General features: G+C 35.7%; 2 protein-coding genes and 1 long non-coding RNA gene across 3 annotated transcripts; 1 reads left to right on the top strand and 2 right to left on the bottom strand.

Annotated features, from left to right (window-relative positions):
- Nucleotides 1-2436: 2436 nt before the first annotated feature.
- LOC120275865 lies at nucleotides 2437-2876 on the bottom strand. Its single transcript, XM_039282587.1, has one exon. It carries the CDS (start codon nucleotides 2750-2752, stop codon nucleotides 2465-2467), a length of 288 nt encoding a protein of 95 aa, XP_039138521.1. The 5' UTR covers nucleotides 2753-2876; the 3' UTR covers nucleotides 2437-2464.
- An 18571-nt stretch (nucleotides 2877-21447) lies between these two features.
- Nucleotides 21448-23355, bottom strand: LOC120276359. Its single transcript, XR_005541218.1, has 3 exons — nucleotides 23195-23355; nucleotides 22258-22319; nucleotides 21448-22067 (listed from the first exon to the last, which is right to left on the bottom strand). It is a non-coding gene; the product is annotated as an uncharacterized LOC120276359 (long non-coding RNA).
- A 3146-nt stretch (nucleotides 23356-26501) lies between these two features.
- Nucleotides 26502-27892, top strand: LOC120276424 (bidirectional sugar transporter SWEET15-like). Its single transcript, XM_039283158.1, has 4 exons — nucleotides 26502-26676; nucleotides 26831-26995; nucleotides 27155-27274; nucleotides 27706-27892. Exons 2-4 carry the CDS (start codon nucleotides 26831-26833, stop codon nucleotides 27880-27882), a joined length of 462 nt encoding a protein of 153 aa, XP_039139092.1. The 5' UTR covers nucleotides 26502-26676; the 3' UTR covers nucleotides 27883-27892.
- The last annotated feature ends 42090 nt before the right edge of the window (nucleotides 27893-69982 follow it).

Below are 69982 nucleotides of genomic sequence, written 5' to 3'. Positions count from 1 at the left end.
CTTCTTAAAAAGATAAATATTTATAGGGTATTTGCTAAAATAGTTGTCTGTTCTTGATGATAATAAAATAATTAGTAATGACTAGAAAGTGTGAGTTACTAACTGTTAGTAATTACATAATACAATTGCTCCTATTAATACAAAAGTTGATTCTATTTTTTAAATTTTTAATTTGCATATATCTTTATTGTGATTTCAAGGTTATTGTGATTGATTATATTATTTACTTTTACAAATAACCTCTATCACCCTAATATTACTTAATAAATTATAAATATCCTTAATATCAAAGCTTCAATGCAACTTTTCTGTAATTTTTATAGGAACAAGAAAGCCAACAATTCACATAATTCATAAAAAAAAATTTATAATTTTCTTCAATCATAAAAGTACATTCGATACTTCTTGTTCGTTTTCTTTTGCTTATTTTGATGGTTAATAACTATAAAATTAGATCAAACTTTAGTAAAAATTACTAAGTTATTTCTATATTGAAAATTCAAATTAAAAAAAAAACTTATATAATCACTGTGTTTTTTCACACCATATTCATCAACACCCTCACCAGAAATTTCTTATTTAAATACTTGATTAAAAGTTAAAACCCAAAAAAAAATGATTCAGGGCAGCATAAGCAAAATCAGATCACAAAACACACCACATCTTCCAAGATTTCTCAATAAACATGAGAAAACAAAAAAGAACATAGTTGACAATGAGGAGACGAAGGAAAAGAGATGATCAACCGGTGTAGATGTGGACGCGGAGGGCGAGGATGAGAACGGAGAAGATCGCGAAGAAGATGAGGGTGTGGATGAAGACGGCCTTCCCGTTGGTCCGCATACTTCCAAAGTCCACGCCACGACGGGTTCCGGGAAGCTCGAAGAGCAAGCCCGGCGATAGCAACACGAACAGCAACACGCCGATCACCACCGGCGCCCAATCCGCCATTGATCGGAGGATCGAGAGTGAGATTGAGAATGAGAGAGAAACGGAAAAAATGGAAAATGGGGCGAAAAGTGAAGAGGGGAAAAGGACTAGTAGTTTTTAATGGCGCTTTGGAATTCGATGCCCGGAATTCAAAAGCGTTTGAAATTTTATTAATTTATCGTGGCGAAAGACAAAGGCGGTTCCCGAGGCCATTATTGGAAATTCGTGTAAATTGTTTGTCTAAATTTTATTTAGTACTCTCAAAATATATGTTATTTAAAAAAAAATTATTTTAAATTAGATGTTATTTCATAATATTAAGATAATATTTTTTTTTCTAATTTTATCTATTTTTAATTTTTTAAATTTTATAAATAAAAAAATAATATTTATAATCTAAAAAATAGATAGTTTTAAGAAAAAAAATAATTTAGTAATTTAATTATTTTTATGTTAAAATTAAAATAATTTAATAATATTTTTAATTCTTGTACAACAATTTTAAAGGACATGCATTTAAGAATAAAAAAAGTAAAAAAATTGAAATTATTCAGCTGATTTGTCTAAATATGTGATTATTCGCTTTTTAGATTGTTTTGATTGAAAAACAAAAATTATTATTTTATTTTTTATTATTTATTTTGTGTGGAATCGTTGTAATTAGTGTTTGTTTATAACTAAGTAATGTTTATTGAATTGGTGTGGATTAAGAGTGGCCTTTTTTTATGAAATTACTAGGACTTCACACTGTTATGTACTATGTTGAGTTGAATAACTTATTATCTAATAAGATTAAATAATTTGTTAGTAATTAAATAATCATTGTGAATTATTGTAACTACAGTGCTTTTTCACTTTGCCTATTCAAGCCGAACAATTATAGGAGCATCTATTTTCTAAACATTAAATCCAAAAATAATTTGATATTACTAATAAGAAATAACAAAAAGGGGCGACAATTTTTCCTTTTAAATTGAAAATATTCATTTTAAAAAATTAAAATAAAAGGTGAGCCAACAGTTGCCGTTTTTCTTTCTTTAATAAATAAATAATTAATTAATTAAATAAAAACGTTTTGTAAAGAACATACTGTGACTAAATACTACATTTCAACACAAAATATGTGGTAGTGCTTTAGTTAATTCATCCGAAAAAGCTCTTAAAGTAACATTTCTATCAACTTCAATATTTTCTTTATTCAATATATTTCCAATTGTGTTAAAAAAAAAAACAAAACCAAAAACAATATATATATTTAAAATACTAAAAACAAAACCCATGTGAGAGTTATGTACAACAAGCATCTCTGCTGGTCCATCATCATCTCTAGTTTCCAAGAAACTAATTTATTACCAATATTAATAATATTATTATATACATATGCAAAATAATTAATAATAAATAAATAAACCTAATTTGTCCCCAGATTTGGAATTTCCCAATTTGCAATTCAAGAGGAAAAAGAGCATCTAATTAATCCCAAAGCAAAGGCGATGCCCAAATGCATAGTCAAACACAACAATCTCATAAAAAACTAATAAGATATTATAATCACAAGCCAAGTGTTTGAACAAATGCCTGAGAGAAAGACGAGATCGGAGAGGTCGATCAGGGAGCCGATGTACATGTGGACGCGGACGGCGAGGAGGAAGATGGAGATAAGAGCGAAGTAGATGAGGGAGTGGACTAAGATGGAAGCGCCGCTGGTGTGAAGTGTGCCGAACTCCGCCATCCGGTTCTTACCCGGGATCTGGACGAGAAGTCCCGGCGAAAGCACCACGAAGAGCACCACCGCCACGAAGACTGGTCCCCAATCCGCCATCGATCTACCTCGATTGATCAATGGAAATGGGAATAGATGATGGATCTCTAAAAAGGAGAAGGATTTGAGTGGGGGCGTTTGGGGGAAAAAGAGAAGAGAATGAGTGGGAGATGAGGGGTGGAGATCCGAAAACCCTCACCTCGCATCCACCTTAAATATTATTATTATTTCCTTTTTTTTTGTGGGTTTTTATATCTGAGTCCTTGGAATTCTTGATATTTGAATTAGTTTGCATGAATTTCACGTGTGTAGAGGTTGGCGGGTCTTTTTTTTATTTATTTTTGAGTACTCAACCTAGGGGCGTTCGTTTCATTTTTGTAAGTGAGGGAAGTCGGGGAAATGAGAAAAGTGTCGTTTCCACGAAGAGGAGAGTGATATCACCCTACAGGAGCATGTGTTCGTTTGTTAGAAAGTGAGAATAGAGGCAAGAAGAATTTAAGTGTTGGATGAAGTTCATGAGTTGAGAAAGACTTTAGAAGTGAAAATAAATTAGTTTTTTATAGATTGATCCACTTCCCCATTTCGGTATACTTAAAAGTGAGAAACTTGGTTCAGAAATCCACTTGATCGGAGTGGAAGTGCTCACTTTTCACAAACTGACAGAATGAACACCAAAGTGGGAGAAATTAGACCACTTTCCCTCACTTCTCCCCACTTTCCCTGAAATGAACGCCCCCCCCACAAGCCCTCCAAGCCCTTTTATTGGATGAGTGAATGGGCTTTGTAATCCAACTATGAATCGATCCATTTAGGGAGGTCCACTCCAACACATGTATCGTGTTATAATAGACCTGACCAAATCCGGGTTACCCACACAAGCCCGAAGGTCCGTCCAGAAAAAAATGAGAGGGTTTGGACAAATATATAAGGCCCGATGTCGACCTTGGATAAGCACATTTTAAAAATGGGCCGGGTTTGGTTTTCATTGTTAATAGTCTGGTCCGGCCCTGTTCAAATTATAAAATATATTTATTAATTAGTTTTGTATATACTTATATATATAATGGTTTGAATTTCTATTGATTATTTATTAATTAGTTTTGTATATACTTATATGATATATATTTATTGTATATTGTCGTTGATTATAATAGTTTGAATTTTTAGTTATTGTAATTGGATACATATTTACATTTGGTATTTTAATTTTTTAGTGTTTTATAGAATAATATTTGGTCATATTAACATATTAATATTATTGTTAAGTTTTTTTTATAAGTTTTATATTATTTGATAAAAAACCTACTTGGGCTGGCTTAAGCATGCCTTGGGTAGAGTCATTAAATTTGGGTGGGTTCGACAAAGAATTAAGGCCCGATTTTTACAGCTAGAGTCGGGGCTTAGACAAGTTTAAATTTTTAGTAATTATGGATAAAAGCCCTGCCCGAGACAGAGGGCCATGGGACGAGTCTAGTGTTATAGATACAAATTTGGATAAGACTTATTTTAAGAACAGGCAAAGGTAAAGAGCTAAGCTCTATAATACTTATATGAGTTGATATTCAAACCTACCTCAAAATGAAAGAAATACCCTATATACAAGAGAATCGATGTTAATAAACTATACAGTTGTTGATTTTTATAAAATTTTATTGCAAAATAAATTATTAATGATGATTATAATAGAACACTTGACATTTCATTAACTCCTCTATGCAAATGGCTGAAGTAAAAATTGAAATTTCAAATACATACCGTGGTTTACCAACATTTCTTAATAAATAAATTATTAAATTGAGCAAAACTACACCCGGTTTGCAATTTTAAGTAGCTTTAAAACAGTGTGATTACTAGAAATGACCTAAGAAGTTTTGAAGTAATAAGTAAGTCAATCCATTTATTTCATAATCCGTTTATAATAAACTCAAACTAAGCTAAAAGAGTTGTGTCTGAACTATCTACTGTTTAGGTCATAGTTTGACCTTTTTAGTACTATAGTTTGATTTTACAAGGAAAAAAATAATAATAACTTTTTAATAAGTTTTACTTTAAAAATAATAATAATAGTCAAAAGCAGGGGTAAATATCTTGAGTGGGTCTTATCACTATAGTCAAATTTCACTTTGAGCATCAAGACTTGATTTGTATCGTTCGGTTATCAAACTTCGATTTGGTTTCCTTTCGGGACGAGTACCAAGAGGTTTAAGGGAGGAATTTGATGATCTTGTTGCAGGTGCATTTGTCCATAGCGATTAACTGATGTCATCTACTAATGTGTGTATGCCACGTCATCAACAATGTCCATGTTACCACCTATTATGTACCGAGGACGTCGTTGAATTGCATAATAGGTGACTATATTGAGCATCGTTGATGATGGGATATCTAGCCACAATAGATAACCCCATGAATTACTCTCGACGATGCAATTCTCGTAGCATCATTATTAAATTCCTCTAAAAAGTCTCTTAGTACCCAGCTCGGTGAAACCAAATTGAAGTTGGATAAGCTGAAATGATTCAAAGTAAAAATTTGATGTTTAAAGTGAAAATTGATGGTAATGCATCGCACTCAAGATACTATGCCCGATCAAAACATATTTAACAATCTTGTGAAATATGGTTGACAAAGGATAACAATTGTTTTATTGTAGTCGAGCCACCTCATCAGACATAAAATAAGGAAAGTGAAGGGATTGAGATTTTTTACCGTTCTCATTCTTCACAAGCTAATAGCACCATTAAAGAAAATTAACAAGTTTCTTATCTTTTTCAATAGAAAAACAATAATATTTTTTAGATTGATAAAATTGTAGTGTATCAACTTATATAATAAAATAATACTTAGAAATTAGGGGTGTGTCCAACAAAGTACTTGAGGCTGATTTTTCAGAACCCGGATCAAACATATTTTTATTTTTTTGGATAGGCAAAAGGTCGATAATCGGGTATCAATTTTTAAGTATCTGGTTTAAACTGAATTAAATATTAATTTTTTGGTTCCAAATTTAAGTTTTGCTTAATTTAAAATGAATTTTTTTTATAAATTATTTCATATAAAATCAAATTTTGTTTTTAATTATTATTGTTTAAATAATCAATAAAACATGGAGTAGAATTTTTTTCCGGTTCATAATTAACTAGTTTGATGAATATAAATAAAATAATTTTTAATAATATATAATTTAACACACTTAATATTATTCAAATTAACTAATGATAATGATGTAACTTAACTTTTATATTTTTAGAAATCAAATAAATAAGTTACTGGATTACAAATGAAAGAATCTTTTAGGTCTAAACATTTTGAATATAATATTAAATTATCATATATATATATATATATAATGGATTTGTTATCTAGCTTTTGTTCTCCTCGACCTTATATCGCTTCATCTCAAAAATCCTGCGATAAAAACTTTGATCATTGGATTGTGTTATTCACCCTTACTTAGAGTATATTCATTGTGGGCAAGTGGCGAAATAACAAGTTAAGGTGAAATTTCAATTTTATATATATGAGAAAAGCGCATGGCCGAGCCAGGAGACGAGCAGCGTGGGGAGGCGGCGCTCGCCGCCGAGACCGTGCCCTCACGCTTGCGCGAGATGGGGATCGGACTCGGGAGGCACGCTCGACACTCGACGAGCGACCTTGTCTGAGGGACCCGATCTGCGATCAAATCGAAATGGTCGTTGGCGATTTTATTTTTTTCTAAAAAACATCAATTTTTATAAAATATATTTGTTTTCATATATATATATATATATATATATATATATATATATATTCTAATTCAACAGAAGCTAGAAGAGATGATAAATATAGTGATAAGTGTCTTTGCAAAACGTGAAAAGGTATTTTTAATCTCTTGATTATAGATATAATTTAGAGACCTAAACTAAGAAATCATGCATAGTGGAACTATATGCCCAACATTTGGATAGATATCTGTTAGTTCCGTCTGTGTATTTTTAGAACTAACTTGTAATCAAGACATTTATGCAGCGTGGTTCTTTATAATGAAGTTTTTAATGTTTGATTATTTCTTTAGTAAGTTACATTCTCATAAAACCATATTTTGCATAAAAGGATGAGGTTTGTTCATTGTTCAACACATTCCTTAGCAATCTAAACTCACTCCCACTAATAAACCATATATTGATATACATACATACATACATATATATATATATATATATATATATATATATATATATAATTAACCTATTGAAATAAATGACAAATGATAACAAAAATAATCTGAATTATTATTATTATTTTTGATAAATATGGATAATACCAGTTTATTAAAAAGACAACAGTCTGAGGAGAAACATAGTATGAGGAAGAGTCATCACTCACAGGAGATGAGGAGGAACAAAGCGGCAGTAGCAGACGGAGTAAGTGAGCTTGGGAGCGAAGATGTCGTCGGCATCTCGAGCCTCCTAAGGCGAGCGACATGAGCATCTACTCCTCGCGATGCGATGTCTTGATCGCGTGAGGTGGATTCTCTAAGCGGCGGGAAGTTGAGTCTGCGACTTGATTTTTGGAGTTGCTTCATTGAGGGGTTGCTGGTGCCTATCAGCTGCTAGTACATTTTAATATCATATAATCATTTTGTTATTATTTTGAACTAAAATTTTCTCTGCCTTGGATGATCTGTGGATGCTGTGGGAAATGGGCTTAAAAGGTTTTCAAATGGGATGTTTGACCTTCAGGGGAGCAATGCTGGTAATAAAAAGCAATCTTGGACAGGACATGCCTGCGGCCAAGGAGTTTACCATTTTGCCCTTACTATTTGCCGTATTGGAGTAAGTTGGCCAAACGGTTAAAGTGATTTTACTATTATGCCCTTAATGTTGAGCAACATCAACAGTGTATTCTGTCGACCGAGAGGGTCTTTTCCATTTTGGTTCTACTGCGCATTATAGTCTTCCACTTCAGGTTGTATGTTGTGAGCTCTTCTTTTGTCATGTTAAAGTAGCTGATCGAGACAAGTATACGTGATTAGGGGTTTGCAGGTAGGGAAAAGGAGATGGCCAGCTTCACCGAGGACAATCCTTGGGCATTCACCTGCGCTATCATAGGTAGCACGTACATGTGTGTGTATATATACATGTATGTATTTCTTTTTGTTATCAACTCCATCTTCCTAGATCTTCATACTATTTTTTTTTACCCTTGCAACCATGATATATATATTGATCTGTCTTGATTATACATACATATATATATAAGAGTGATCATGATTATAGAAAGATATATATATATATATATATATAATATAGAGAGAGAGATGCTCCCATCTCCACCACCGAGATGTCGCCCGATAACTGGTCGTTACCGATCCCAAGGTGTCGGAGAGTAAAGCCTTGGATTTGAAAAACACCTCTCTCAAACTCCATTTGTGCCCATCCCCCAACCTTTTTGTTTTGTAATGTAATATCCCTTGTTTTTGATTCATCATCTTCAATTTCTTCTTCTCCTTTTCTCTCTCGTGTTACGAATATTTTTTATAAATAAGAGTTCTAAGATGCACTTGCTGCTTGTTTTCATGTTTTTCATGGTCTGTTTTTCTGTGAGTGTGTACACAACTTGGTTGTATATCATGGAAGTAGCTTCTTCCATGGGAGGATATATGGTAGTGTTTTTCTGGTGTTGTGAGATGTGTTTTACGAGGTGTGATGGTGTTCATAGTGTTTTAGTCCCTGATTTACAAGGCTCAGTGGGGTTTTTCCATTTAGTATTTTGTGTGAGTGTGTGATTTTTTGGTTGTTGAGATACCAATATCCATATCTTGCTTTTGGTCAGATGTGATGTACTCTCTTCAAATTTTGAATTTAATTAATTTTTCTCTTATATTATGATCTATGGTTTATAAAAGAAACAGTTTTATAATGAGAGGAAAGATGGACATGCATCCATTCAAACTTTGCAAAATTTTTATTTAAAATAATGAAACTGATGATGAGTTTTTAACAGCTAATACATATTTCTCCTTTCTTCCTGTTTTTTGTAGGCAGCGTCATGTCCAGCGTCCTGTATCTAACTCCACTGTAAGATTGATAAATACTTGCTGTATATAATATTATCATTTCCCAACACATCAATATATTTGTTGATTTACAGGCGAACATTTTATGGAGTTTATAATCTTAAAGGGAGGCATTGAAGAACTCACTCCAGTGCCTTACATCATATCATTGTTCAATTGTATGCTAAGGGTTTATTATGCAAGCATCAACGGCAGTGGATACATTGTGTTTCTCATCATCAATATGTTTTGGGTGTTTCTTCAATGCCATAGTACATCATCGTATACCTTATTTACCTCCCAAGAAGGTTAAAAGTATGTGTTTTTTTCTTTCTTTCTCTTGTCGTCACATAAATATATAATGAAATAGATGAAGCTGTGGAGGATAAACATAACTGCATGTGTGAGAGTTGTATGTATATATATATATATATATATATATGCAGATGTACACTGGTATCTTGATCATCATCTTGGATGTGTGCTTGTTCTCTCTAATTGTTCTCTTAACTCTCTTGTTATGGAGAGGCGAAGAACGCATCCATGTTCTTGGTTGGATCTATCTCATCTGCCTCACCTTCAGCTCAGTTCTGTCTCCGTTAAACACCATTGTACGTGAGTCTCTGTATAAATGTTCGTTTTGATTAGTGATTCTCTTTTGTTACCTATATATATATATATATAGCTAGCTAACTCAAGGACTTTGAATTATTGTTTGTGTTCAAATATACATAGTGGCAAGTGATTAAAACGAGGAGCATCAAATGCATGCCATTATATGATCCTTTACTCACAACAGTGGGAGCAACCTCGTGGTTGGCCTATGGCATACTCATGAAGAACGTAAACATTGCAGTAATGTCTCTTTTATCAGCTCTCCATCAAATCTTGTTTAAATTACCATCTCTGAAGAAGTGTTTAATATATCATCTATTAATCTTACTGTGATAATATAAATGCAGGTGCCAAATGCATTGTCTTTGATGTTTGGTGTGATTCAAATTGTGATATACATGATGTACAAACATGCTGCTACTGAAGAGGTGACTGATTCTCTTCAGCTGCCGGAGGGACATTCCGGAACTGGCAAGGGCGAGGTGATTGTTGAGATGACTGTTGTCTAAATTATTTAAATATATATGTTGATATATATATATATATATGAGACCTGTTTCTAGAAGAAACATTATTTACTTGTATTATTGTGTTTGTATTAGAAACTTATAAGGTTGTGGTTGGCGTGAGAATTTTGGCTTGTTTGTGTGTGTGAAAAAAGTCAATAATGGCTGGGGAAGGGAAAAATCCCAAATGGGTGTGTGTGAGTTTGATGATGGATAGAAGATTAGCTCTGTAAAAGAAGTATAATTCCATTGTTTTGAATCATGATCCGTACCTAAATATTCTTATTCATTATGGAGGTCCTTTATGCAGGATTTCTCATTTGTAAGTGATTAAAAAAATATAAATTCTAAGAACTTGCAAGTTTTAAAGTCGATGTGATTAAAAAATTAATAAAAACTCGTGTAAGTTTTAAAGTTAATGGAGAGTTGTTCAGCTGCGATGCTAGAGAAGCAGACAAATGGCATAACCTCATAAAATTTGTGTGTTCCTTTTCTTTCTCTTTTCATTTTAGTATTTTAATATTTGTTATGTATTCATTCATAATATCGGTTAAATTATTAGTATTTAAAATATGATACTATTTGCATATATATTACTATTTATGATACTATTTATACATATGGTAGTATTTATTTTTACTCGGTTTTCCTAATAGTTGGGACCTCAATATTATTATACAAACATAATGGTAAAACATTTACTTCAAAAAAATTATATGTATATATATAATATGGGATTTTTTTTATTTTTTATTTTTAAATTATTATGATGATAGTGGCTTCTTCGCTTCTTAATCCATTAAGTTATGAAAGAAATCAAGGGTGTGCACAAACTTTGGTGAAGCAAGTTGGGTTGAGCCTGTGCGCATATGATTGCTATAACCATTCTCACATAACCACTTACACTCTAAAAATTATGTTTTCACTTGTAAATCAAACTCTAACCATTTCTAAAAAGTTCTTGCGGGGCTGGATATTAATAATTTTTTTTGTTGTCCCATATGATATTAATAAAAGGACCTATTTTCTTTCTGTAGGTCCTTTGCTTAATTTTAATACTAGAAATACACATCTATGTTCTCTTGTTACCCATTATTGAAAACTACCCAGACTAGTAAATTATCTATAGATATTAGTAATTAGTTTAAATGAAACAGATATATGCACTATGAATAAATATAAATGATGACTAATTGATTTATTGTATGTGAGAATTAATATATGATTCAGAAAGAAATATAATATGAAAGTCAAGAGCTTATGTTGCTCCCACATGAATGGCTTTGATTTAAATTTATAGAAATATTTTACCCTGCTTGAGCCTTTCTACCAAACAACCCTAATTGAACAAGTATTAAACATTGACATTTTATTTATATTAATTTAATACATGAAAATAACCACTAGAGAACTCGATCACTACATATTTTGAAAAATAATAGTTAGCATGTTTGAAAAATAACGTACAAATTTATGTTAAAAAACAAACACTATATATAATGACATATTATTTACAAGTCTCTGGATTTTTTTTTTTTAAGGGGAAGTCCTTTGGATTTTTCGGCACTTTTACATGAGAAAAAAAAACTAAAGATTTGCATGCATGTGTACGTACGTTTGATTATTTTTGAAAATCAAAAGTAAAATATTTTGATATAATGATCTTCCTTTATCTACATAATTAGTAGTTCATGATGTTATTTGGTAATTATATATCATGTTTACTGATAGTATCTATCTCATCAATTAATTGCACTCCATTAAGAAGAAGAGTGAGGGGGTGTTTGGTTTGAAGGAAAGGAATGGGAATCATTACTTATATTGAGAAAGCCCTTGTTTGGATATGGAGTAATGGGAGTGGGAGAGGCATGGGCAAGGAGTGGGAGAGGCATGGGGGGGAGTTTCTATGCCTCTCATTTTTGAGGGGAGTGGGAGGGGAATGAGAGTTATGATGGGTAAATTTACCTATTTACTCTTTTACTTTTTTAATTATAAATCTATTAATCTAAATAATCTCTTATAATAATTAAATAATAATTAACCCAAAAATATTTAAATACAATATTAATTATAATAAATAAATGAATAGTATTAAAGTTAACTATTTTAATTTAATACTTAATTATTGTAATTAAAGTGAATAATAATTAATATGAATGGTTATTATGACTTAATTTTTTAATTAAAGTTAAATAATTATTTATTATGGTTAATTAATTATTAATTAATGATATTAACAAAAATTTGGATATTAACCAATAGTGTCACGTGTGAGCTATTAAAGTTAAATATCTTTTTATAATAATGAATTTATTTTAATATTTAAATAATTTTAAAAATAATTATCACACATTATATATATAATAATAATGATATTTATTTATATAAAAGGGCATGACGGTCATTTTATCGTATCTTCTTTTTTCACTTTTTCTCATTCCCAATAAACTACCTCCCCAATCCTTCCAACCAAACATAGTTTTCATACCCATGCCTTTTCCAATCCCCCTCATTTTCAATACTCTTCCACTCCTCTCCATTCCATTCCTTGCAACCAAACGGTCCCTGAATGTAAAGTCACCCAAAGAAGTGAAGTCAATGCCTGAGTGGATAAAAAAAAACAGTAGGTGTCATGATTAATAGTAACCTTTATGAATCGGCTTATAATTTTTTTTTCTTATCATTTAATTTCACTCTTACACAGAATCATTAATACAACATATTTGGTTAAATTGTTAAAACATAATTGATGTTTTTAAATATCATAGAAGTATGAATTTAGTATTATTGTTATTTAGAAATAATCTGTATATTTGATAATAGTATTATAAAATAACTATATTTAAAAGTAGCCATCTCTGTATAATCACATATTTACTATTGCATCAATTAATGTTGACTAGTATTATAATATTTTAGATTTGTTATAATATTTTTTTTTTCTTATCCTCATCTTTTTATATATATATATATATATAAGGACCGGTAATCTAGGGACATTTTTAAATTTAAAAATCTAATAACGTCCACAACAACCGTTAGATCATCATTTAACTGTTGTTGTTTTATTATAAAGCTAACCCATTAACCCTTATCTGGGGTTAAAAATAAAACAACAATCATTAGATGAGTGATATAATAGTTGTTGTGGGGATATCATTAGATTCATTTTTTGGGCGTCCCTAGAATATATATTGGCTATATATATATATATATATATATATCTTCTCCACAAGAGAAGGATATGTACTTTTCTTTTTTTCTAAAATTTCTTTTTATATAAATAATTATTTAATTATCTAAGTTTTAGATAACAAATACAAGAGATGTATAAAGGAAAAATAATACAAGAGGGCTATAAAATAAATAAAAATTGTACTAAAGAAAATAAAAATCTCCTCCAAAGTGAGTAATCAACTAATCATGTACTAATAAACCTTGTGAAAACCCATGGTAAAACTAATAAATTTCAAATAAAAATTTACATAAATTGATTTCTCATCCAAACAACCCAAATTTTCTTTTAAGTAAAAATATGCAAAAGAAATTCATCTCAGAATATTTTTTTATTAATTTAAATTTAAAAATAAGAATTTACAATACCTAAATTATAGTTAATGATTTATTTATTTATTTGTGTTTTTATGAAATATAGACAAAGTAGTGTTAGGGGTGCACATCAATGTGGAGTAACAAGCTTAACGCATATGTGCCTTCACTTTGTGAACACTATATACAAGAGACCTAGCGAAAATAGCCCAAAAAATCGTTGGCTTATTTATTTTATTTTGACACAACATAAATTTATTTATTCATTTTTTTGAGTGATAGGGATAGAATATTTTTTTTTCTCTTGTGAAAAAACTATTAAATGGATTTTTTTTTTTTGTTATACTTCAATTTTTTAAAAATTTAAATTAACAAAAAAATAGTGAAAAAGGAAAATATATTTTTGTTTGAATAATAAAACTTAAATGGAAAATTCATTTCTCATAGAAGAAATGAAATTCAATTTTATTTTTGAAATACCTGATTAGCTTTAGCAAAGAAAATGATCAATTTTTTTAAAACAAATTTAGTTAAAATGTAACTAACCAATATTAGGAAAATTGTTATTTATTTCCCTGCCAGTAAAAAAAAAAAAGATTTTTCCATATTTATGAAAATATTTTTCATTAATAAAAATAACTTAATTATGTTAAGTTAAACAGTTACATAAGACTTATAATATGTTCCTTGATGGGAAGCAGTGAAGCAATAAGATAAGGGAGAAATTTTTGTTCAAATAATAGAAGTATAATTAGATTATTTTTTATAAATATGAATAAGTCACAAACTTTCAGCTTAAATCCTTCACTTTTAATTAAAAATAAAAAAATAAAAAATTTATAAAAGTGATTGATTTTACTTATAATAAATGTGGATTAACCATAATAATTAACTATTATTGTGACATGAAGTTAAACATTAATCCTCACTTGCAAAAAAAAACAGAGTTATCACCTTTTATTGTAGAGAAAGTGAACATATAGTTGAAATTTTTTTTATAAAAATATTATATATATATATTCTAAATTGACATGATCAGCGTTAGATCAAAGATGGATGGTATGATGCTAGGCTTCAATCTCCTTAAATTTCGTGACATACTCTTGGATGATAAACTCCTTAAATTTCGTGACATACTCTTGGATGATAAACTCCTTAAATTTCGTGACATACTCTTGGATGATAAACATTATGCAAGACTTGTTTGTTCACAGTTCAACAATACTTCGCGGCGGTTTAATTAACCCGCCGCAAATACAAGACATCCAATAACTCATCATCTCACGGCGGTTTAACCCGTGGCAAATACAAAACATTAAACTAGCCATCTCACGGCGGTTTAACCCGCCACAAATACAAGACATCCAACTCGTGCAAGACATTAAACTCGTCATTTCAAGGCGGTTTAACCCGTCATAAATGTTGAAGTATACTCAGAGAACACAACGGTTATTAGGAAATGCTGAGTATTTGGTTGTCATGTACGTATGTTGCATGAGAATGGTTGGTTGTAATATCCTATGTTATGGTTACAGTCATGTCAGGTCTTATATTTATCTTAAGTTAAGTTAAGTCTTCCAAAGCATGTCAGGTTGACTGCTTTTAGGTCAGGTCTCTCTATAAGAGAGAAGTGATTGTATTCCAGCAACAAGTGTGTGTGTGGGGACACTTTTGAATATTAACTATATTAGCACGAAGTTCATCTTCTTATTCCTCTCTTCTCCGTTCCTTGTTTGCACTGTTACCTCACATATCACACCATCAGTGGTATTAGAGCTATGGCGAACTTCGGCGACTCCAGCTCCGCTCCAACCAGCGTCCCTATTTTCAAAGGAGAGAACTTCAGTCTTTGGAGTCTGAAAATGAAGACTATGTTCCGTTCCAAACGCCTGTGGAGCATTGTGGAGAGTGGTTTCTGTGAAGATGGAGATGGAGAAGAAGTTGAAAAGAGAAGAGATGCTGATGCAAGTGCCCTGTATCTCATCCAGCAAGGTGTAGATGAGAAGATTCTTATACGCATCACAGAGGCTCAAACAGCCAAGCAAGCGTGGGATATACTGCACACTGAGTATCAAGGATGCTCTAAAATTCTATCAGTAAAACTCTATTCTCTCAAGTCTGAGTTGGAAACACTTAGAATGAAGAATGGTGAAAAGGTTCAAGACTATATAACTAGAGTCTTGGAGGTTGTGTATCAGTTGAGAGTTCTCGGTGAATCAATGGATGAAACGGCTATTGTTGGCAAAATCCTTAGAAGTCTTAGTCCAAACTTCAAGCATGTGGTGTCTTCTATTGTAGAGGCCAAGGATCTTGGAAAGCTCACAATTGATGAGCTTAGCAGTTCTCTCAAAGGACATGAAACCATACTGACCTTGTCATCAGGAGAAGAGGAAGCACCCCTTCAAGCTATGATCAGTGAGCTTGGAGACACTAGCATCCGTGGAGGTCGAAGCCGTGGTCGTGGTTTCTTTCGTGGTCGCTTCAGAGGTCGAGGCCGAGGGAGAACCTCAACACCTTTGTACAAGCAGGAGGACTCCAAACGAAAACAACAAAGGTTTGGAGACGAAGATGCTAAATATAAGCTAAGACCTCCAGTTCAATGCTACATTTGTAAAAAATATGGGCACACTAAATCACAGTGCTGGTACAATGAAGCAAACTTCACCGAAGAAGAGACTAAAGAGGATGAAGAAAGTGAAGAAGGGATGGTGTTTATGGCCACTCTAGAAGATGAAGTCACAAGCAGTGGGGAAGACACTGCAGAAGGTGAGCTGTTCATGGCTACCCAAGATGAAGAAAGAACCAACAGTGCAACTTGGTTCATTGATAGTGGCTGTTCAAACCACATGACTGGTGCGAAAGAGTTGTTTAAAACGCTTGAGTATACCTCACAAAAGACGGTGCGACTAGGTGATGATAAGAAGCTCAAAGTCGCTGGTGTAGGAGTTGTTTTGATTGCATTACAGGAAGGTAATGAGAGGAAACTTACAAGCGTGTTGTATGTTCCATTGTTAGCACGCAACCTCCTTAGTGTTGGCTAGCTGATGACGAGTGGATACAATCTCAACTTCTCCCATGGTGAGTGCACTATCACAGACGAGATCGATAGCAAAGTTTTTGCACGGGTGCGTATGACTGCACATCGATTGTTTCCATTTGATTACGGAAACATTGCTTCAGCCAACGCTGTTTTCAACACTGATGAAGAGCTCAAACTTTGGCATAGGAGATTTGGCCATTTGAATGTGAGAAGTCTGCAGTTTCTGGCTCACTCTCAACTTGTTAAGGATATGCCTGATATCATTTCTAGTGAGCTCGAGAATCCTTGTGAAGCATGTGCTTTGGGGAAACAAACTCGTCACTCTTTTCCACAAGGATCAGCACGACGAGCAACCTCTCCTCTTGAACTTGTGCATGGGGACCTTGTAGGACCAATGCAAGTGCCATCCATGGGAGGGAACAGGTATATGTTTCTTCTCACTGACGACTACTCTCGTTACAGCTGGGTTTATTTCATTGCAAATGAAGTCCGAGACCTTGGAGCGCTTCAAGGTGTTCAAACAGCTGCAAGAGAGGCAACTTGGTTTACCCTTGAAAGCTCTTAGGACTGACCGAGGGGGAGAGTTTCTCTCTCGAGAGTTCATCAGATACTGTGAAACTCATGGCATTCTTCACCAACTTACGGCTCCGTACACACCCGAACACAACGGTGTGGCCGAGAGGAAAAACAGGACGGTGGTAAAGATGGCGCGATCTATGCTTCATGAGATGAATCTCCCGTTAAACTTATGGGCTGAGGCAACTGCTGCTGCTGTTCTGATTCTGAATCGGTCTCCCACCAAAGCGGTCAAAGTTCAAACTCCGTTCGAGGCTCTTAAGGGCGTCAAACCATCAGTTGGACATTTGCGTGTATTTGGGTGCGTGGGTCACGTGTTCATTGACTCACATCTTCGCCAAAAGTTGGACTCCAAAACAAAACGTTGTGTCTTCATAGGTTATTGTGAAGATACAAAGGCTTATAAGATGCTTGACCCGTCAACTGGCAAGGTGTCTATCAACAGAAATGTAAGTTTTTTTGAAAATCTTGCATGGGACTGGCCTTCTTCATCCACCTCAGCACCTCGCTCTGTGATCGTTACCACCCCAAGCGTACAGTCCAATTCATCAACCTCGCATGCAGTCAATGAAAGTGCCACATCCTCAGCTAACACCATCAGCTTGCCTACCATGGTAACTAGTGAAAACTCTTCTCCTCCAACTTCCACCAGGTATCGTTCTCTCTCCGATATCTATGATACTTGTTCATTTGTTGTCACTGCTTCCGATCCTTCCACATATGAAGAGGCTGCTGGTGATTCCGAATGGCAATTGGCCATGAAAGAAGAGATGAAGGCCATTGAACGAAACCAGACATGGCAACTGGTTGAGTTACCAAGCGGAAAGCATGTAGTTGGTCTCAAGTGGATCTTCAAATCCAAATATGATGCTGATGGAGTCCTCCACAAGCGCAAGGCTCGTCTGGTAGCTAAAGTCTACACTCAAAGAGAAGGTGTCGACTTCGATGAGGTTTTTGCACCCGTAGCTCGTATGGAGACCATACGTATCCTTCTCGCTCTTGGTGCACATAAAGCCTGGCCAATCTACCAACTTGACGTTAAATCTGCCTTCTTAAATGGGGAATTACATGATGAGGTATATGTATCTCAACCTCAGGGCTTTGTCATTCAGGGGGAGGAAATGAAGGTCTATAAACTCCAAAAAGCCCTATACGGTCTCCGACAAGCACCTCGGGCCTGGTACAGCAAAGTGCATCAATGTTTTATAGAGATGGGGTTTGAGCGAAGTGCAAATGAGCCCACTCTCTATAAAAAATCTCAAGGTTCCACTCATCTTCTCCTTCTATGTATCTACGTGGATGATATTATCTATATGGGGTCTTCTCCGGAGATGTTGCTAGACTTTAAAGACACTATGATGACAAAGTTCGAAATGTCTGATCTTGGGCTTCTTAAATATTTCCTAGGCTTAGAAGTAAAGCAAGGGAAAGACTTCGTCTTTGTGACTCAAAGGAAATATGCAGAGAGCTTCCTACGCAAAGCTAATATGCTTGACTGCAAAACTGAGCAAAGTCCCATGAATCCCAGTGAGAAACTTAACTGTGATGATGGCTCTGGAGAAGCAGATGCAGGAAAGTATAGGAAACTTGTGGGGAGTCTTCTATATCTCACTCACACTCGTCCAGACCTCATGTACGCTGTCTCAGTGGTAGCTCGATATATGCACCATCCCTCAATGCATCACCTCGGAGCAGTAAAGCGTATCATGCATCACATCGCTGGTACTATTGATTTCGGGCTGTTATATGAGTGTACTGATAATTTCAAACTAGAAGGCTATACAGACAGTGACTGGGGTGGGTCTGTTGATGATCGGAAAAGCACAACTGGCTGGGTGTTTAGCCTTGGTTCAGCTGTTGTTGCGTGGTGCTCAAAGAAGCAAGACATCACGGCGTTGTCGAGCACTGAAGCGGAGTATGTTGCCGCGACTTCGGCTGCCTGTCAAGCTGTGTGGATGAGACGTCTTCTAGTGGACGTGAATGAGAAACAATTGGAAGCGACAGTGATTTACTGTGACAACAAGTCCGCCATAGCTATTGCGAAGAATCCGGCGATGCATGGCAGGACCAAGCACATCGATACTCGGTTCCATTTTATTCGAGGATTAATTACTGATGAAGCAATTAAACTTCTTCATTGCAACACTGAAGAACAGAATGCTGACGTTCTCACTAAAGCATTGACTGTTAAGAAACATGTTCTCCTGACTGAACGTCTTGGAGTCAAACAAAACATCTCTGAGTAAGGGAGCGTGTTGAAGTATACTCAGAGAACACAACGGTTATTAGGAAATGCTGAGTATTTGGTTGTCATGTACATATGTTGCATGAGAATGGTTGGTTGTAATATCCTATGTTATGGTTACAGTCATGTCAGGTCTTATATTTATCTTAAGTTAAGTTAAGTCTTCCAAAGCATGTCAGGTTGACTGCTTTTAGGTCAGGTCTCTCTATAAGAGAGAAGTGATTGTATTCCAGCAACAAGTGTGTGTGTGGGGACACTTTTGAATATTAACTATATTAGCACGAAGTTCATCTTCTTATTCCTCTCTTCTCCGTTCCTTGTTTGCACTGTTACCTCACATATCACACCATCAATAAATACAAGATATTAAACTAGCCATCTCAGGGCGGCCATCCAACTCGTCATCTCACGGCGGTTTAACCCGCCGCAAATACAAGACATTAAACTAGCCACACAAAACGTTCAACTCGCCATCTCACGGCAGTTTGACCCGCAGCGAATGCTTCATGCCATTCCCAACCCTATAATTACTTCACATTTCTTTACATTTTTTAGGTGGCATCGTTTGAGCTCTGTTCTCTCTCATTGAAGATAGGTTAACAAGTGTGGCCTGGTGTGTTGCAGTGAACAAAGAGATGGGTGCCTTCGTCTTCGCTATCCTCGGTATTTATTTCCTTTTGTTATCTAATTTTATCTTCCTTTTCAACTACTTTTTTTTCCCTTTAATTATACTCATCGTGGTCAGTGTGCTTGTGTGTGCTTGTGGGATAGAGAATGATCCGATCGATCTCCACCGTGATGTTGTAACCGATCTCATGGTGTCAGAGTATGAGTTTTGCATTTAAAAAAAAAAAATCCATTCAATCCTCCTTTTTTATTTTTAATTTGGTTTTTTTATGATGTCCTTGCTTTTAAACATCATCTATCTTCATGTTTGTTTGTTTTTTCACCTTATGCTTGTCTGGCCACGATCATTCAAGTAAGCTCTTTATATATAGTCCGGCGAGGTCGCATGTGTCTCGCCGGGTTGAGCTTACCCTGGCCTGGCGTGAGCTCTCCTCAGCCTCAAGGGAGCTCCCTTGACACCAAGAGCTTGTTAATATATATATATATATATAAAGCTCGTTTTATAAATGTATTTAAAAAATAAAAAATAAAAAATTATTAAGGTTAGTTATTGACAAGTAAGCTGTTTGTTTTTCATGGGTTTTTTTCCTCCTGTGTCGATGTGTGCTTGCATGGAAGGATGATTGGTGGTGGTGGTGGTGTAGTTTCTGCTGATATGTTACCAGGTGTGATGGCCTTTCATAGTGTTTTAGACCTGTTGTTCTGGCTTTTAGTTCTAGATTTGATTGGGTCTTTTGTTCCTTTGGGTCAGTTCTTTTCATCAAGTTTTTTTTTATGTTTTTTTTATATATATATTTATATTTTTATTGGTGGGTGACGTGGGTCCTGCGTTGTTTGTTGAAATACCAATAACTATACCTTTTATGCAACGGGATGAATAATTTAAGATAAGTTATATATATATATATATATATAGAGGGAGGGAGGGATGGATAGAGGGGAAGTCGATAGTGAACAATATAGAGATTAGAGAGTGATGGATAATGTAAGGTGAATATATGTTGCATCTGGGCTGGCCCAAGACCAATACAAAAAACCTCTTACTATAAATTTTGGAAGAGAGAGAGAGAGAGAGTTCATTCTTCAACTCCTCGACTCATTAAAGTAAGTGTTTTTTATTAAATGAGGGGCTGGTATCTCTTAGAAAAGCTCCGTTCAAACTCTGCATTTTTTTTAGTTTTTAAAAGGTGGATAAATCATATTTATTAGCAACCAACTCTACATTTTTTATTTAATTTTTTAATGAAATTAACGATGAGATTTTAGCAACTAATTATATATATTTTCCCCCCTTTTTTTATTTTTGTATTTTTTGTAATTTTTGTAAGCGGTCTGATCTCCGCCACGCTGTATATAACTCCACTATAAGATTGATAAATACTTGCTGTACAATTCTATCGTTAAATTAATATATATTATCATTCAAAATGCATCAATATATTTGTTAATGTCACGCCCTAGCCCCACAAGCCGGGTCCACTGACAGATCGGCGGCATCCAATAGGACCGGGTCCCACTAGGTGCAAAGCCTCAGATTTGACCTGGTCAGAGTCAACCCTAATAAGTAGAACAGAACAATAATATAGACTACAAATAGAGTCACAGAAACAGAGATAATACAGATATGGACTATGACAGTCCTACGGAGTACACAAGTAGTTTACATGCCAAATTATACAAACAGAATACAAGTTTCACTCATACAGAATAAAATAACATACAAAGTTCACAACCTCAAAGAACAGTTGTTTGACAAGTCAACAACTACAGAAGAAGCCCCAGAACAACCCACCGATCCTAAACTTGATCTTCTCTTGTGGAAGGAAAAATTCACAGAGTACATGAGCCACAAGGGCCTAGTAGGATCGCAGAAAATAACAGAATAATACAGATATAACATAATAATTAATAATTCAGACAGAATACAAAAATAATCAGAAAATACAGAAAACACGCAGAAAAACAGATATGTACATCTCCCTGACTGATAACAGAAATCAACAGCACGAGGCTAGATCATCGATTGTGAAGTTGGAACAGAACAAAATATCAACAGCCGAAGCTGGATCTTCAACCGCAGTCGGAACGGACACGCATGTCCGGTAGTGCTACTACAGAAAACATGTGCACATGGCTAGGACTTGCTCCTCCTAGCTGGGTGAGCCAGGAATGGAGATGTACTAAAACCACAGAAATACAGAATACAGATTGAGAAAAATACCGAATAAATCACTTGACAGAATATATAACTTAGATAATTAAACGGAATACAGAATAATAAATAAAATATGAATAAATATTGCAAGAACAATATAATTAAATAAATAAATAGCCACACAAAATACAAAATTATACGGTGCAAGAGCCTACCTGGCTCCGAGCTACACTGTCGGGTTCACCAAGTCCCACGCACTAAGATTCTTTACCGAAATCTAACCCAACAAAACAAGCTAATTTAGATTCGCAAGACTTGGGCTGGGTTTTAACTTACAATTATCAAGATAATTTCAAGAGGATGAACAAGAAATAAAATAATAATAATATTATTTTCTAAATAACCACTCACAGAACCCACAATATTAACTTATTAACACCAACTAATATAAAAGGAGAACAAGCATTCTAACAGGATACCAGGAAAAAAAAATACCAAAATGAAGAACCAAGTTTAAGATCTCATGCAAATAAAATTTAAAAGAACATGCTCACAGACATTAATACATGTTTCAAAATATAAAAAAATTATATTTCTAACATGCACACACAAGCATTAACAGATAAGCTCTATTATAAAGTAATGATAAAGAAAATCAACTTTGGAATGGAGTTGTCAGAAATGGGTAAATTCTCAACGCAACAGGATTTAAAAAAAAAAAAAGAAACTGAAATACATGCATACATTAATATATATATATATATATACATAATTAAACCTATATGATAACAATTCAAAAACCAAACCAGAACATTGGCCATAATATAAATCTTGCAGCAAGGATAAACATGAGTTCAAGGTGAACTACACTAACAAAATAAACATGCTTTCAGGTTGCTATGCATGCTTACAAAATCAAGAAGGATAAATAAAATCATAATACAACAAGGTTGCAGGTTCACACCATGCTCAAAGTTACAACATGCACACATAAAAACCCAAGATAAGAAAACACATCCATCGCATGAAGAACAAACATTAGAAAAAAATTCTCAGACTTAACATGCTCAAAGAATTAAACAAAGCTTTAATCAAGACATAAAATGACAAACAACCCCACAAGGTCAAGCATTCAACACCAAAAACACCTACCTCTGAACTTGCTGGTGAAGAGATCCTCCAAAATCCAAGCTTCAAGAGAGAACAGAAGTTGAAAATTTGGCCAAGGTGTTGAGTTGTTATCAAGGAGGAAAGAGCTTTAGAGAGAAGAATGGTTTGGTTTTCAGACAAGCCTTTAAGAGCATCCCATAATCTCAATTATGAGCCTCAAATAATTCACCATCAGTCAGACAAGATCCAGAATTTAAGGGCAAAGAGACAAAGGTGGGACTCACTCAAAAAATTCTCAGTCAAACCAGTCAAAGCACCTCTCACTCAGCAAACATTACAGTTAATTTACAGGCGAACATTTTATGGAGTCTATATTGAGGGAGGGATTGAAGAACTCACTCTAGTGCCTTACATCGTATCACTGTTCAATTGTATGCTAAGGATTTATTATGCAAGCAGCATCAGTACAAGTGGATACCTTGTGTTTCTCATCATCAATTTCTTTGGATGTTTCTTCAATGTCATCTACATCATTGTATACCTTATTTATTTATTTTTTTTTTGAAAAAGTGGATGAACCACATGCCATTAATAAAAGAAAAGAACAAAAAGTCAGACCCAACAGGTCAGAAACAACAATAGAAAACAAAAGGCTCACTAGGCTCACTAGAAGTGGAGACAAAAAAAACATGCCAGTAAAACACCGGTGGCGGCCAGACCCACACGAGATAAGCACTACCCCAGTACTGATCAGAGACCCCTCCACCGGGAGCAACTCCACCGGTGGGATCCTCCTGCTGCCCAGAGAACACCAAGCTGCGATGAAGTGTGGAAATATGCTCACCAACACTCGCCTGCTGAGAAGGAGAGGCTTCGCGGAGCTCGTCGCGAGTACATTTCTTCTTCACCAACCTAGGAGGTTCAGGAACAAAACCTGCATCCTCCGTCCACCTGGAGGAGGGTTTTTTCTGTCGTTCACTTCTTCTAGCTCCTGGAGGTTGAGGCAGCTGATCTTCCATAGGTTCAGATCGGAGACCAGGTAAGAGAGTTCTGATAGTCTTCTCAAATGCAGATTCTGAATCATCTGAGTCAAAGTCTGCCTCTGGGAGACCGCCCTCTGTAGCAGAGACTCCTTGAGAAGGATCTTTGGGAAGGTCACCTTCTAAGTTCCCCGAGGGCATCACTTGAGACACGGGAACCGTCACGTCAGTAGGCGCCGAAAAGGTTGACGGAGATAACACTATTCCCACCGCCGGGACCAGAGACCACAATCCAGCAATGAATTGGCATTTAAAACCACTGGGGGAGCAACAGAAGGGAGCTTCGAAGCTAAGCCCAACTCATCCCCTGGTACCCCTAAGAAGAGATCCCTAGAAGGGTCCCCAGAACGGGTTGCATAACCACACTCCACACCAATCATGTCTACCACCACTTCCTTTGCCGGAAGGCCCCCACCCAAGTGCTCCCCAGTCACTTGCAAAGGTTGTTTAGCCAAAGACAACTGGTTAACATCACTAACAGGTTGAACCGGTGGCCCACTAACAACCAGGGTAGGCTAAATCTGATCAACCAAACTTCGGCCAGCATTAAAACACTTCACCTCCATTGCTGGCCCAGCATAGGATGGGATGCTCACGGGAGTTGAGTGATTCTCCTGAGATGGGCCGAGACTTCCATCCTGGGCCGACCCAATAACCCCATCCAAGACACGGCCAACCACAACATTAGCATCCTCGCGGATCTCACGTGCCGCAGATACACTCGTACGAGGTAACCTGTCTCCAGATGCGTGGACCAATAGGGAATCGACAGCAACTACTTGGTTAGCAGCTGGATGGTCGACGCGTGGCATCGAAGCATGTGAGGGGACGACACGCATGCATCCCCGATTCTCATGCACGTCCAATCCTCGGACGTCGGTCTTTTCATGATTTTTCCAAAACCCATCAGATCGTCTACGATCACCCTTGTGACCATCGGTCCGACGAGGCCTCCAGGTTTTCTGACTATCTTCCTCCGTGTGATGAGGACGCATCCCCAGCACCGGTCTCCGGCGACCATCCCCACCGCGGGAGTTGCACTCCACCGCGTGTAATGGTCTGGAGTGCGAGCACGAACCCCCCGCTCTGGGAACACCGTCCTCCGCACCAGTGTAACTCTCGGAGCGTCTCGTCTCCAGTGAGGAGCAGTCAACAGTCATCTGAGGAGCCACCACCATCTCTGGATTATCAGCTCACACCGCCATCGTTGACTGGGGCATCTGGCTTTTTCCTTTATCTGTCACCCCATCCCCAGGGAGGCCGCAAGGGACGATGGCCGGTCTAGGTAGCACATACCTCTCCAGATCTCTGCGATACAAGGGGAGCTCACTTCTATCTCCGGTGATGAGGATCTGGTAGCGTCTCATCCCGAAACTCAAATCAACCTCCACCGATAGCGACACCTCCATTTTCAGGCGAATAAGAACAGAGATGAAGCTCTTGTTTGGCCTGGACATCTTCGACACAGCAACGAGATCTCCCACCGGCTTCAGGATCTCAATGATCACGCTCCCACACCAACCATGTAATGACACGTTCCACAAAAGCACCCATTGACCAACCCCTGACGCCTTCCCCATCGCTCCTAGATCTGCCGTCCAAGGAGCAAAAGACATCGAGCAAAGTCCCTGCTTCGACGAGAGCTCAAAGGTACCTAGCAAGCAAGCTTTCTTCACCTCTTCCTTAGAGGCCATCGGAATCAGATAAACATCATCGTTCAAAGGTGTGATCGGTCCCGGAAGCGAAAAAGTTCGACACGAGGCAGGGATGGCCTCAAAGCGAGACTCCTTCATCGATCCGCCCTTTTTCTTAGAGATAGAACTCCCACAGACTCCAGATCGTCGCGAATGTCCGAAGCCTCCGGTGGAATCGGGATAGACAGCTCCATCTGTGCAGTGATGGATCGACCGGTGGAGTCGGAGTTGGAGCTCAGAGTCTTCAGTCTCACCTCCTTCTCATCTACCGAACTTGGTCGTGGTCTCACCCGGATCTTCTGGTGACGAGGACTCCCTCGGGTCACCAGGGGACAGTTAGCCTCCACATGACCTGCACACTCGCATCGTCGGCAAACCACCTGATGACGGCACTCTGCCGTGATGTGTGAAGTTCTGGAGCATCTGCCACACTTCCCCGTACTGACCTCCGGCGACCTAGGTCGCTTCTTGCTTGCTCGAGCCTTCCCAACGTCCAAACGCGGGCTGATGCTCTTCTTCTTCCTATGTTGCACCAGCACCCACTCATTCTCTCCTAGATCCTTACCCTTAGCGGCCCCCTTATCGCTAGACAACGACGGGGTCATCTTAACCGTACTTTCTTCAGACGAGGAGGAGGTCACCACCTGAACATAGGAGAGATCCTGCCTGCGAAGAGTTCTCTTACCCATGTCCTGCTTCCCCGAAGCTTGTCGAGAGGTATCTCCACCACCGGAACCACGAACGCCGCCCCAGAGGTCCTTTAGGAGCGACATCTCATTTTTTAACACGAGTAAGAATACCTTATTTACTCTCCGAAGAAGGTTAATATATATGTTTTTCTTTTTTTTTAATTTTTTGGTCGCTTAAATATATAATGAAATAGATGAAGTTGTGGATGATAAATATAACTGCATGTGTGAGATCAGTTGTATGTATATATGCAGATGTACACTGGTATTTGGATCATGATCTTAGATGTGGGCTTGTTCTCTCACATTCCGCTCTTAACTCTCTTGTTATGGAGAGGGGAAGAACGCATCCATGTTCTTGGTTGGATCTATCTTATCTGCCTCACCATTACCTCAGCCGTGCTTCCGTTGAGCACCATTGTAAGTACTCTCTGAATAAAAGTTCGTTTTGATTGGGATTTCACTTTTGTTACATATTATATATATATATATATATAGAGAGAGAGAGAGAGAGAGAGAGAGCTAGCTAACTCAAGGGACTTTGAATTATATATGACTTGTGTTCAAATATACATGTAGTGGCAAGTGATTAAAACAAGGAGCGTCAACCGCATGCCATTCTATGATCCTTTACTCACAACAGTGGGAGCAGCTTTGTGGTTGGCCTATGGCTTACTCATGAAGAACATAAAAATTGCAGTAATGTCTCTTTTATCATCCTCCTTCAAATCTTGTTCTAGTTACCATCTCTGAACATGCATGTGTCTAATATATATATTCTTACTGTTATATATATATACATATATATATATATATATGAGGTTGCATCTTCTACGAACGTTCGTATGAACCGTTCGATTGAAATCAAACGGTTCAGTACTATTGTGTCAACAGTAATACTGTACATTATTCATAAGCACAATAAAAATGAGATGTACAGTATTTTAATCTGAACCACCAATCAATTTCAACACATTAATTAAACTAAACACAAATTAAACTAATCAATCCAACCCTAACCCAAAATTTCTTCTCACTGTAGCACAATTAGAGTTACTGTGCTCACCTGCAGACGTTCTAAGATAACGTTTACCCTATATATATATATATATATATATATATAAATGCAGGTGCCAAATGCATTGTCTTTAATGTTTGGTGTGATTCAAATGGCTGTCTACGTGGTGTACAAACATGCTGCTATTGAAGACCAAGGGGATTCTCTACAGCTGCCGGAGTGCCTCGCCGGAGCTTGCGAGGTGAAAATTGAAAATGGCGCCGGTTGTCAAAATCATTTAAATATGTAATATGTTAAGATACCAGCCTTAATTAGTTTCTTGAAAAACACATTTATTATTATTATTAATATATAATGTGCCCTGCATTTATCTTGAAAACAGTTAGCTTTATTTGGGGCAAAAGAGAGGAAAGTCCTTTTCTTTATTTATTTTAATACAATATCATGTAAAAATGGTACTAAAATTGCATCATATCAACAACTCCACATATACATCATATACAACATACATATAATATCACAAAATAGAAGATAACATACAACAAAATGACAAGAAAATCGGTAAGTATATAATTGACGAAACAAAACATATCAACAAAATCATCACATTCATAAAAACAATAACTCTAAAAAGTTAAAAAAAAACCCCGATTAGGCATGAAATTTGGGTTGTATGCTCTCGTTGTCCAGTTAGCATCACAATTGTTCCTCTAATTGTTTCATAGCATCAAATTCAACTTGTGTAGGCCCACCAGAATAAGGCATACTATTCTGGTTGCTTTGATCCTATATTTGGGCTTTGACGACTCCAAGTCCCAAGCCTCGAACATAGCCCGAGTGTTCTTTGCCAAAAACACTAATATATGCATCATTTTCGGATAAAGTCTGAGACTGAATAACTAGTTTTCCCCGCATAAGAAAAGTCGATGTTTTATAACCACTTATTATCATACAGATATCAAAGATAACATATAAAACCATATTTAACTTACATGATTCTTCTTGGCATTCTCGTTTCAAAGACCCATCATGTTTTGTGTAGCTTTAAACAACAACTCTGGTAACAGGCTCATCACCTCCAACTTTCTACAAAATTATATCAGTTTAATATATAAACAATATCGTACAACTAAATACACATAATTAAAGTTGCTCATGAAATGAAAGTAATAACCAGCTCATTCTCCAATCTAGCAAATGACTTTGACCCTAATGTATGATGCATTGTTAGGTTTTTGCAATTCCTAGTATTTTGAGTCGCTTCCTCTGCATAATGCAATAGAAACATTAAAATGGAAATGCTATAAAACAACCAATGATGAAACAAATAATCTTTGTATGAGTATTACTCTCTGTGTCAGAGCAAGCTCTGTACCAAAAAAATCATGCCAATCATCCAAATTATTCCAATCATTAAAATCATCCCGATCATACCAATCATCCCTACTAAGTATAGGTCGAATTGATAGCTAATCAACCATATCATACAAATCAACCTCCTGTTTAGTTCATATCGATAGTCCCCCATTTCTTTCCTAAGCTCTTGAAAATATAATTCTTGTGTCCAGCATCATTGACCTCAAATTTCTACAAATAAACAAATATATCAATATACATGTTAGAAAATTTACAAATAAACGTGATTTAAATATGATTCAAACCTCTATAATGCAATTCCACACAGAAGCTTTATAATGTTGTGGAACCATACTCCACTTTTTGTATCCAATAGGAAGCATGCGATATTTTCTTATAATAAGACCCAAAATCGACCAAGAATCCCCAGACTCATCAATTGGCTGGTCCCGATGATTCCATTCCACAACAGTCCTCTTATGTCGAGGAAGCTTCTTGTCTTCTGTTCATGCATTCTCGGTTCACTTCTCCATTTGGCCCTAACATTTAAAAAAAAAAATTTGAATTAATAAATAAAATATATATGTTAATAACCTCTAATTAGCACGTTCCAGGTTCTTCTTCCTTTTTACGATTTCTATCAACACGAGCACCAACATTTTCTTGTACAATTTCTACTTGCTCTGGATGCATAAGAGCTTCTTGGTGCTCTTGAGCATCAATCTGTGGTGTCGACAAAAATGTATTTGGCCACATCAAGGATGATAGTTATCCCAAACTCGATCATTAATTTGATGAAGATGAATGATTTTTAATTGGGTTCAAGTAAAAACCGACTATTATGAAGAGTGAAGACAGGGGCGGTACATGGATCTTAATACATAATCCAAAAACAAAATTAAAAAATACCCTTAAATTATACATACGATATGAATACCCACTTGAATTTTTTTTAGTAGATTTGAAATAGTTAACTTTGTTGATATAGTTTATAATAATGTTATTTGTTTAGTAGTATAATTTTAAAATATTGTTATTTTGCTTTATTGTAAAAACATTGCATACTTGTTAGTCTTGTTTTAAGTTATTTTTATAACAAATTATATTTAGATTAAATTTTATGTAAGGGTGGAGGCGGAGATCCTGCAGATACCCAATCCCATGTTTAGGTATAAAGTGGGATTTGAAAATCGATGAACTCCAGGGTGGGGCAAGGAAGGCAAACCCGCCCCCAACGAGCACCTTGCCATCCCTAAGAGTTAATATCAATATCACGTTCGAGTATAGAACATAGAGATAGTATCATATTATTAACTAAACCACCTTGAAAAGCAAACTCAATGAAAATCGTATCTAATCATCCACATGTGAGTTTCGGAGTGTTGGAATCCAAGATTTATCTATACCTACTAAGACATTTTTTAAAAAAAACACAAACAACAAATAACACTTATTTACTGGGACATATTTACTTAGTTAACAGTGATAATTACAAACCAATGTTGCCAGACTCAATCTGGGCATTGATCTAGCCAAGTCCAAAGGTTAAGAATCAAGTGGTCAACTGGGTTCGACTCAGGATTGAATTGAGGTCAATAATAAAATATAAAAAATATATTACAATAATTAATAATAGAAAGATGTGATATAAAATATAATTATAATAATATAAAAAATCATAATGAACTAAATTTAATATGTAAAACTTTAATTTTATATACCACTTAGTCTCCTAAAAGCTAAAAATATTCCAATTCATAGAAATGAAAACCCATAGAAATGACAGGGTCACATGAAATAAAAAAAATAATCTTTATTAATGGTATACCAGGAATCTGATGAAACCTAACACCAAACAACACAAATGCCATCATACTAAAATATAAAATAAGATAAATACTTGATGAAGTCTCATAAGTGCTAATGCAATCACAAAAGTAAAACACATTGAGCCATACTGTGGCAGTGAGACATACAATTCGAAAGAAAATTCAGCAATAACAGCAGAAGATAGATGATGAAAGAGGTACTGCGTATACTAAAATAATAATAACTAGGATCATGATGGTCAGCATAGACAATTATTTCACATGATATGAAGCACACACAGCTTGATACGACGAACTCTCATACTGTCACTATCAGTCTATGAAAGTATGTCAAAGTGCCGATCTGTTGGAAAACCATGCCAACAAAATAGATTAACCAAATTAATGGGCCAACATAAAAATCATTCAGAACACATGAAAACACTTTTGCTCTTTTGTTTTCCACACAATTTAGTTAAATAAAATTGAGAACGTCCCAAATCTGGTTATAAATTTAATGGCAAGATTAAAACTTTTTCGAGACTCTGATCACCTACATATATATTGCCACATTTTTGCGCTTATGCTCTGCATCAGTTGTGCTAGGATCAATAGGAGAAAATTGATGCACACACCTACCGGTGACTACAAAATGAACATATGCAAGACTCACAAGTTTAGGAATCACTAAGGACACAAAAGGCATGTTTCACACGCGTAAGGAGTCGCAAACAAACATCTCTCAAATTTCACAACATAAACACTCAACACAAGATTGAAATATTATAAATTGCATCTCATTAGTCCTCAAAACAACCTCGTAAATCATCAAGGATGAGAATACCCATGAAATAAAAGTTTCATACAAGAAAACTGATATAAAAATAAGCTCCACAGCAAGTCGTAATATAAGCCATACGCAATTAGCGTTTCTTGGCATGAGGATTCCAGTGGAATCAATTGGGGATCACTCACAAACCTGTGCAATCCAAAACTGCTAAACTGGGCGCTTCTGCAGGCCACTTGGATTTCACCACGCTCTCCTGCAATCCGAAGAACAACAATCCCTGATAATCAAGTCCAGCAGATTGAACGAAAATATCAGAAAAATACACATGCAAATGATGACATGTAAACACCTTGCTGACAATGCAGACGAACACAGAAGGTCACTCGATTAGACTTTCAAAGAGGGTTTCGGGGAAGGTGTGGCAGCGAGAAGACTTTTCAGACCAGGGACTACTATATATATATATATATATATCATTTCATTACTCTATTTACTAATTTAAGAGCCTAATGGTTTAGCGAAGTGAAACCGTCTGTACCAGCCACACGACCGATGTGACCGTGACGCGATATTCTCATTTTATGATATAGTGAACACACGCTGGGTCTGCCTCACTCTCGTGCTGGCTCTCTCTCTCTCTCTCTCTCTCTCTCGTGCCGCTTCCTCCCACTCACTGCGCGGCCTTTAGCTTCCCTCCTCACGCTCCAGGCCACCGACTTCTCAGCGATCACTGATCTCCCAGTGCAAAAGCTGCAGCCTGGCGCAGAGCCCTCGGCCACTCTCCTGCTTGCTCACCACCGATCACAGGCCCTGTTTTTCTTCAAAACCAACGAGAGAGAGACGCAATGGCCGATCATAAAGGGAGGGAAGTGCGTCATTAGTGAGAGAGAGAGAGAAAGTCTCTGACGAGAGACACAAATCTAGAGTGGCCGATCGTGCCATAGCTTTTACTGATCATTAATTAAATATATTTCTCACGCCACCGTGCCACATCAGCCATGTGGCTGGTTCGTGTGATTCTTTCGTTTATAGAATGCCTCCCTAATTTTAATAAGCGATTTATACTACCTAAATTATAGTACCTGGGAAAGTCAATATAAATATAATTATTTTAATTTTTAAAATACACATATGTTCATTTGCTTTTGACGTTTAATTTGTTTAAACTTGTTTGCTTTTGTTTCCAATGTAAATAATATTTTAAATATGACAGGTGGTGCAATTTTTCTCATTTTGTTTTTGAGTGTTTACAATGAAACTAGGATTAAATAGCTCTTTAGAATGAAAACTATTAGTATATCTGATTTTGAAATAATTTATTGCACAGATAAAGAGTGTAATTAATTTTTATTTATTAATAAACTATATTTAATATAAATAAAAGTATTTATAATCAAAATATTTATTTTATAACAAACAAATAATAATAAATATTATATTATATATCACATATTATAGTTCATAATTTTAAAATAATACTTAAAAATATTTTTATTAAACTCACTCAGCATTTAGCTCTCAGACTCCTGGACCCATAACTAAAGGATTTCGATGTTTGAGACCGATTTTAATAATGCGGAATTTATAATTCTAAACAATATATAAACTGTTTTTATATCCTTATAAAATAAAATATATTTTCAATAATTATAATTATTTGGAAATAGCTAATAAAACATTTAATTTAGTATAAAACGAGATGAAAGTGTAAAGAGCCTTTTCGAGTCACTAATAGTATACATTAAATGCTAGAATGTAGACTTCAATGTAATAGGTAAAATTCTTTTATAATATTTTTAAACTAATAAATTATACAACTGAATAGAATGAGATTCTCACTCTCTCACAAGCTAAATGATACCTGTAAATATGGATTAAAATTTCCCAATGTTAACAGGAAAATAATATTTTGTTGTTGCAAAACAGGGTAATCTGAATATTTCTGGTGATAAAATATCCAAAAATGTAATATCTTGGCATATTTTCACGTCATTAATAAAATGAAAGAAAATAAAAATTGTTTTTAGAAGGTTTTGACCGCCAACAATGGAATGCCGTAGGTCGATGCGTCTCCCTCTCAGCTCCCACTGACCACCTGAAGGGCATCCTCTCCTCGCGAGCCTTCCAATCGCTGCGACCCAGCCTCGCAGGCGGATCGGAGATGGGCGCCATGGGAGGACTTGGAGTCCGGAGAGGGTGGCATGGTGAGAGGAAGAAGTTTCGTCGAGAGAACGGAACTCCGATGGAGGGTGGAGGCCTCTCTCCTCGTTCTCGTATGCCATTCTCGTCTTTAAGGAGCAGAGATGCACCCAGTTGGTTTTAGTGAAAATCAGTGTTTGTGAACTGGTTTTTATTGCATGAAAATTTGATTGAATTTTGTTCTAATTTTTGTCCCCAGCGTTTGTGCTAGATTAATGCTGTTTTCTTTTGTCTTTTAATTTGGTGTTAATCATCTATTTTATTGATGTTTGTTCATCTTGTGTTGGATTTCCTAGCTTGATCTTTGACTTTTATCTCTGGTTTGGGTAATTAGACTTTTGAGTGTTCAACGTGAGGAATCTCTACAACAGGACAGGGATGGCCCATCTCCCGCGATGAAAGGGCTGGCGCTTGTTGTCTTTCACGTAATTGGGTATTTGTTGTTTTCTCGGTTGTGGTTGTGGGTGATGGGTAATACTCAAACTTTCGTAGAATGCCTTGAAACGAAGCGAAGAAAAGGCGAAACAACCTTGAGGGAGGCACTGGCCTGACGTTAGTGCTTGGGTTCGAGGCGTCCAGCTCGGCCCTACGTCTTGGTGTGGGAGATAAACAATCATTAAGAGGGTAAAAATAGATGGTCTGAGCAACATCGCTCGCGCTCTCGGCCGATAAAGATCGCTACCTCTGGGTGTTTGGTGCTTTCATGCACTCTCGCCGAAGAGTCCTCAGGTCGCTGCCACAGTCTCTGGCCGAGGAATGTATATAAACGCCTCAACGTCCCAAATACCTTGTCTGCTCTTTTAGAATCTCGCGTGAGGCTACTTAATTTAACCTCTTGCCAGGAGTGTTGTTGTGACTCTATTGTAACATAAGTTTGCAACATGGCTGCATTTCTTGAGAAGCTTGGCCGAGTTCGGTTACGTTCAGACGACCTCGAGACCATCAATATAAGGTGGTGCTTGGTCAGGAGTCGATCAAGCCAAAATCTCCAGGTCTAGGCGCGACCTTCTTTACATATCGATTTCCTTAGGTAGAACATCGCGGAAACACGATCGCAATGGAGTCTTCATGAAACTTATGAAACGAGTCATTTGGTCTTCAAGATTCTCAAACGATCTTCGATTCACTTGATTTGGTCATAATCTTTATGATAGACTTGATCAATCTTCGTCAACACAGATAGATCTTTCTTGCAATTAAAGCTCACCGTATTTAATGTGATCGTCCCAACAAATAGTCTTGTTAAATCTTGTCTTTGAGAGTTATGTCATTCTTAAAAGCACTTCATGAATCTTTAAGATAACCCAGCGTCTTACAGTGTTGGTACAAAATGCGAGCTTTACTAAAAAATAGCTCCATTAGAGATCTTGAATCAGCACTGCTAAGTCCTCTTGTTATCGTGTCACTTGCAGCCATCGATTATCTTTGTCGTTGGTTTGCCACATCAGCTTGAGTACAGGTGTCAGTCATGCCGATAAATAGTGCGGTTGCACTATGATGATATTCTCTCCTAACAGCAATTATCAAAAGAGAATGAAACATCTAGCTGTCCATCATTTTATATTTTAGAAGTTAATACAGAGAGTAATTTAGCATAGACTGATTACTCTAAAGTGTCCACAGCTTAACATCGTTTCCATTGGCTAAAAGCAGGGTTATGTATACTCGTATCATACCTTGCGGCAAAGGACGTGCACGATCATTGAGCTTTGGAAGTTTGAGTCAACTCTGAATGCTTCATATTCAGGCCAATGTCTCTTTCAGGTTGAGTCTGTGTGAATGATCGCAGGTTCACAATATTTGCGGAACTGAACCTATGAGGAGGAGGACTATATCAGAACAAACAAGTTGTTAAAAGGGTGAGAGTTGAAGGGTCACATTGCACATCCTTATGAGAAGAAATAGTTTTGCAGCATGGTCTGACTGTCTCCAAGGTATAGATGCTCAGCCCAGAAATGGTAGCGCTCTTATTTAGATGATCAAGGAACGATTATATGTGTGATCAAATATTAGCACTCGCTCCTGTACAAATTAGGAGTATATATATATATATATTAGACATCAAAAAGATGGTATGACTTTTGTACTGACATCTCCAAATGCTTCACTCCGTTCTGAGATGCTATAGCTATGGGTAAAAGATAAAGTGGAAGTGGGAAGAAAATCTTCTCAGCAGTATTCTAATGACTGGTCAAATTTAAGTTGCAAAATCTTAAGCTTTTGGAGGCATGAGCATCCACCTTTCCTTTAATTTGCGTTAAGCCTCACTATCTTTGCCTTTCAAATGATCTTTTGGTGCATCAGTATGTGCCATTCAAATGGCTTTTGGCGCCCACTTGCATCATGTTTGTTTCTATTGACTCTGGTCCCTATCTGTAAGCAGTATATCAGTTTGAGCGCCTTTCTTTGTGCTTTTTAGCATCAACCTGCGCTTCTTCCAACGTAACGCTCTTTACATCGTAAAATTTATAACAAGTGATGGATCTTTTTGCCTCCCTCTTCGGAAGGTGGTCAATGGCATCTAGTTACTCCTACCTTCTTGAGTCAGTCCTGCGCGATTCTATACTTACCTCTTACAGACCGCTATGCATGTGTAAGGCTGCCCGTCGTATGAAAAGTCTGATCAGATTACTACTATTGTTGCCCGGCTTGGTCATGCATTATATTATGCATGTCGTCGGCCCTTTCTGCTGTTGTATTCATTCCTTGCTTTTGATGACAAGAGGTTTGTTTCATTTAAAAGCTTGCATTTTAACCTAGTAGGACACAAAGTTGAAAATATTCATAGTGATGCCTCGTTATATGCTTTTCGACTTTAAAAGTCAGTTAGAAGCAGCAGAGAAAAATACAATTTCTATCACTTTATAAGTTGAAGTGATTGGGAGAAAATACTATATCGGGTTGCTTCATTTGCTAATTTTGTCAATAGGTTCTTCATCATCAAATGCATAGAAAGCTAGTAGTTGGCATATTCTTGCAATATTTGTGCTTCTATAAAATGCACAGTAGTAAGAAGTTTAGTAATTGGCATATTCTTGCAATATGGGAAAATGGTTTCAGCTGGATGTCATGTTGAATGCTTAAAAACAATACATCATGAATCTAAGTACATCTTTGTTCATGGAAGTTTTTGTTAAACATATATGACACACTTCAAGTAGGAGCTTGGTTTATTTTATTTAACCATGCTTAAATTATATTTTATTCTTTTCAGTGTTCTCTCAGATCTCTTGGTGGTGAAAGAATTGTAAGAAAACTACAATTAAGTAGGCCCTTAACCATACATGACTGTGGGGCCGTTTGGATCGCAAAATAAGAATAGGAATGAAAAGAACAGTAATGGTAATGGACGGTAACGGAGATGAAAATTGTGTTTAGTTGATAGAAAATTTTATTGAAAATGGAAAAAAAATATATATGTTGTAAAGTTACCATTTTACCCTTAATGCAAATGAATAATATTGAAACATTACTTATTTTAAACTTTTTATTAGTGAAATATTTTGAATATTATATATTTTTATTATTATCTAATTATTTATTACAAATAAGTATTATAAATATTTAATTAGATATTATTGTCCATTTTAACAATTGTAATTAAATAGGTATGTTAAATAGTTCATATTATTATTATTATTAATTTTAAAAATTAGAATTATATATATATATATATATATTTAAATATTTTGTAATTAAATATTATGGAGAAGAGTATTAATATTTTTTCCTTTTAATTCCCATCTATTATCTCCAAATTTAGAAATTTAGTGGTAATGAAGACTAGTCATTTATTGGTTTGAATTTCAAATGCTTTGCTTTGTGGGATGCTGATAGAGTGACAGACATTGATTCTTTCGCTTTGCGCAAATTTGTCAATATTACAAAAATTTAAAACATTTATTTCAACTGTTAAATTAAAACATTTACAACAATAAAGTACTCACAACTCAACACAAAACCTATCTCTAAACTCGCGGATGAGTTTCCGGTGAAGAATTTCTTTCTAACAACATGAACATCGGGATGAGTTTCCGATGAAGAGTTTCTTTCTAACAACATGAACATCAGCACGCCGATCCCTACCTGCGCCCAATCCGCCATTGATCGGAGGAGATCGGGAGTGGATTGAGAATGAGAAAACAACGGAAGAGGGAGAAAAGGGACAAAAGGTAGAAGAGGGGGAAAAGGACTAGGACAAGTTTAATGGCGCATTGAATCTCGATAGCTGATAAACCACAAATCGTTACAGGAAAATGAAGTACAAAAGCAACGCAAGTACAAAAGAGGGAGAGGACTCCCGCCTTAGAATAGACAAAGACAATGCAGTGGAACAGATAGCACATCATAACCACCAAAAGTGGAAAAGAAAAAACAACAAAACGAGACAAAAAGAAGGAGAGAGGGACTCCTCCTAGAACAGACAACACATCAGAAACACCAGCTAGCCAGAGAAATCAAGGTGAGCGTCAAGAACAAGCTCCTCACTAGAAGATGGACCTGAAAACTGAATAAAGCATCTGGCAGCAGAAACTGACTCCTCCAGCTTGTGCAAGTCTCTAACCGGAGCCGCTGAAATCCACGAGAGGTACATGTAACAAATTTTCAGACATAAGACAGGCACATAAATAAAGATTGACTGATTTGAAAATATAGTTATTTCTAGCAAGCCAAATCTGCCATATGACCACTCTCGCAACCAACAAACAAGGGAGCTTAAGAGGGGGTCCTAAGATCCCTAAACCAGCCATCCCAAAGGTCCAAACTGGACAAAAGGGCTATCTGGAACTTAAACAGAAGAGCAAGGTGGTTCCAAATTTCCTTAGCCACTGGGCACCTGAAGAACATGTGGTCAACCGACTCAATATCAAAGAGACACAAAAGGCACATTGCCGTAGGGAGAAAATTGCATTTCCTGACAAAAAGACAGTCAAGAGTGAGGATCTTCTTATCCCAGAAAGTCAACAGAATGCCGATATTTTACAAGGGGCAAAGCACTTAAGGATCAAAGAAGTAACTTTGCACCGCATTCCCCTGTCAATTAGGAATCTATAAAAAGATCTAACAGTGAAAGATCCGTCCACCGTTAGCTTCCAAGATTTCTGATCATGGTCATCCGCACTAGAGGAGGAAATACGAGATCTGGCCTCAGTCAGGAACGGATCCTGACCCATTTCCACCGACGGGAGGTCACCCATAGCCTCCTTAACTGATGCGCAAGGGTTGGATGTTAACCGAAACTCCTCCCTCCATCAGTATTTGGGTGCGCACCCCTTAACCCAATTGTTAAGCCAAAAGAGCGTGGATTCTCCGTTCACAACCATAGAACGGAGACAAGCTTTAAAAGCCTCCAGGGACGAGATGAGACCTTGCTAGAAGAATGAACACCGACGGTAACTAGTCAAACAGAGGTTCCACCTAGGATGCTGGGAAAAGTAGTTGTAAAAAATAGGCGCCGAGCCACACCGGGATGGGTTTTTTAGAAATTTCCACCACCATTTCCCAAGAAGGGCGCTGTTAAACTCCGCCAGATTGATGATACCCCATCCGCCTTGATTACGTGGTAAGCATAGTCTCTGCAAATTGACAAGGTGGCACTTAGGATAGTCAATACCAGACTAGAGAAAGTCTCTTCTCAGTCGATCAATGTTGTTGGAGACCTACTTAGGCAAGCGGAAAATAGACATCCAATAAGTGGGCAGCGCAGAGAGAATAAAGTTAATGAGGGTAAGCCTGTCTCCTAAGGATAGAAAGTTCGTTTTCCAAGAAGAAAGCCTAACTTGGATCTTGTGGATGAGATCCTCCCAATCCTATCTACGTGGCCTCCTCCCCGCAATAGGGATATCCAGATAAGAGATCGAGAGGGCATCCGCCGAGCAGTTTAACGTGGAGAGTTTAGACTGACTGGGCAGGGCTCCAAATCTTGTGGAATACAAACATGTTTTGTTGAAATTAATAACCAAGCTAGAAATGCCTTCGAAGAGAACTATAATCAACTTAATAATCCTAAGATCCTCTGCCCCTCCAGCAGTTAAAATAATCAGGTCATCAGCATACTAAAGGTGGCAAACATGGCCATGACTGCCAAGCGGGACCCCGAAAAGAATATGAGAAGCAAGGGCCTGATTGAACATAGTACTAAGCACATCTGCCGCCAAAACAATGAGTAGAGGTGACAGAGGATCCCCCTGACGCAACCCACGTTGATATCTGACATAGCCTTCAGGGGAACCGTTGATAGGGATGGAGGCTTTAGAGGAGTGTAGCAAGTTGGCAATCCAAAGCCTCCATCAGGTCCCAAAGCCCTGGCCTCTAACAGTTCAAGAAGAAAGTCCGAATCGACCATATCAAAAGCTTTAGCAAAGTCCACCTTCACCACATTACCACCCAAACCCCGTTTTTGCAAGCTGAAAATAAGCTCTTCAGGCGCCACCGCATTGTCCAGGATAGATCTACTCTTGATGAAAACGGATTGTGAATTATCCACTAGCCTATCAATGACTTTGGCAAGCCTGGAAGTCAGAATTTTGGAAATAATTTTGAGGGGTGCGTTGATAAGGCTAATAGGACGGGAATCCGATACAGAGGTCGGGGCATCAGTCTTGGATGTCCAGAATTCGAAAGTGGTTGAAATTTCATTAATTAATTGTGGCAAGTGACAAATGCGAAAATAGTTTATTTAAAATTTTTATTTAGAAAAAGAATTGAAATTATTTCAGATGATTTGTATTTTGTATTCATTTTTTTTAATTATTCCCTCCATTCTTTTTTATATATGGTGGTTAACCGAATGTCACATATCAAGAAACTTAATTATTTCACAAAATTTATGAAAAATTAGTTATTTTTTTTAAAATATCCTTAATTTATATCTTCATATTTCTCTCATATTTAATTTCAAGAAGAGAGTTGAATACAGTGTTAAAGGTAATTTTGAAAAAAAAATAATAAATATTTTTTGATGTTAGAAAATTACAGATAAAAAAAAATATAGATTTGTTACATATAAAAAGGAATAGAGGACGTAATTTGGTCTAAAAAAAAATTATTATTATTATTTTATTTATTTTTTTGTTCGTATGATATTTGGAACTGTGGCAGTTGATAAATAAGTGATATTTATTTAATGGGTATAAATTAAGAGTGCCAAAATTTTTTTTTATGAAATTACTGGGACCTCTAACATTTCGGTAATAAGTTAAGTTTAATAACTTCTCATTTATAAGTTTAAATAATTTTTTGGTAATTGAAAACTCATTGTGAATTATTGTGAATACAATAATTTTTTCTCTTTGGCTATTCAAGTTGAACAATTATAGGAGTACATACTCTTTCCGTTTTTTTTACTTATCACGTTTGAAACTATTTTTTGTTCTTTTTTATACTTGTCACATTAAAAATTTTGTGCAGTATTAAGTATTTTTTTTTTCAAATTTATCCTTTAATTTAATGTACTTATACAATTTTTAATAAATTATATTCAACTAAGCATTAAATCATATTAGTGGAGTTTTAAATAGGGGTAGTTTTAAAAAATAATAAATTTTTTTATAAAATATAAGTAATTAACTATCTTTAACTAATTTTTTTTAATAGGTGTCAATTAGGTAAAGTTAACAACTAAAAAAGAACGAATTGAGTATTATATAAATATTAAATACAAAAATGATTTGATATTAATTATAAAAAAAAATGAGACAACAATTACGGCATTTCATTTTCAAAAAAATAAATTAAAAAAAAACCTTATCACTGAGCTGTAAAGCACATAAACTCTCTAAAAAAAAGAAAAAAAAATTGTGACTAAATACAACATCTAACACAAAATATGTGGTGCTGCTTTAATCAAGCCATCCGAAAAGCTCTTAAACATTTCCATCCATTTTTATATTTTCTTTATTAAATATATCTCCACTTGTCTAAAAAACAAAAAGACAAAAATATATAAAAGAAAATTACGACAAACAAAACCCATGTGAGGTTTATGTACATAAATCATCTCTGATGTGTAGTAGATTTTTCTCTCTCTGGGATATATGTGGACGACTCTCACAGTCAAACGGACAGGACAAGACAATGAGTGGGGTGTGTCTTGAATCCTTGGAATTATTGATATTTGAACTCATTTTCATGAACTCCACCTGTATAGAGGTGTTATGCTTCGGTTTTTTTTTCCGTACCCGAACCAGCTACTTTTATTGGTTGAGGAATGGCTTTGTAACCCAACTATGACTCCGAACCTCCGACCCATCTAGAAGGTCCACCCCAACTCATGTGCATGTGTTGTAGATTTTTGGGGATATATGTCGGCAACTCTCACAGAGTCACAGTCAAACACGAAGAGCTTGGCTCTATAATACATGTACACGTTGAGATTTGAATTTAATTTCAAAATTAAACAAATATCTTATATATATAAAAAATCTAATTTTAATAGACCAAATAATTATTAATTAATGTTATAAAATTCTATTATAAATTATAATATTGACGATGATTACAATAATATTAACTTCTCCATGTAAACAATTGAAGTAAAAAGTTGAAATTTCACAAATACATACCATGGTTTATCAACATTTAAAAACAAAATTGTTAAATTGTAAAAAAAACACACCCGGCTTGCAATGTTAAAGTAGCTTTAGGACACAGTGATTACTAAAAATGACCTATCATTTTTTTTTAAAAATTAATAAACAAGGCAATCCATTTATTTCATAATCCGTTAATCATAAACTCAAACTTCCTAAAAAGAGTTGAATATGAACTATCTACAGTTCGGTCATATATTAATTGACCCTATAGTACTGTAATTTGATTTTATTTTTCACAAGTAAAAAATAATAAAAAATTTATTTTTTAATAAGTTTTACTTAACAGTGAAAACATATTTAACAATCTTATAAAATGTTAATAACGGATGGCAGTTGTTTTATTGTAGTTGAGCCATCTCATCAAACTTATATAACATAAAGAAAGTGAAGGGATTGAGATTTTTTACCGTTCTCATTCTTCACAAGCTAATAGCAACGTTAAAGAAAATTAACAAATTCTTATTTTTTTTAATATGTTTAGATTGATAAAATTACTTAATTGTGTTAACTTATGTAATAAAATAATATTTAAGAATTAGGTGTGAGCCCAACCAAGTACCTCTACCAATTTTTAAAGCTCGATCAGATATATATACTTTATATTTTGGATCAACAAAAGGTTAATATAGATTATATTCGATTTAAGTCGGGTATCAGTTTTTAAATACTTGGTTTACACTACATCATATATGAATTTGAATTTTACTTAATTTAAAATATTATTTTTTCATAAATTATTTTATATTCAATAATGATTCGTTAAAGATTCATTTTAGCCGTTATTGTTTCATCAGAATGAAAAAAAAAATCCAGTTATTTATTTATTGTTTTATAATTGGCTAGTTTGATGGATATAAATAAAATAAATTTTAATAACATATAAATAGACACAGTTAATATTATTACAATTTACTTTTAGTAATGGTGCAGTTTTGTTTTTAGATTTTTAGAAGTCAAATAAATAAGTTGTGGGATTATAAATTGAAGAATGGGCTACGTCCAAGCATTTTGAATAAAAAATAAATAAGGTGTGGGATTATAATGAGAAGGGTTGTAACTTGTAAGGTGCTTGTCACCATTCAGAAATTAAAAAAAAAAAAAGTTTTGGGGCCAAGGAGGATGAGACAAATGACTTTCTTCCTTTATTTACTTCATTATCACAAAGTCTAGTGTTTCCTCTCCACCACGCAAAAGTTTAGTGTAATAATTAAAATTTTTATTTCCAATTTTGAATTTTTTTTTTAAAAAAATCTGGTCTCCCTTCAAAACAAACTCTTTCATAGTTCGTACTAAAGGGCCCCTTACATTCTTGCGAGTTGCGACCATGACTCAGCTGCCGGCCCCACCACTGGGATCGAAAAATCTCGCACGGGTAAATGGACAAATAAAGGATTTGATTAAACCAAATATAAACTAGCATGCATGCATGTTGTGGGCTCTTTATTCCCTTCTTTAAAAAAGATGACGAGCTTTAAGATAACAAGCTAGCAGAAGAAGCTCAGAGGTGGGAAAAGAGATGGGTGGCTTCACAATGGACAATCCTTCGGCCTTCACCTGCGCTATCATAGGTATCTATTATGGACCCTATCTTACTCTGCAATTGTACTTCTTTTCCATTCCAGCAATGATATATGAAGGAGATTTGTAGACATAGGGTGGTGGAGGAGATGGTGACGGTGGTGTTGCTGACTTGTAGACGTAAGGAGGTGGAGGGGATGGCGACGGTGGTGTTGGTGACTTTTAGACGGTAGGAGGTGAAGGAGATGCATGGTGAGTGATGGAGGTGGTGGGGATTTGTAGATGTAAGGAGGTGGAGGAGACGGCGACGGTGGTGAGGGAGATTTGTAGACGTATGGAGACGGCGAAGACTTGTAGTAGTAAGGTGGAGGTGCAGTCAGTGGTGGTGTAGATTTATAGTAGTAAGGAGGTGGAGGAGATGGCGATGGTGGCGGTGGAGACTTAAGGCGGAAGTGGAGAAGTGAGGGTGGTGGTATAGATTTATAGTAGTAAGGAGGTGGAAGAGATGGCGATGGTGGCGGCGGAGACTTGTAGTAGTAAGGCGGAGGTGGAGACCGTGGTGGTGTAAATTTATTGTAGTAAGGAGGTGGAAGAGATGGCGATGGTGGCGGCGGAGACTTGTAGTAGTAAGGCAGAGGTGGAGACCGTGGTGGTGTAAGTTTATTGTAGTAAGGAGGTGGAGGAGATGGCTTTGGTGGCGGCGGAGACTTGTAGTAGTAAGGCGGAGGTGGAGACGGTGAGGGTGGTGGTGGAGATTTATAGTAGCAAGGAGGTGGAGGATATGACGATGGTGGTGGTGGAGATTTATAGTAGTAAGGAGGTGGAGGAGATGGCGATGGTGGTGGTGGAGATTTATAGTAGTAAGGAGGTGTGGAGGAGATGGCGATGGTGGTGGAGGGGTAATATGCTGGTGGATGAGATTCCAGCGGATAATATTGGAGAAGTTGGTTACTTTGAGAGAGAGAGAGAGAGAGAGAGAGAGAGAGAGAGAGAGAGAGTTCCGACTGTTTTTTTTTCATTTAGTTTTGTGTGTGTGTGTGTGTGTTTTGCTTGTTGAGATGCCAATATTTATATCTTGCTGATCGGCACATGTTATGTACTCTCTTCAAATTTAATTAGGAAAGATGCACCTACAAGTATATATCCTTCAAACTTTGCAACATTTAACAGCTAATATATATTTCTCATTTCTTTCTGTTTTTGTAGGCAGCGTCATGTCCGGCGTCCTGTGTCTAACTCCACTGTAAGATTGATAAATACTTACTGCATAATATTATCATTCAAGATGCGTCAGTATATTTGTTAATTTACAGGCGAACATTTTATGGAGTTTATAATCTTGAGCGAGCCATCGAAGAACTCACTCCAGTGCCTTACATCATATCATTGTTCAATTGTATGCTAAGGATTTATTATGCAAGCATCAAAGGGAGTGGATACATTGTGTTTCTCAGCATCAGTATCTTTGGATGTTTCTTCAATGTCATCTACATCATCGTATACCTTATTTACACTCCAAAGAAGGTTAAAGTATATGTTTCTTTCTTTCTTTCTTTTTTTGTCGCTTAAATATATAATAAGTATAACTGCATGTGTGAGAGTTGTATGTATAAATGCAGATGTACACTGGTATCTTGACCATGATCTTGGATGTGGGCTTGTTCTCTCTCATTCTTCTCTTAACTCTCTTGTTATGGAGAGGCGGAGAACGTATCCATGTTCTTGGTTGGATCTATCTTATCTGCCTTACCATCAGCTCAGTCTTGTCTCCGTTAAGCACCATTGTAAGTACTCTCTGAATAAATGTTTTACTTTCATTAGGGTTTCTCTCTTGTTACATATATATATATATATATATATATATATATATATAGCTAACTCAAGGACTTTGAATTATTATTTGTGTTCAAATAAACATAGTGGCAAGTGATTAAAACAAGGAGCATCAAATGCATGCCATTCTATGACCCTTTACTCACGACAGTGGGAGCAACCTCGTGGTTGGCCTATGGCATACTCATGAAGAACGTAAACATTGCAGTAATGTCTCTTTTATCAGCTCTCCATCAAATCTTGTTTTAATTACCATCGAAGTGTTTAATATATCATCTATTAATCTTACTGTGATAATATAAATGCAGGTGCCAAATGCATTGTCTTTGATGTTTGGTGTGATTCAAATTGTGATCTACATGATGTACAAACATGCTGCTCCTGTAGAGGATGTGGATTCTCTTCAGCTGCCGGCCGAGGGCCATTCCGGAGCCGGCGAGGTGAAAGTTGAGATGACGGTTGTTGAAATTATTTAAATATGTTGATATATATATATATCAGATCTGTTTCTTGAAGAAACTTTTATTTGTATTAATAATATACTTAATTTGTGTTTATCTTGGAGGTTGTGGTTGATGTGAGAATTTTGGCGTGTGTGTGTGAATTATAAGTGGTAAAAAAAGTCAATAATGGCTGCCAAAGTGCAAAAATCACATATGTTGTGTGTGGGATAGATGATGGATAAGAGATTAGCTCTATAAAAGAAGGTTAATTCCTTTGTTTTGATTCTTTTGAATTATCCCTAACTAAATCTTTTTCTTCATTAATTAATGTTGGAGGCTCTGCACGAAAGACTTCTTGTAGGTGATTGAAAATTTACCAAAACTTTGTAAATTTTGAAGTCAATGTAGAGGTATCTTGCTACTGTTCTAAAAAGTAGGAAAGTCATTGAACCTCATAATATATATATATATATATATATATATATATATATATATATATATATATATATATATATATATATATTTGAAAAGGGCGATAAATGCATGTCTCTATGGCGTGTGAGTTTGGTTGCGAAATTACTTGTGAGTTAATTCCTTCAACAAAGATTCGAACCCTCACCACTCCGCACGTCACACGAAAGACTTATTTTAGTGTCACTAACCACTTGAACCAAGTGGCTTTGGTGAACCTCATAATATTCAGTGTGTTCATTCCTTTTAAATTTTTAATATTTGTTGTGTATTTCATTAAAATATTTGATGAGTTATTTTTATTTAAAATAGAATAGTCTTTTGTATATGTATTATTATTTATTGGGAAACTACTCGGTTTCTAACAGTTGTAAATTTTTTATGTGGTCATCGTGTTATGGCTGATTTTTCATTTTGCACTACAAGAAAATAGTCTTTTTGCGGCACTCATTTCTCAGCGGTTTTATCAAAACAGCGGCCATGGTTACACATTGTGGCGGTTTTTGTGTAGTATTGGCAGTAGTTGTACGTAAATAGGCGAGACGGTTGTGCAATTGGCGGCAGTTGTGTACCAAACGGTCGTGAATGCTTTTCTCTAAATAGACTAAGCATCTCTTTTTCTTTATCCATGTGTTTGGTTTTTCTCCACTGAACCCTGACCCCTTTCCCTTTTCTCTCCGTTGCTGCCATCGATTGAGCACCTTCCCTTTTCTCTCCATTGTTGCCATCAAGCCATTGATGCCATCAATCCCTTGACACCATTGATCCATTGTATGAACCATCAATCTGAGCTTTTCTCCCATATCGACCTTTCTCTCATCTCCACGGTGGTGTGAAGCCTCTTGTTTCATCATTCTCGGCTTTCATCTCATCTCCACGGTAAGTTGTTCTGCTTATTTGATTCAATTGTTCTTTTAGTCTTTTTTTTATGGTTTGATTCAATTGTTCTTTTTATGGTAGTTAACGACGACTGGAGATTAGACCGCCTGGCCTTCATCACCTGCATGTCCAGATCCATCCCCCCTTCGACGGAGCAAGCACCTCAATCCCCAAGTAAGGCGCTTGCTTCTTCTCAATCTCTTCAAAGAATTCTCCTGCTCGATGCAATACTCGCTTTGAATGTTTGTTGTTATATTAGATGCTTGTAAGAATTATTTATCCTGTATATAACCAAGCATCGCCACCAAAACCAAAGTACCGATTAAGCTCAAGATTTCTATCCTGCATTTGTGATAAATCACATCTTGATTACTGAAAAGTTTGACTTTGTTTCATGATTTTGTATCATGATACTCACCAGCCATCTCCATTAGTGGATTTTCCACTCTTTTGGAATTGTAAAACCTGGTTAATATAAACAATTTAAGCATTTTAGATCAAACTTAACAATGATTTTCTACAAACATTCAGATATATATATACCTTCCAATTGTATGTCAATGGTTGTTTGTCTTAGCAAACCATAGATTAAACATAAGATGAGAGTAGTGTAGTACCTTGAGCTCTTACGGGTACATTTTGGATGACTTTTGGGTATTCGTTATATATGAATGATTCTAAACAACAATATATATATATATATATATATATATATATATATATATATATATATATATATATATATATATATATATATATATATATATATATATATATATATATATATATATCAGGATACTTGAAAAAAGTCAGTGAATGTTTTACTCCAAAAGTGACCAGTATCCCTGGTTATTCAATAGCTTCATAGTTTTGCATTAATGATAGTTAACAATGTGTGACATAACATGATATTTGAAATAATCTTGTGATTTATTTAACCATTATTAAAATACAAGCTTGTTTTGCAGTGTTGATTAGATGGATTAGTGTCTTTGATGCTTTGATTGGCTTAGAGTAAACATTAGAAGCATGGTAACAATAGGCATAAGGAATATGTTGTGGTTGTAGGTGAATGGTGTGGATTTAACTTAAACAATAAACAATAAGTTACCTTCCATGGTCTTAACAAGTGGAACAATAAGGTTACTTTAGATTAGGTATTATATAATGTTTTTTTGTTTAATATACAGCTTGCTCAAAGTTTTCAAATCACACTAGATGAACATCTATGTTTCCAAACTATAGTGCTTATTTAATAACTGTGATGTTTAATCAAAATGTTGGGTTTTTATGTTACATGACATCTTTAGAATCTTGATTGACAATTTACAATATTTCACTAGTTTGCCTGCAAATTCTTGAAACAAAAAAACTAAGCTCTTAGTTCTTATTGCAATATCTAGGTAAGAATGAAAAACTGTATAGTGTTAGCGCTATAATATATATATATAGAAGAACAACCGGCTTTAATTTAGTTTTACGTGAGGACTGGAATTTAGATCTATGAAACCATTCAATTAGTAGGAATCAAATATTCACTTGGCAATGAATTTTCCAAAAGAATGGGATGTTCTACTCCCAATAAATCAAAGATTTTAGCTCTATAATGTATACATATTTATATATAAGAACAACCTACTTTAATTTAGTCTTATGTGAGGTTTTAAATTTATATTTATAAATCCATTCAATTAGTTGGAATCAAATATTCACGTGCCAATGAATTTTTCAAAAGAATGGGATGTTCTAATCCCAATAAATCAAAGATTTTAGCACTATGACATATATATATATATATATGTAAGAACAACCAACTTTAATGTAGTTTTACGTGAGGACTGAAATTTAGATCTATCAAACCATTCAATTAGTAGGAATCAAATATTCACTTGGCAATGAATTTTCCAAAAGAATGGGATGTTATAATCTCAATTAATCAAATATTTTAGCACTATAATATATATATATACATATATATATATATATATATATATATATATATATATATATATATATATATATATATATATATATATATATATAAGAACAGACAACTTTAATTTAGTCTTACATGAGGATTGAAATTTAGATATATAGAATCATTCAATTAAATAAGAATCAAATATTCACTTGGGAATGAATTTTCCAATAGAATGCTATGCTCTAATCCCAATAATTGAAAGATTTTTTCACTTTAAAACAAATGAAATTAAATTTAAACATGAATACACATACAAATCCTAAACACAAACAATAAAAATTAACCTTGAAGAACAGCAATATTTAATAATATAACACCAGAAATATTGCTAAGTGTTAATCTATTGTATTTATTAATACATTTGTCTAGGTATGAGTAGTTTATATTAATAAATGAATATTGTGTTGTTTATTTTTAGACACAGTTATTAATAAGCATGGACAAATCTTGGATTACAATGTCACGAAACTCACTCGCGTATGACCAAGGTGTTAAGAACTTTATTGAATTTGCTTTCCAGCATGGTTCAGTTAATGATATGATACTATGTCCATGTCCTAAGTGTGGATTTAGTAAACGTTAAAATCATGCCGAGGTATACGATCATCTAATTTGCAAGCAATTTCCAAAAGGGTATACAATTTGGTATCTTCACGGAGAGTTCCACCCTCAAGAAACAACTAGTGTTCCAAGCAACATCGCAGTTGATTCACAAAGAAATGCTTTTGCTGAAGACCCAATCAGAGATATGGTAAATGATGCTTTTGGAGTATATGAACCTATTTTAGATGAAGGCTTCCATGCAGTAAATGAAGGGGTCAGACAAATATATGAAGAAATACCAAGTGTGAACCAAACTAGGAAAGCAACAGATGAGTTTTATGAGTTATCAAATGATGGTCAACAACCTCTTTATGAAGGGTGTGAAAATTATTCAAAGCTATCATTCATATTGAAATTGTACCACATCAAGTGTCTATGTGGGATTAGTGATAAGGCCATGACAATGATATTGGAGTTGCTACATGATGCATTTCCCCATATAAAAATTCCAAGCTCTTTTTATGATGCAAAGAAAACCATTACAAAGCTTGGATTGAACTATGATAAAATACATGCATGCCCAAATAATTGCATGCTTTATTGGGGTAATACAGAAGATGAAGATAGACGAAATTGCAAAATTTGTAATACTTCTAGGTGGAAGGAAAGGAAGGATGGCTCAGATGTGTTATCCAAGGGTATTAGAGCTAGAAGGAAGATTCCTACAAAAGTTGTCAGATATTTTCCACTGAGACCTCGTTTACAACGATTGTTCTTGTCTTCAAAAACAACGAAGGATATGAGATGGCACAGCTTGGATGGCAATAATGATGGGCTACTGAGACATCCAAGAGATTCTGAAGCATGGAAAAGATTTAATTCAACAAATAGTTTCTTCGCAGTAGATCCTCGGAGTGTACGTCTTGCATTAGCTACTGATGGATTTTATCCCCATGGAAATATGAGTCAAAGTTATAGCATTTGGCTGGTTGTTCTCATTCCATACAATATGCCACCTTGGGTGTGTATAAAAATTCATCTTTTATCATTTCAACAATAATTCCCGGTAAACATATGCCAGGAAATGATATAGATATCTACTTACAACCTCTAATACGGGAGTTAAAAGAGTTGTGGTATGATGGTGTTAATACATACGATTCATATGCACATGAAATGTTCAAGATGCATGCTGCTTTGATGTGGACAATTAGTGACTACCTTGGTTTGGGCAATTTATCTGGGTGGAATGTCTATACTGGACGTGCTTGTATATATTGTAATTATGCATCTGATCCTTGTCGCTTGCCTCATAGCAGGAAATGGTGTTTCATGGGCCATCAACGCTTTCTTGATGGTGGTCATAAATTTAGACTGAACAAGATCAGATTTAATGGAGAACAAGAGTTACGCACTCCTCCTAAGTTATTATCAAACGAAAAAAAATTTGAGCAAGTTAAGGACATTGATGCCACATTCGGCCGGCCCATGGGTAGTCTAGTAAGGGGGAAAAGAAGACGTGGTGCAAGTACCTCTACAGATAAGCAACAACAATGGAGGAAGAAAAGCATTTTCTTTGAGCTTCCATATTGTGAATGAAATTTATTGCTTCACAATTTAGATGTCATGCATATAGAGAAAAATGTGTGCGATAATGTTCTTTTTACATTGTTGAATGACAGTTCTCGCTTAAAAGATCATCTCAATGCTCGCAAGGATCTAAAAGATATTGGCTGCAAACCTGACTTATGGCCAGATGAAAATGGGAAGTTTGCTCCAGCTGTCTACACAATGATTAAGCAAGGGAAGAAGCTATTTTTAAGCACTCTAAAGAATATTAGTGTGTCAGATGGCTATGCAAGCAACATTCCTCGGTACATTAATTTTAATAATCTAAAAATTGTTGGCAAGTTGAAAAGTCATGACAGTCATATAATTTTACAACAGTTCCTTCCACTGGCTATGCATGCAGGGGTTGATGATAAAGTGTCTGCGATACTACTTGAGTTATGTTCATTCTTCCGCCAAATATGTGGCAAAACATTGAATGTTATGAATTTGGATAATCTTAAAAACCAAATTGTATTGACATTGTGTCACATGGAAATGCTTCCCCCCTCCCCTCATTTTTCACATTGATGATACATCTGATTGTTCATTTGGTTGATGAAGCAAAACTTGGAGGGCCGGTCTATTACCGTTGGATGTATCCGATATAAAGGTACCTAATCGTTAATAACTTTATTTATAATTAATAATAACAAGAAATCTGTGTTATATAACTATGAGTCACATGATGTCTTAGGTACTTGGGACGTTTAAAGTCATATATGCGTAACAAAGCACGTCCAGAGGGATCTATTGCAGAGTGTTACATTGCAGAAGAAGTTATCACATTTTGTTCGTGATATCTAGATAATATTGAGACAATATGAAATCGACCCAGGCGAGTTGATGATGAACCTATTATTCCCTAGTACCCAAATGCTCGAATTGCGGAATTATTTCCATATGTTGGGAAACCAGTTGGTGGTTTTACGTGGTTTACATTATCATCCATTAAGCAGCTACAAGCGCATCGGCATGTGTTAATAAATTACCCCGCAATTGATTCTTACATTCAGTGAGTATTATTACTTGTGTATGTGAGAATTAGTGAAGTGGACATCATTATTAAAATACTACTTTGAACATGATAGACAATTCAGGACTGTTGCAAGATGACAATTACAAAGCCAAAGTAGAAATCCTATCGAGGTAGATAAGATGGTTCATAGGGAGTTTAATCAATTGTTTGCAAATCAAGTAAGTATTATCTCTATATATGCATTAAATTAATGCAAATTTGTCTAAATTAATGCACATTTGTCTTTAGATCAATCGAGATCGTGAGTGCTCCCAGATACAGACAAGAGTTTGCTCATAGCTCTTGCGCAGGGACCCATTAAACAGGAAAAAGATACACATCATTTAATGTCAATGGGTACAAATTTCGTACTTTGGAACGTGATAGAGGATTAAACACACAGAATAGTGGTGTTTTCGGCACATTTGGAACAAGGAGTTACTCAAGCAATAGTGATGTTAACATGCAATATGGAGGTGTGCCATATTATGGAAAATTAGTTGACATCATTGATCTTAATTACAATGGAATGTTTACGGTGACTTTGTTCAAGTGTGAGTGGGCTAACACAACTCACCCTAGATGTTTAAAAACTGATACATTAGGTTTTACCTAAATCAATTTTGCAAGATCTATACATACTGGGGTGAATGAAGATGATGAGCCGTGCATTAAAGCTTCTGAGGCACATATGGTATTCTATGTTGATAATCAAAAGGATAAAGGGTGGTGCATACCAATACATATGAAACCTAGAGATTTGTACGATATGGGTGAGGATGATTTAGACACCATGGCCAATATTGAAGCTTATCCGTCACAAAATCTTGAAAACTTATTTCCTGATGAAGATATACATTTACCTTTGAGTCGAGATGATGTAGATGATCTTCAGAATTTGCAATCCTCAAATATTGGATAACATTATGAAGAGGAAAACAATATTTAAATAATTTTTTGACACTAATTGGTAATTATTAGCTTGTCTCTGTACTTATTCTTATATTTTACTTTCCTCTTACATGTTATGAAACTAATTATTTGACACTAATTGATTATGTTAGTTATTTGCAATATGTCGAGGACAAAATGACACATTACGACAAGTCATTCAATAGAGGACCGAAATCATTCTATAGGCCCATGTACATCTATGTCAACACCACAGATTAATGCACAAGTTGAATAACATGGTCCTCAGATTAATGCACAAATTCAAGAAGATGGTCATGTGCACAAAACAACAGTTGAAAGAGATGAACCTCAACTTGTTAGGGGTTATAAAAGGAGTACAAGAACATGGGATGTGAAAATTAAAGGTGATTAATCTACATACATGTATATATATAATTTATTTGATTTTTATATATTGAATGGTATCAAAGTTATAGGTTTTTAAATGCTATAAACAATAATCACATATATAAGATGTGGTCGCAGATAGCAATGGGGAAGTGAAGCATCAAAAAATGCGAGCAATTGACATATACTCTCTTCCTCCAGGAGAAAAAGTTGTTGTGAAATGGAATTCCCAAAATCAACCTGTTGATTTATCGGGGGGTATGCTCGCTCAATTTCTAGGCCACATTGCAAGCAATTGTCAGAATTTTCCTATCAGATATGAAAAGTGGCAAAAGATTCCAGAGTGCTATAAAGATCAAGTGTGGAACAATATTATAAAGGTATCTAGTGTTATTTATGATTGCCATGTTATGGTTATATTTTTAGCTACATTTGATAGTTTTGTATTAATGTATTTATTTATATGTAGACAAAATTGGAGGTCAATGATGATGGACATAAGCGATACATTTTCAAAAGCTTAGCCAAAAAATGGCGAGACAATCGATACAACTTATTTAACTTGATGAAATGTGATCCCAATGGTCCTCGTGAGGCCAACATAGCAAGGAAACCTCCAGAGATCCCTTTGGAGCAATGGGTTGCTTTTATGGATTATAGAGCTCGGCCTGACACGAAGGTGATATCTAATTAAAAAAATTTGGTAGTTGTATTATTGTTTCACTTTTAATTGTTAAATTACACTTTACAGGCAAAAGCAGAACAAAATACCATAAATCGCACCCACCAAACAATGCCTCACACATTAGGTTCTAAGTCAATTGCCCGACTGGAAAACGAGATGGTTATTACTTTCTTCTTTTGATTAATTTTAATTATGTTTATTAATCATGTCACAACATTACTTACATTTTAAAAAACTTTAATTTTTGGTAGGAAAAGCAACTGGGTCGGTCTATTAGTAAAGCTGAATTATTTCAGGCAAGCCATACAACATCCGATGGGTCTTTTGTAAATGAAGAAGCAAGGCATAGTCATGTAAGTTTATTACTGATACGTATGATGTGTTTCATGATTTTATGACGTGTGTTTATGAAAATCTCTATTATTTTATTTACATTAAGATCTAATTACTCTGACTCAAGGATCAACTGAAAATGAAGCATTTACTAGTGTTTTTGGGAAAGAACACCCAGGGTATGTTCGAGGTATGGGACTTGGGGTTGTCCCAACTCAAGTGTATGGATCATCTTCTAGCTCGAGTAAGAGAAATGATGTTAGTGGGGGCTCACAAGATGAAATCATTGAGTTCAAGCTAGGAAACTTTGAATCTATTAAGGCAACAAGTGCAAGAAAATGAACAGCGATTTCAACAACAAATATCAATTCTTACCCAACAATTGGCAAACCAAAATCAAAACATAGCAACTAATCAGTTTTTGTTTGAATTTCTGTTGTTATAGTTATTGTTTGGTACAATTGTGTTGATTAGGTTAGTGTTGATGGTTACAATTATAGGAATTTAGTCTATTCTTCATATTTGATATTGAAATTGCTTTGCAATAGGAAAATGTGGGGTCGCCAATTATTGGAAGACATTCATCGCAGGGTAGTCACACGGCTAATGGCGTACAAATTCAGATGATTCTATATAGGACAGATGTGACTGTAAGTTCATTGCAGGGTAAGTTAACCAAGTCCTTGATACTCTATTTTTCAATTTGAAGTATGAAATTGATATAATTAACTGTTTGTACTTAGAATAAAATTACACACTTTTTTGGTGTAAATTTAGTTCATAGTTTTAATAATCCATCATATGAATTCATTTTTGGCTCCACCGAAGAGGGATTTGATCTTGCTTACAATTCGGTGAGTTCTTGATCGACCCTTGGCTCCATTGTTTATATCTTCGCGTGGATCTTCTTGTTCATACTGTCTTTCATTTGCTTTTGTTTGGATTGAAGGAAAATTGAATCTGAAAACCCAATTCTTGTTGGTGTTTTGTTGAAGTTTGTAGTTAGTTAACTATAACTATCATTGAATTTTGCAGGCTACCCTCAGGAGACAATATTATCGCCTATCAAAAAAGTTGGTTAGGTTCTTTGTTGTTATGGTTAAGTCTAGGCATGATTAGTGCCTTAACATGAGGAGTCTTATGGTACTTTTATGAATTTTGTTACAACATTTTAAGGTCGGCCAATGCATTTGGCAAAACAAACTTGGTTTCACATTTTGCGGCTTAAAAAGTTTTTTTTTTTTTTGCATTTGATATTTTTTTCCTTCATTCTTCTTTTCTTTTCTATTATATATTGTGAGAAGTGAAACCAGTATTTAGGTTAAATGTTGGTAAGAATTACATTTGCAATCCTTTCTTCTTATGGTGCTTTGGTATGAGGCCCTAACTTCTGGCAGGAATACAGGAATTAGGTATATATAATTCATTTGCATTATTAACTTAATTATTTTTTGGTATATAATTCTGCATGTTGTCTAAACTGAAGAAACATACTACTGCTTGTTAAACATTGTTGTGCCTTGTATAGACTGTCTAGTTAATCCCTGATAACAATAAGTATGTCTGAACAGGTTGCAATTATCAACAAAAAATTATTATCAAAAGCAAAGGAGGAGCAAGCTTTGCAAACTCATCGATTCACTGTAGAAACAAATACTTTCAAGACATGCAAAGGTATAGATAATACTAGTTAGGTTTCTAATGCTATGTGCATATATAGTTGCTGATTGTTGTTGCAATTTCTGAAGATGATGTAATTGGTGTGCTATCTAAATTAGATGGTGTTGCTGAACAAAAACATGATAACCAGCCTTTTGATATTCATCCATGCAAAGCCAATTCAACAACTTTTCAGCCTTGTAATTGTATGGAAACCATAATGCTATGATGTTATCTAGTTACTGAATGGTGCTTCAGTTTGTAAGATAATTAATTTTTCTATTGTCTCAGATGTTGCCCCAGTTTATGAAGCCAAGGCTCAACCTAGTACTGATACTATTCTCTCACAAAAAGGTATTATTTCTTTTCTTCTAATGATTTAATGGATCTGTTATTCATGCAATGGAAGATGAGTAACAAAAATGCAGCAATTCATTTGGTGCAGCATGTTGTTAATTTTTTACTGCTATTTATTTAGCGTTCACTGAATTCAAGTTTTAATGAAACCCTCGCTGGAAGGCTTGCAGAGCTGGAGAAATCCCTAAATCATCTGAAAATCTCTTCTTGTGTGAGTTCTCTATGAGTTATTCTCAGTAATTCAAGCAATTCTTGGTTTTGATTTGAACTGTGGAGTGTTATTTTTATATATATAGTTGAATTCATGTAGGAAATGGTTATATTTGTACAATTTAATAATTTTTATGGATTTAACCATGCTTTTGGTTATTTGCCAATAAATTTTTTATGCCAGTGAAAGCTTTCATGTAGTTTTTGTGGTTGAATTTGAACTGTTGGGTTTTATTTATTGATTTTTAATGATCATTAATTATTGCTGTCTCCGATTGTTGGAAGTGTAAATGCCCATGATTTTGAATTAGAAATAAGCCCACTGAAGCTCTCTATACCTTTGCATGTGATTTAAGATGCTAGTGTCTTACAGTTACTCATATTCATTCAATAAATGTTGTATTATATTTTTTTTTTCCAGTGAATCTTGTTCATGCTTCTAATTCTATCTGATAGTGACTGCATAGACTTGTTTTTTTATGTTAAATATTACCTTTTTCTTTATCTCTGATCAAGTTCAAGTTTTTCTAATGATTATATGTTTGGAATTATTGGATGTCTGGGCTTCATGGCATTGAAGCTATTTGGGATCGCTGGGAACTATCTGTTTGACATCATTAAGATTATGGCTTCAAGTATATTGATAGGAGACCGAAGGTTTTGACTCTTGCATCACCATTTTCTTTTTTCTTTGATGATGTTGTTGTTGTTTGTTTGTTGCTGTTATTTATTATTACTATTTGTCCTCCTACTATTATATATTATTGCGCATGTTTGTACACTATATGAGGAAAATTAATTTGACTCAACCACGACTAGTGACAAACCAATTCCAACTGCTAAAATGCAAACTTTTCTTCAACTTTTCAGATATGGTACTGTACAAGGAAAATTCACTGTTTTAGGGAAAGTTCCGTGATAGACGTGAGGCCCTTCAGGTCGCGAGGAATGGAAGAGTATGAAGTGCTGTAATAGGAAGGAACAATAAGAAAATTCAACTGAAGCTTAAGGTTCTCATTCAAAACATCCAAATATATAAAGAGAAACAATTAAAGCATGCCAGCCCATAACCCATGTGACATGCAGTCAAAAGTACATACAAAAACACGTAATCTAAAAACTCTAAAGAGTGATAATTAAAATAGACAAGACCAGACACTGTAGACGTATAAAACCATGCAACCAAGCTGGAGGCTAACCTTAGCCTTAATCATCTTCATACACCATGCCACTGCTTCTGAATAACTTTCTACACCCTCCCGTGTTCAGAAGCCTTCCATGCCTAACAATGAGCACATGTACTCATGCTTAGGTGCAGGTAGTCCCTTCGTGAGTAGATCTGCTTGTTGACCAATTGTGCTGCAATAAACTAGTTGAATCAACTCATCTGTAACAAGCTTGCCTATGAAATGGAAGCGCAGGTCTATGTGTTTGGTTTGGCCATGCAATGTAGGATTTTTCGCAATGGCTATTGCTGACTGATTGTCACAGTGAATTATCGTAGCTCCGGCTTGTTGCACACCCATATCACTCAACAAATGTCTCAACCAAATGGCTTGACATGCGGCTGAGATAGCTGCAATATACTCCGCCTCCGTACTCGAAAGAGCAGTTATTTCTTGTTTCTTGGAGCTCCAAACCACGCTGCTCGAGCCCAAATTGAAAACCCAACCTCGCTCGTGCTTCATCGGTCGTCAACACAACCCTCGCCTCAAATCACTATCTACATACCCTTCAAGCTTGAAGTTCTCAACATGCTTATATCTCGATTCCCAAAGTTAATCGAGCTCCCGACACATAGTGTAGCACACGCTTTACAGCACCCATGTGATGTTTGGAGGGGTGTTGCAAATATCTTGATGCCGAGCTTCATCGCAAAACATGAGATCGGGTCTTGTGTGGGTGAGATACAATAGTCCTCCGATCATACGACGATATTTTCCTTCATCAGCTTTGCCTGAACTATCATCAGATTGAAACTTCTCACTAATATTCAAAGGAGTAGGATAACTTCTGGAATTATGCATTCCAAATCTCTTCAAAAGGTCCTCAGCACACTTCTTCTGGCATACAGTGATAGAATTGAGCTCTTGCCTAACTTCCAAACCTAGGAAGTATTGCATGAGACCCAAATCTGTCATTTCAAAAGACTTCATCAGGCTCTCTTTGAATGCTCTCAACTCAAACATAGATGATCCCATATATAGGATATCATTCACATAGAGGCAGAGAAGTAAAGTATCTGCATTCTCATTCACCCTTTTATATACTGTAGGTTCATTTGGACTTCGTACAAACCCCAAATTAGTGAAATGTCGGTCCACCTTGGAATACCATGCCCGTGGAGCTTGTCGAAGCTCATAAAGGGCTTTCTTCAAACGATAAACTTGACCTTCACTCCCGGGCTTCTCATTTCCTTGAGGTTGAGTGACATACACCTCCTCTATGAGTTCGCCATTCAAAAATGCTGACTTTACATCCAGCTGGTAGATCGGCCAACGGTTCTGGGTAGCAACGGCCATGAAAACTCTCACAGTTTCCATTCTTGTTACAGGTGAGAAAACTTCATAGTAATCCTCTCCATGTACTTGAGTGTAGCCTCTTGCCACAAGCCGTGCTTTCTTCTTGATCAAGGACCCATCAGAATGATATTTGGATTTATAAATCCATTTAAGATCCACAACTTTCTTCCCGGAGGGTAGTTCAGTCAAGAACCAAGTGTCGTTCTTCAGAATGGATGCGATCTCCTCATCCATAGCCTTCTTCCAATCAAACTGTTGTATTGCTTCATCAAAAGAACAAGGGTCAGTCATAATAAGAGCAAATGAGCAAGAATCATACACCTCTTGTAGGCTCTTATATCTGATGTTTGCTGCATCACATGCATCTACATCAATAGTTGATAGCACTGGACATTCAGGACGAACATGGTTTTGAGAGTTTTCATTCTCCTCTTCATCATCTTCCAACTCAATAGTAGTTGAAACTTCAGCTTTATTGACCCAATCCCACCTTTTATGTTCATGAAATGTGGCATCTCTACTGACAAAGATTTTTCCAGTCAAAGGATCTATAAATTTATATGCCTTTGACTCTCCACTATAGCCAATGAAAACTTGTTTTACTGCCTTTGAATCAAGCTTGGTTCTTTGTTGAGCATGTGTGTGGACAAATGCCAAACACCCGAAAACCCTTAGATGGTTTACAGATGGTTTGACACTGGTCAAAGCTTCAAATGGCGTGCAATCATCAAGAGCCTTGGTAGGTGATCTATTCAATAGGTATACAGCAACGGCGATAGCCTCAGCCCATAGATCGGTAGGAAGTCCTCGCTGCTTCAGTAGGCAACGTCCCATTTCAACTAGAGTTCGATTTTTTCGTTCCGCCACACCGTTTTGCTGCGGCATATATGGTGCAGTTAACTGGCGTTTGATTCCCAGCTCTTCACAGTAAGAGTGGAACTCCTTGGAGGTGAACTCGCCTCCCCGGTCACTTCTTAATGTCTTCACCGGCCTCTCATACTGTCTTTCTACAAGATTCTTGAAATTTTTAAAGTGTTGGAAAGCTTGAGACTTTACCTGGAGAAAGTACACCCAGCTATACCATGTATGATCATCTGTGAGGAGCATAAAATAATAATTACATCCTCAACTTTTTGTTTGCATGGGACCGCACAAGTCAACATGGATCAACTCTAGTGGATGTAAAGCACGCCTTGCACTCGCCTCAGGGAAAGGAAGTCTCGTTTGTTTACTATGTGCGCAGTCCTCGCACGGTTCTCCAGATGAAATTTCAGGCATCCCTTGTACGAGCTTTCCATTTGAAAGTTGTTGTAACCTATTAAATTAATATGACCATACCTCTCATGCCAAAGATGGGTCTGGTCATGCTTGGAGGTGACAACATGCGCCCCTCCTACATCTTCAATCGTGAGAGGGAATAGCCTGTGCTCAGATATGCGTACACGAGCCACATACACTCCTGTTTCTTTGTCTCGATTACTACACACCTGGTCATCAAAGAAGAGTGTGTAACCGGAGCTCAACAGCTGCCCAATACTCAATAGATTGTGAGTGAGCTGGGGTACAAACTGAACATTCTTTAGCTCTCATATCTTCCCGGTTTTGGATTTGAAAGCTATCGTGCCAACTCCGGCCACTGTCAACAAATTGTTGTCGCCTAATCGTACTGTTTGATTCATTGACTCGTCGAGACTGGTAAAGAGGTTTTTAATCCCAGTCATATGGTTCGAGCACCCGCTATCAAGCAACCATACATCCTCATGTTCTGCAACCAACCCACTGTCCACCATGAACAATTGTGTGACTTCATCTTCTTCATTCTCTGCTACATCCACAGCATTATCTTTGTTCCAACACTGGGACTTATAATGGCCATACTTCTTACAGTTGAAGCATTGAATGTGTGCCTTGTTCTTCTGGTTTTCTGGTTGCATGCTTCTGAGATCTGAGCTACGTCCTCTCCCCCTTCCTTTAAAGCGTCCTCGAGTGCCATCTCGACCTCTTCCGTGACTCGAGCTAGATGAAGTACCCTCATAAGCAGCTCCTGGTTTAACATGAAATGCTTTTTCTTCAACTGGATCAGGGCCAAGGTTCAATCTACCTTCATGTCCTCTAAGAGATCCACTGAGCTCATCAATGGTGAGTACTGAGAGATCTTTTGCCTCTATGATTGATGAAACTACATGACAAAACTTGGTTGAGAGGCTTCTAAGTATCTTCCCAACAATGGCTTGTTCACTAAGCTCTTCACCGAGCCCCTGAATATGATAAGCAATAGTTAAAACTCTGCTTATATAATTTTGCACTGACTCACCATTCTTCATCCGAAGGTTCTCATACTCCTGTCGATATGCACGGAACTTTGAGGCTGAGCTTTTGGAGCACCCTCCGTACTCCTTTTTGATGATATCCCATACCTTTTTTGCTACTCTTGTTCCTGAAATCCTAATCAGGATTTTATTATCCAACCCCTGTTGGATTAGAACTAGCGCTTTGGCATTCTTCTGGATATTATCTTCGAGACGCTGAGCATCATCGTCTTCTTCAGCAAAGCCTTTATCAACTATTCCCCATAGCTTTCTGGAGAGGAGCAAGGTCTCCATCTTCAAACTCCATAGGTTGTATCCTTCACCATTGAAGTAAGGAACATTAGTGGAGGAACTCCCAGAGCTTCCATTTGAAGCCATCACGCCGTCGTTCACGCCTAAACCTTAGCTCTGATACCACTGATAGACGTGAGGCCCTTCAGGTTGTGAGGAATGGAAGAGTATGAAGTGGTGTAATAGGAAGGAACAATAAGAAAATTCAACTGAAGCTTAAGGTTCTCATTCAAAACATCCAAATATATAAAGAGAAACAATTAAAGCATGCCAGCCCATAACCCATGTGACATGCAGTCAAAAGTACATACAAAAACACGTAATCTAAAAACTCTAAAGAGTGATAATTAAAATAGACAAGACCAGACACTGTAGACGTATAAAACCATGCAACCAAGCTGGAGGCTAACCTTAGCCTTAATCATCTTCATACACCATGCCACTGCTTCTGAATAACTTTCTACATTCCGGAACTCATCAATTTGCCAAGTCAAAAGTAAGCATCTTATGTTTTATTGAATTCTGGAACAAGTTGTGTTCCTTATTTATTTATTTATTTATGTATTTATTTATTTTTTATCATTAATGTGTTCAATTTTTATCATCAAGATTGGAAAACCGTGGCTTGGACCTGAACGTGGAAATTGTTCCCGTGTGAGTCTATCTTTTTTTATTTTACGTCTTGGTGGTGCAAACAAGCCAAAAATCTATCTATGATGATTAGATTTTTTTGTGAATTACCGTGGTTTTGGACATTACATGATTTTTGGTGCTTTTTTTGATTAGATTTTTTTGTGAATAACCGTGGTTTTGCACCCATTGATCTGCATTCTATGTTATGAAATTTCATCGTGATCTGCTTTCTTCCGATTTTTTTCTTTTTCTTTTGGCTCTGGCTTTTCTACAAGGCTCTAGAACCAATTCCAGTGGGTATGCACCGAGTTCTGGAGATTTCCCCCCACTCGGTTCTGAGAATAATTCTAAGTATCACATGTAGCGAAGTGCTTGTCATTATAATTAAAAATTTGGTTTTGTTAGGACACTGTTAATCTGGCCAAAGTTATTTCACCCCTGTCAAATGAAAGTTTGTGCATGAGGAGTTTACTGAAATGACCCGACATCTTAACTCTATCCATGACAAGATGCTTTGCTGTATTTCTTCTTTTATCATTTGGCATTCTCCATGTGTTGGTTTATATATGTTTAATGGGGGCAACTTGAGGGTGCCTTTTGAAATGATTAATTGTATAATTTACAATATTTAATGTTTGCCTACGAGTTTACTTATGATTCGGCATGCCAACACAGGTCATAGTTCTCACGGGCGTCCTGCGTCTGCTTCTGGCTCATCAACCCAAAATGAAAGGCCTAGGTTTCCCTGTGGTTAGTGCACTTCATGAAGCTTCAATTGTTTTTTATCTTTCTGTGCTTTCTTACCATGATGATCATTTTTTGTCTACTATTTCAGGAGATGTGAATGCAGACACAGACTCAAGAAATGTTGATATGCAGTTGACAGATTCCTATCCATATGGTCATGGTGACATCTCATTAGACATTGAGGAGGAGGATGTCTGTGATGTTGAATGCAGTTGTTTGTATACTAATTAATATATTTTCAGTTTGGATGATGAGAACAAATTTGTAAATTTGACTTTTACTTAATTATTCATGAGTTATCAATAAATGTTTATTATTTCTAAATATTAATTGAATGAGTTCAATGTACAACATGATTTACGGATTCATATATATGTAATTGTAAAAAAAGAAAATTAAATAAAAAAATATAATTTTTTTTAAAATATCAAAGTTCACGGCGGTTTAGGATATAACTGCCGCCAATAAAAAATAAATTGATACGAATTCATTTGGTGGCCATTCTATAAAACTGCCACAATTTCCATTGTCTGTCTTCATTATGATTTGGCGGCCATTCTATAACCGTCGAGAAATGACAAATGCATTTAGCGGCGATTATTCTGGCCGTTTACTAAAATGGCCGTTAATTGCTCTGCTGACGCTGGTATAGGCGGCTGGTTTATAACTGCCACCAGTTGTAGTTAGCGGCAGTTATAACCGCCGCTAACTGCCTTCAAAACCGCCCCTAAAAGTATGATTTTTGTGGTGTTGGTCATTGTGTTTTAATTTATATCTTTTTGGTTATTAGATATTGATTTGTTTTCACGTGGAGGTTGCTTGGGTTTTTCCGGCCAATTTTAAATGACATGGCAGCCGGAAATGCCACGTAACTCATTCTCTGATAGTGATCGAAGTCAAAGATTCTAGGATTGAACTTCAGCCCAACCTCTTCATTCTCGTAGAGCCCTTCTAGTAACCGGCGTCTTTAACTTCCCCTTCCGTAACTCTTCCTCATCGTCTAAGTGGAGCTTCTCTATCGGTTTCGGTAACAATAGAACATTAATCAATCGATTAAGCACTAACTACTAATAGACTGCAATTGACTGATCGACCGGCCCTTTCATAGGGTTGGGCATAAAGCAAGGAAAAGCGTAAACCTCCTTTGGAGGAAACTCTCCACTGTCGAATCCGCTGAACCAACCCCACGGGGCAATCAATTAAATTTGCTCCGACCCCTTATGCTCACAGGTGGGAAGGAAGTTGACTTGACCCTTCCTCATGCGCTCTCGCTCATGCCTGTAGCAATTGATCAATCAAGGAGTTTGTCTTTGATTGATTTAGACAAGTCCTTCTCCTCAATTATAGGACAGTGGACCCTCCTCCTATCTACTCTTTCCCGACTCGCCCTGGCTATTGTAAGAGAGAGCAACCTGCCCGAACTAGCCTCTATTCCACAATGACAGAGGAAACTAGTATATGACGAAGGTCAATTACTAGGGGTCTGATAACTACGTGGCATTTCCGACTGCCACATCATTTAAAATTGGCCAGAAAAACACCAAGTGATCTTCCGGTGAAAACAAATCAATATCTAATGACTAAAAATATACAAATTGAAACACAATGACCAAAATGAAAAATCAGCCATAACACGGTGACCACATGAAAAATTTACCCCCTAAATATCATGCAAACATAATAGATTTGAGTTCCAACTTTCAATAAAATGTCAAAAAATTATATATTTATATATTTTTAAAAAAACTATTTTTATGATAGTGGCCTCTTCCTTTCTTAATCTATTCAATGAATATTCTTTACTTTCTTGATATGATTTTTTTCCGACCATGACAAGCAGTTAGGCCACTAGAGAAGTCAGGCACATGGACAAAAACCTTAGTGGAAGTGACCTCATGCACAAGTGGGGGTGTTAGGACTATCCTCGCACAACCATTGCTTACATTTTTAAAAATATGTCTTCACCCATAAATCAAACTTTTGCCACTTGAGAAGAGTTCTTATAAGAATTTGGATATAATAAACCTTTTGGTTGTTGGCTCATATGATATGTTTTTAAAATAACCGACTTTCATAGTTCCCTTTGTTTAATATTAATTCTAAGAATACACATATATTGTGGGTTTGACTCTAGTTCAGTACAAGCTCGATCACTCTAATATTTTTTAATGCAAGCTTAGATATTTGACATATGCCATATATATTTTTAATGACCAGAATTTAAATTTTTCACACTTTAATTTAATAATAATCTAATACTCTTTCAATGTGCAAATTAATATATATTAAAAACAATGTTTTCTTATTTTTTTAAATTAAAGCATCAATTTTTAATATGTTTTAACTGTCGCTATTTATTCTGAATGTAAAGTCACCCAAGAAGCGAAGTCAATGCCTGAGTGGACAAAGGAAAACAGTAAGCTTCATAGTTAACAATAAGATTTATGATTCTGCTTATGATTTTTTTTTTTCTTAATATTTAATTTCACTTCTGGCACAGAATCATTAATACGACATCAATGGCCTTTGGGTCAATTGGTATCAGGTCTCTTTCATAGGGCGTTCATTTTGGGGAGGACCCAGGATTAAACCTCATGTCCTACATAAGGTGAGGGCACGTGGGTTGGCGTTGAGCCTTGCTCCCCACACGTGCACGTCCTTGGGTTCTGGTGCTTGTCGCCTTTCTCAAAAAAAAAAAATCATTAATACGACGTATTTAGTTAAATTATTAAAATATAATTTATGTTTTTATATATCATAGAAGTCTAAATTTCATATAATTGTTATTTAGAAATAAACTCTATATTTGATAAGAGTATTAGAGGAAAAAAATTACATTTAATAGTTGCCATTTCTATATAATCGCATATTTAATATTGCATCAATGTTGACTAGTATTATAATATTTTATATCTGTTATAATATCCTATGTTTTTTTTTTCTTTTATATATATATATATATATCGATGAGTGCATCTATGTGTGTATATATATTCTCCACAAGGGAAGAATACTTTCCTTTTTGTCTAAAATCTTTTGTTATGTAAATAACTATTTAATTATCTAAGTATTAGATAACAAATACAAAAAATGTATAAAGAAAAAAATACAAGAGGGCTATAAATAAATAAAACCAACGGCCAAAAGTTCTATTGGTAGCCGTGTCTCTATTAGAACCATTCACAAGTGGTAAAAGTTCGAATTATAAGTGAGGTTATATTTTTAGAAGTATAAGTAGTGGTTATGTGTGAGTAGTTTCAATACTCATATGTGTGTGGGCTTGCTCCCACTTGCTTCACCGGAACTTGTGCACGCCCCAGATGATCATTTTGACAAAATAATAATAATAATAATAATAATAAATAAATAAATAAAAATTGTACTCAAGAAAAATAAAAATCTCCTCCAAAGTGAGTAATCAACTAATCATGTACTAATTAACCTTGTGAAAACCCATAGTGAAATTAATAAATTTCAAATAAAAATTTACATATTTTGATTTCTCATCCAAACAACACAAATTTCTTTTTAAGTAAAAGTACGCCAAAAAAATTATTTATTAATTTAAATTTAAAAATAAGAATTTATAGTACCTAAATTATAGTTCATTTATAATTTATTTATTTATCAAATATAAATAAACTATAGTCAGGAGTGTAAATCTGGGGTGACTACTTTAACATATTTGTATTTTTATTATGTGAACGCCTTACGCTAGAAATCTAGTTCTAGCTAATAAACTAAAATTCTTGACTTATTTATAATTTTGACACGACACATATTCATTTTTTAAACAACAAGAATAAAATATATTTTTTTGAAGGTTAAAAATACTATTAAATGGATACTTTGTTATAGTTAAATTTAAAAAAATTAAATTAAATTAAAAAAATAGCGAAAAAGGAAAATATAATATATTTTATTAAAATAGGATAATCCGAATTTTCTTTATTTCTGGTGACAAAAATACCAAAAATGTATTTATCTTGCATTATTTCACATAATTAATAAAATAAAAATAAAATAATAATTATTATTATTTTAGATGCTTTGCCGTCAATAATGGAATGGAAGGCCGTGAGAATTTCATTTTGGAGATATCGTGTCGTCGTCTTCCTCTCAACTCTCGCTGACCACCAGAAGCCCATCCTCTCCTCGCCGACCCTTCCGATCGCTTTCCGACCCGCTCGCCGGCGGATCGGAGATGGACGGCCATGGAGGACTCGGAGTTCCGGCGAGGAGGAGCGTAGCCGGGAGGAAGAAGGCGTCGGAGAACGGGAACCCTGATGGAGGGCGGAGGCATCTCTCTTCTCGTTCCTCGTATGCTATTCTCCTCTTTAGGGAGCAGAGATTTTTTTTATTATTATTATTATTGGTTTAGTGAAAAGATCAGTGTTTATGAACTAGTTTATTGCATGAAATTTGATTGGATATTGTTCCTCTTTCCATATTATCTCATGTTTGTGCTGAAATCTCTGTTTTTATTGCTTGAAATTGTTGCCAATTATCTACTTCATTCATGATTGTTCATGATGTGTTGGAGTTTAGCTTGATTTTGATTATCTCTAGTTTTGCAATTAGACTTTGGGGGTTGAGTGTTCAATGTGAATCTCTACAATTAGGATAGGTTTTGGATGTTGCTTATTTTGATCAGGGAGGGTTACCATCTCACTCTCAGGATGAAAGAGCTATGGCTGTTGTTTTCACGTAATTAGTATTCGTATATCTACTGTAATTATCAAGAGAATGGAACATCTAGCTATGTATCATTCTATATTTTATAAGTTAATACAAGAGATTATCACCTTTCATAATTGTGTAGATTGATTATCCTTTGAAGAATTGCCAGCAGCTTAACATCATTTCATTGCTAAAGAAACGTTCAGAGAAGCTCTTATATCTGTAGATACCTTTGGCTAGAGAACATACACTGATCATGGAGCTTAGTTTGAGTCAACTCTGAATTTGCTTTCGTAGTCAGCCCATGTCTTTTCAGGTTGAGTCTTAGATGATTATATGCACAATATTTGTGGAACTGAATATGAGGAATAACTGTAGTGAATAAACAAGTAGTTAAAGGGTAAAGTTGAGAAGGGTCATGTTTGCATCCCAATGAGAGGAAATCATTTGGTAACTGATTCGATGTTTCAAGGTATAATTAGTCTTGCACTAACAATTCTCATGTTTAAGAAATCAAATATACAGGAAAACTTAGGTATTCAGGTCTCATAAATTAAGATTATCAAAAAGCTGTGTATATTACCTTATTGACACCTTCAAATGCCTGTATTCCATGCTGATTGAGACGTTATTATTTGGAAAAAAAGAAAAAGAACAAGAAAGTAAGGAAGTGGGACAGAGGGATATTCTCCAGCATGATTGTAATAACTGGTCAAATTTAAGTTGCCAATCTTGCTTATGCACTTGAACTTCTGCCTTTTAATTTGCATAGGTTTCATCTTGTGCCTTCAATGACCTTTTCCCCTTATTTAGCATACCTGATTTTTTGGTGAATTAGTATGTGTCATTCAAATGCATTTTTGGTGCACACTCGTGTTTCATGTTGTTCCCATTAAATCTTATTTGTCGCTATCTGTGTTATATCAATTTGAGCAGTGTTGTTTGTGCTTTCAGCTTGAACCTTTGACTTCTTTAGAAAGTTCCCTTTCAATAATGATATTTACAACAAGTCATGGATCTTTCTTGCCTCTCTCTTAGGAAGGTGGTCCATGGCATGTTTTTTTAGTTACTCCTAAGTTCTTGAGTGAATCCTGGTTACATCCTATACTTACCTCTTACGGTTGCTGCCCTCTTATAGTAATTACTATGTCTTTTAAATGAGCGGATAGCTCATTTCTGTGGCTTTAGTCATATATTATATTATACTATCAATTCTGCCTGCAGTATCCATTTTTGCTTTTGATGACAAGAGGTTGGTTCCATTTAAAAGCTTTCCTTTAAACCTAGTAGGACACTTGAAGTTGGAAAATATTCATAGTTATACCTTGATGTATGCTTTTACACTTTAAAAGTCAGTTTGAAGCAACAGAGAAAAAAACTGCTGCTTTTTTCTCATTTCACTTTATGAGTTGAAGTGATTGGGAGAAAACACTTTATTCAGTTGCTCATTTGCGTAATTTTTGTCAATAGGTTCTTGATCATCAAATGCATAGAAAATTATTAGTTGACATATTCTTGCAATATTTGTGCTTCTATAAAATGCACAGTAGTATGAAGCTGTAATTTGTTCCCAAGTGTGGGAAAATGGTTTCAGGTGGATGGCATGTTCAATGTTTAGAA

Source organism: Dioscorea cayenensis, chromosome 14 (assembly GCF_009730915.1).
Source record: "Dioscorea cayenensis subsp. rotundata cultivar TDr96_F1 chromosome 14, TDr96_F1_v2_PseudoChromosome.rev07_lg8_w22 25.fasta, whole genome shotgun sequence".
In the NCBI taxonomy this organism is placed as follows: Eukaryota; Viridiplantae; Streptophyta; class Magnoliopsida; order Dioscoreales; family Dioscoreaceae; genus Dioscorea; species Dioscorea cayenensis.
This window is presented reverse-complemented; position numbering and strand designations above follow the sequence as displayed.

What these genes read in the sequence shown, in the direction of transcription:
- LOC120275865 (XM_039282587.1), bottom strand. Translation starts at nt 2,752, where the DNA reads ATGGCGGATTGGGGACCAGTCTTCGTGGCGGTGGTGCTCTTCGTGGTG.
- LOC120276424 (XM_039283158.1), top strand. Translation starts at nt 26,831, where the DNA reads ATGTACACTGGTATTTGGATCATGATCTTAGATGTGGGCTTGTTCTCT. An exon ending in TGCTTCCGTTGAGCACCATT is followed by an intron (nt 26,996 to 27,154) that starts GTAAGTACTCTC and finishes ATATACATGTAG; the next exon opens with TGGCAAGTGATTAAAACAAG. An exon ending in TGAAGAACATAAAAATTGCA is followed by an intron (nt 27,275 to 27,705) that starts GTAATGTCTCTT and finishes ATATAAATGCAG; the next exon opens with GTGCCAAATGCATTGTCTTT.